The 72,089-nt window shown below is 36.4% G+C and overlaps 2 protein-coding genes across 7 annotated transcripts; one reads left to right on the top strand and one right to left on the bottom strand.

Moving 5' to 3' along the window:
• Positions 1 to 45,447: 45,447 nt before the first annotated feature.
• On the bottom strand, positions 45,448 to 50,738 carry LOC111911928 (uncharacterized). Of its 5 annotated transcripts, XM_023907689.3 has the most exons (15): positions 50,460 to 50,738; positions 50,001 to 50,077; positions 49,326 to 49,919; positions 48,277 to 49,196; positions 48,154 to 48,194; positions 47,955 to 48,032; positions 47,739 to 47,807; positions 47,559 to 47,659; positions 47,333 to 47,411; positions 47,149 to 47,247; positions 46,993 to 47,061; positions 46,724 to 46,773; positions 46,556 to 46,637; positions 46,282 to 46,376; positions 45,448 to 45,973 (listed from the first exon to the last, which is right to left on the bottom strand). In XM_023907689.3, the coding sequence occupies exons 3-15, from the start codon at positions 49,607 to 49,609 to the stop codon at positions 45,877 to 45,879; spliced, it is 2,064 nt and encodes a 687-aa protein (XP_023763457.1). In that variant the 5' UTR covers positions 49,610 to 49,919; positions 50,001 to 50,077; positions 50,460 to 50,738; the 3' UTR covers positions 45,448 to 45,876. The 5 variants fall into 5 exon arrangements, with proteins under 5 accessions (XP_023763457.1, XP_023763456.1, XP_023763459.1 ...); XM_023907688.3 differs by having other exon boundaries at positions 50,001 to 50,738; XM_023907691.3 differs by lacking the exon at positions 50,001 to 50,077.
• Positions 50,739 to 59,182: 8,444 nt separating this feature from the next.
• Positions 59,183 to 62,565, top strand: LOC122197186 (probable WRKY transcription factor 2). 2 transcript variants are annotated; one of them, XM_052770290.1, is made up of 9 exons: positions 59,183 to 59,758; positions 59,827 to 59,872; positions 59,978 to 60,003; positions 60,089 to 61,079; positions 61,179 to 61,269; positions 61,452 to 61,542; positions 61,672 to 61,811; positions 61,900 to 61,998; positions 62,237 to 62,565. In XM_052770290.1, exons 1-4 carry the CDS (start codon positions 59,339 to 59,341, stop codon positions 60,377 to 60,379), a joined length of 783 nt encoding a protein of 260 aa, XP_052626250.1. In that variant the 5' UTR covers positions 59,183 to 59,338; the 3' UTR covers positions 60,380 to 61,079; positions 61,179 to 61,269; positions 61,452 to 61,542; positions 61,672 to 61,811; positions 61,900 to 61,998; positions 62,237 to 62,565. The 2 variants fall into 2 exon arrangements, with proteins under 2 accessions (XP_052626250.1, XP_052626247.1); XM_052770287.1 differs by having other exon boundaries at positions 59,191 to 59,758; positions 59,827 to 60,003.
• Positions 62,566 to 72,089: the final 9,524 nt, after the last annotated feature.

The following is a 72,089-nucleotide window of genomic DNA, read 5'->3' as shown; positions in this document are numbered from 1 at the left end:
TCTGACCGGGCCGGAGGGCCCAATGAGCTGTGACTGGACCGGAGGGTCCGACGAGCTGCGGGACTGGAGGGTCCCGCTGAGACATCTAGACCAGAGGGTCGGATTTAGCCTTGAGTGGCGTATTTGTGGTATGTGGTATTTTGGGGAACTCACTAAGCATTTATGCTTACAGTTGTTGTGTTTGATGTCTCAGGTACCAGCGGGGACCATGGGAAGGCGACGGCTTGACACGTACACACACACCGATGGAGTTTATTATGTGTAGAGATCTTGGGATTTGTTTTGAAAACAGTATTGATTATGGATCTTGATTTGTGATGTGATACATTATGTGATTTTGAAAAAGAAAAATTATTTTGAAAATTTACGGTGTTACAAGTTGGTATCAGAGCCTTGGTTTGAGGGATTGGGATGCACCTTCGGGCGTATTTGAACTCAAACCGAGGATTTGAGAAATTTTCAAATAAAACTAAAATTTTCTAAAAAGAAAAAGAGGTTTCGGAAACGAGCAGAGTGGAAGGTGTGTACGGTCAGCCAGCGCCCGAACGGTGAATCCCCAAAATACCCGTACATTATATGTTATGAGTTATGAGATATTATGTTGTGCATGTTAGAGAGGCTAGGTATTCCTGTTAGGACTAGAGTGGGCCTGATTTGTGATGCCTTAGCTTAGGAGATCGCTGCTACTAGGAGATACTTTGAGAGTGAGTAGGTAGCAGTGAGGAGCTCAGGAGAGGGCTATTGAGGGTAGCCAGTGCATAGCGATAGTAGATTATTTGCGATTTGGGATCCTAGGAGGAGGAATTGGGTTGTATATCGATTCGGTGTGGACGATAGTATTGGGCCCGTACTATTGAAGACACCGGATTGGTGCGCAGTCCAAGTAAGAATCCTTGGGGGTACCAGGAGAGATGATGTTTGAGTTACCGAGTGTGAGTATACTCGAGAGTATCCCTGATATTTCTTATGTTGTATTTTAGAGGTTGATCATGGTCGGGACACGCCATAACCCCGAGAGCAGTGGGGTGAGCGATGAGGAGATCCGTCGGATCATCCATGAGGAGGTGGTTGCTGCCATCAGAGCCGAGATTCCGGAGATGTTTGGGTCTATTAAGACCATACTGATCGAGACGTTTGACGAGCATTACGCTGCTTTGACTGATGTTGTTGTTACTGCATCCACCGCAACTGTTGCTAATGCGAGACCCCAGGGTGGTGATTCGTTGCTGTACCGAGAGTTCAACAACACGAAACCACCGGAGTTCGATGGTACACAGGATCCGATTGCCACTATGAGGTGGATCTCAGACATAGAGGGGTGTTTCTATACGTGCTCGTGTCCGGAGCAATTGAGGGTGCGATTCGCACTCAACCAGCTTCGCTTGGGGGCGAAGGACTGGTGGAAATTCGTGACCACGAGCTATTCTATAGCTGAGCTAACTGCAGTGAACTGGGAGAGGTTTACTGCGATGTTTCGTGACGAGTATGTTCCCCAGGTGGAGAGGGAACGTTTAGCTCAGGAGTTTCTGACCCTCAAGCAGGGGACAGAGTCGGTGACAGTGATTACGAGGATGTTTCATGAGTGGGCGCTGTTTTGCCCGGAGTTGGTGTCCACTGAGCAGGCTCGCATGAGCCGTTATCTGAGTATACTGAGGAGGGACATCCGTGAGTTCGTGGCGAACTCGAATTACCAGACATTATCCGAGCTCCAGGCAAATGCTCGGAAGAGGGAGATTAAGCTTGAGACACAGGCGAGGGAGGAGACCGAGTTTCCGAGGGGTGATCGGCGACCGGCGTAGTCGCAGCCGGCCGCCAAGCGGGCAAAGCCCGCTGATTCGAGGACGAGCAGTTCGAGGGTCCGTACTTGTGGGAAGTGCGGCAAGAGTCATGATGGGTCATGCAAGACTGGGGTATGCTACAAGTGTGGGAAGGAAGGACATTTCGCGAGGGATTTTCCTAAGGGGTTCTCGGTTTGCTTTCATTGCAACCAGACCGGCCATCGAAAGGCCGAGTGCCCCCAGCTTCAGAGGTCAACGCAGGGATCTGCACCTGTAATTCGAGCTACTGAGACCCGGCCAGCGAAGGCCGAAGCACCGAAGGCTAGGGGAAGAGCCTTCCAGTTGACTGCGGAGGAGGTCCGTGCAGCGCCTGACGTCGTAACGGGTATGTATTCTTTATCTATTTTATGTTGAGTTTATGCTATGGTAATTTCTATATGTTATGTGTAGGTACTTTTCTTGTGAGTTCTGTACCTGCATTGGTTTTATTCGACTCGAGTGCGAGTCGGTCTTTCATATCTTTGGCTTTCAGTCGACACATTAGTATTCTGAGGGAGGCGTTGAGTCGACCTCTGCGGGTTTCCATAGCAGATGAGCGTGAGGTATGTGCTACCGAGGTGATACGTGGATGCATGCTGGAGATCTTCGGGGTGGAGTTCCCGATTGATTTGATTCCGATCGCTATGGGGGATGTTTGTGTCATAGTAGGAATGGATTGGTTGAGCCGTTTTGGGGCTGTCATAGATTGCGAGCATCAATTAGTGATGATCCGAGATCCTAGTGGGGGAGCGCTGACGGTTTACGGCGAGGGGACTCGTGGTGGTTCGGTTTTCTGTTCGGCCTAGAATCCCCTAAAGTATCAGCCCTTGGTATGTTGAAGAAGTATGTTGCCATAAACCCTAGTTTGAATGTGTTTTAAGCCTAGATCTCTTGATCTACACGTAAAGTTTGCCACTTTACGTGGGGGATAGGTCTTAGAAGTATGGATCTATGAGTTGGAAGCCCTGCTTGGCTCAAAAAGCCACTGCATGGATTAAGGACTGAATAGACTCGGCGAGTATCTTGAAGATGAGGAGGAACTCAACGAGTGGGATGAACAGCTCGTCGAGTTGGATGAAGTTAAGCATGAACTCGGCGAGTTGGAAGAACAACTCGACGAGTTGGTTGAAGATTGCCTAGGACTCGGCGAGTCTATTAGTGGACTCAGCGAGTCAGGTCGCGAAACCTCAAACCCTTCGAGTTGAGACTCGAATCAGTGAGTCGGGTGGTGACTCACCGAGTTGGATAGGACAGGACTTGGAACTAGCTGGACTCGGCGAGTCATAGAATGACTCGGCGAGTCGAGTCGCGAATAGAAAGACCCTGAGCTTATGAACTCGGCGAGTCATTAGGAGGACTCGGCGAGTAGGGTTGACCTGGAAGGTTGACTTTGACCAGAGTTGACTTAGTTGACTGTCAGACTCAGTGTTATATGTATATTGATAGCTCGGAGAGCTAGAGGAGCAGCGGTTCAGGGGATTGTCGAGTAGCAGCCAAAGGTTTATCAGCAGAGCTCAGCAGTTCAGGTGAGTTTCCCTTCAGTAGGAACGGGTCTAAGGCCACAATGCCGGCCCGTTTAGCTAGCAATCAGCTTCGGATTTCGGTCCGATGTAGTAGTTAGTATGTTTGATGCCTTCGTGGCTCAGACAGGGTTTATGTGTTGATGCCAGTTGATATGTTTATGATATGTTCAGTTAGCTTCGGACTTCGGTCCGATGTAGGGGACAGAGGTCCCAGTCAGCTTTGGACTTCGGTCCGATGTAGTAGTTAGTATGTTTAATGCCTTCGTGGCTCAGACAGGATTTATGTGTTTATGCTAGTTGATATGTTTATGCTATGTTCAGTCAGCTTCGGACTTCGGTCCGATGTAGGGGACAAGGTCCCAGTCAGCTTCGGACTTCGGTCCGATGTCAGCTTCGGACTTCGGTCCGATGTAGGGGACAAGGTCCCAGTCAGCTTCGGACTTCGGTCCGATGTCAGCTCCAGACTTCGGTTCGATGTAGGGGACAAGGTCCCAGTCAGCTTCGGACTTCGGTCCGATGTCAGCTTCGGACTTCGGTTCGATGTAGGGGACAAGGTCCCAGTCAGCTTCGGACTTCGGCCCGATGTAGGGGGCAAGGCCCCAGTTAGTCCGGACTTCGGTCCGATGCAGTGGGCAAGGCCCAGTATGTGCTTTATATGTTATTGTGTGGTATGTGGTAGATTGGGGGAGCTCACTAAGCTTCGTGCTTACGGTTTTCAGTTTTGGTTTCAGGTACTCGGTTTTCAAAAGAGGAGCTTGGGAAGATTGCAGAGCACACACCATAGTCAGTTAGCCTGGGAATGTTTAACTCTGATAATGATATTATGTTTTGAATTTAATACTCGAAAGTTATGTTTGACTTATGATACGTTTTTATAAATCTAGTTTTAGTAATGTTTTAAAAGAAATTTTTAGTCGTGATTTTTGGGTCGTTTCAGAATGCACTTGCCGAGTCCATTCCCCAGACTCGGCGAGTTGGTGCAGGTTGTTCAACGATTTCGAACCAGGGGTTGAGTAACCGAGTCAGGTGAGTGACTCGGTGAGTCGGAAGAGATTCAGAGGGATCGGGTTCCCGTAGGAACTCGGCGAGTCCACACCAGACTCGGCGAGTCAGGTTGACCGTTGACCAGTGTTGACTGGTTTGACTTCGTAGTGTTCGTCAGCCAGAGTCGAGGTAGTATTAAGTAGAAATACGTTTGTGTTGTAGGAGGACGATAGCTCGGGAGATCGAGCACTAGTGGTTAAGAGATTTACGAGTTACCGAGACACGCGAGGTGAGTCTTCTCACTATACGTTACCTTAAGTGGTATTATGAGTTGACCAGAGGGTCTTATGTGCTATGTATGAGATTACGTGCTATGTGTTATATGTATGCTGTATGATTGTGTAGACCAGACCAGAGGGTCCAACGATTCTGACCGGGCCGGAGGGCCCAATGAGCTGTGACTGGACCGGAGGGTCCGACGAGCTGCGGGACTGGAGGGTCCCGCTGAGACATCTAGACCAGAGGGTCGGATTTAGCCTTGAGTGGCGTATTTGTGGTATGTGGTATTTTGGGGAACTCACTAAGCATTTATGCTTACAGTTGTTGTGTTTGATGTCTCAGGTACCAGCGGGGACCATGGGAAGGCGACGGCTTGACACGTACACACACACCGATGGAGTTTATTATGTGTAGAGATCTTGGGATTTGTTTTGAAAACAGTATTATGGATCTTGATTTGTGATGTGATACATTATGTGATTTTGAAAAAGAAAAATTATTTTGAAAATTTACGGTGTTACATCTTGTGTTTCACTTTGCATGTTTTGACTTCCCCAATAATAAGATTGTTCAAACCATCCACTGTCGATCATACGTGGGAAGTAAGTATGAAATAAGACTATCATGAGTTGGCTATAGGATTGTCTAAGTAGTTAGGCATAGCAACAGGTTTGCTACACCATTCATGAGTGCTTTCGAAATATGATTTGAGTATTAGATCAACCCGCGCTCACTTGAATCACTTCATGGAATTTATCTCGAGTGATCGTGGGATGATAATATCATATAAGTATTCAAACCTAGATATATGAGTTGTTAACTATGAATTAGTTGTGCATTGATGATACGAAAATGCATCAGTAACTTGATGTTATAAAACGCATCATTGTGCATGATTTAATGAGTAGTTAGTACAAGCATATAATGTTGAAGTTTATATGTTCCCTTTTATCCTAAAAGGATTAAAAGCGATATATTGGGCCCCTCAATGATTCTGATTTCACTATGTGCCGGCTGGTCAGAACTAAATTGATGTGTTCAGTTATGTTCAATGTCAGAAGAATTGGAAATTAGGAAACAAACTGTTGGACAATAAGTATGACATTGTTCCATGTATTTGTGCAGCTGATATCTTGAGAACAGAGGATTATATGATCACTTATCTGAAGGACTCATCACTGACTAGGTCAGAGTTCGACAACGGCTTTTGAAAGCTTACGATTCCTAAGTCAGATTCTGAAGTGGATAAGCAGTAATAGTTATTAGACTTATCCAGGTGGGAGACTGTTGGATTTGGTGTCTAAACCCATAACTATAATTGGTATGTACTTGACCCGATTGTAGCATGGTCGTTTTGGGTTGCCTTCACCAGTTCAACTTTACAGGATGAATTTTGAGAATAAGGTTATTTATGGTATATTAATATATTACAAGTATAATATATTAATATGGTATTATTTAATTAGTATTGATCAAGAATTAATTTGGAATTAATTTTGTGATCAAAAGAGACTAACTAAATATATGGGGATTGATTATGTAAATAAATCATTCTTGAAGTGTGGGCTAATGATCCACGATTGTGGGCTAAACTAATCCATGGATAGTCCATGGAGGTTAAACCCATGGAGCATGAGAATGTGAAAATTCACAGGTTATTAGGGCTAACCAAGTGTAACCCTAGCATGTCCAACACTATAAATAGAACCCTCCATAGGCCAAAATTGGTTGCCTCTTCTCTTGGAGATAAATAGATTATTCTCTTAAATCATCCTCTTGCATATTGGTGTTTGTGAACCATTAGATGCATCACACTTGAGGTGCTTAAGCTTTCAACGGTCAAGAACTACAAGTCCTTCAAAAGGTATGTCATCTATCTAGATGTTTTTGTTCAATTGGCAATTTGTATGCTAGTTAGGACAATGCTTTGGAAAAACTGAAAATATGCATGTATAATAGAGAAAACATAGATCCAAAGCATTTAGGGTTGCATGTGCACCATAGGAGTGTTATAGTGCTCAAAACCCAACAGTAACACCATGTCACCGACTTGAAACTCCAACTCAGATCGGCGTCGGTCGGCGTAACTCTTCTGCCGACTCTGAGCAGTCTGCAACCGCTGCCTGATCCGCTGAATCATCTCGATAGTCTACAAAACTACGTCAGTCCGACTCATCACCTTATGACCAGACTAGGGTACGACGTCTCCGTCCATACAATAGCTTGAAGGGTGGAGCACTAATGCTAGAATGAAAGTTGTTTTTGTAGGAGAACTCTGCAAGGGGTAGGTAGGAGTCCCAACTCCCACCAAAATCAATGAAGCAAGCCCTCAACATGTTCTCGAGGGTCTGAATGGTCCGCTCGATCTGACCGTCTATCTACATATGGTAAGTGGTGCTAAAATGCAGTCTCGTGCCCAGTTCCTTGTGGAACTTCTTCCAGGAACGGGAGGTGAATCGAACATCACGGTCTAAGGCAATAGAGACCGACACCCTATGGAGAGCAACGCTCTCGTGGATATACATATCGGCCAACTTCTAGGCCGACGGACTCTCCCGTATTGCTAGAAAGTGGGTGCTCTTGGTCAATCGATCCACGATGACCCATATAATATCATATCCCTTCTCCGTCCTCAGCAACTTGGTGATGAATTCCATCGTGATTTGCTCCCATTTCCACGTGGGAACCTCCAAAGGCTGCAACTTGCCATGCGGCCTCTGATGCTCAGCCTTGACCATACTGCAAGTCAAACACCTCTCGATCCTGATACATCTTGGTGGCCCCGGGTGAATAGAGAAGCAAGACTTATGAGCCTCCTCCAATACAATCTGCCTGACCCCACCAAACAACGGAACCCACACCTGACCGCAACGATTCAATAACCCACGACTGTCTTGCACAAAACGGGTGATCTCGCCTTTAATCCTCTCAAGCTTCTAGTTCTCCTGTCGTACACCCTCAGCCTGAGCTTCCCTGATCAAGCTCACTAGTGGAGAATCCACTGATATCCTCATACACGCCACAGGAACTAAAGATCCAGCCGACTTGCGGCTCAGCGCGTCTGCCACAATGTTCTCTTTACCGAGATGGTAAAGGATCTCGTAGTCATAATCCTTAACTACGTCCATCCACATGCGCTGACTCATGTTGAGGTTTGGCTGATCCATAATGTCTCAAGCTCTTGTGGTCCATGTCAATGGTACAGTGGACCCCGTAGAGGTAATGCCTCCAGATCTTGAGAGCGAACACCACCGCTCCCAACTCAAGATCGTGCATGGGATATCTCGTCTCATGCGACTTCAACTGCCGTGATAGAATATCACCCATCCTCTCTACATGAGGACTGCCCCTAACCAGGTGATGGATGCATCACAGAACACCATGAAATATTCAACTCCCTCCGGGAGAGTCAAGACTGGAGCCTCGCAAAGTCACTGTTGGAGGGTCTCAAATGTCGTCTGGTGCTCAGGGCCCCACCAGAAATCTACTTCCTTCCTCGTCAGATGAGTGAGGGGTACCATAATTTTGTAGAAGTCTTAAATGAATCTCCGATAGTACCCGGGTAATCCCAGAAAACTCCTGATATCCGAGGGGGATTTCGGAACCTCCCACTGCATCACTGCCTCGATCTTGACCGGATCGACCAAAATCCCTTCCAAGTTCACCAGATGTCCAAGGAACTGAACCTCTCACTACCAAAACTCACATTTCGAGAACTTGGCATAAAGTCGTTCTCACCTCAAAACTCCCAGAATCTCACGGAGATGCTCCTCATGCTGCTCTCTGGTCTTGGAATACACCAAGATGTCATCTATAAATACAATGACCGAGCGATCGATCATCGGTCTGCGTACCCGATTCATCAGGTCCATAAACATTGTTGGCACATTCGTGAGCCCAAATGGCATCACCAAGAACTCGTAATATCCATAATGAGTCCAGAACGTGGTCTTTTCCACGTCCTACTCCCTCACCCTAACCTGATGGTACCTGGACCTCAAGTCTATCTTGGAGAAACAAGATGCTCCATGTAGCTGATCAAAGAGATCATCAATCCATGGAAGTGGATAACCGTTCTTCACCGTCAACTTATTCAACTCCTGGTAATCGATGCACATCCAGTGTGAACCATCCTTCTTCTTGACGAAGAGAATCGACGCTCTCTACGAAGAACTGCTCAAACGGATGAACTGCTTGCCTAGCAGTTCCTGCAGCTGAGATGACAGCTCATGCATCTCTGGTTGTGCCAATCAGTACAGCGCCTTGGCAATAGGGGTCGCACCTAGCACAAGGTCGATCCTGAACTCGACCTACCTTTTCGGAGGCACTCCGGGTAACTCCTCCAGGAATACATCAGCGAACTCTCTATCGAGTGGAACCTCTGAAACTAAGACCTGACCTCTAACCCGTGTATCCACCACATATGCCAAATAACTCGCACACCCGTGCTAAATATACTGTCGAGCCCTAGCAGCTGATCAAAACCAAAAACCCAACCTGGTGCCCGCACCATAGATAACCAGCTCTCCCCCACTTGGGGTTTGAACTACTACACGCTGACCCTCACAGTAGATCATTACACCGAAACGAATCAGCCAGTCCATGCCCACTATAACGAAATCATCCCCCATGGGAATCAAAATCAAGTCAATCGGTAAGGATACCCCGAAGATCGCCAGAACGCAAGCCTGGTAGACTGAAGAAGCAAAAATCTCGTGTTCGTTGGCGATGGAGTCTCTCTACAGACACTCTAGCTCTCCTAAGGGAAAACCAAAGTCCCTACTAAAAGATCGTGAGATAAAAGACTGACTCGTCCCCGAGTCAAACAATACCATAGCAGGCAAGGAGTTCACTAAGAACGTACCTAACATAGGTACAACACATTTGAGCATAAAATAAATATAATTAACAAGATAAGGAATAGAAACATACCAGACATCACATTTGGTGTTGTCCTGGCCTCCTCGGTTGTGAGCTGGAAGGCACGTCCCTGAACCCTCGGGGGCTCTGCTCTACCCTGACTCCCGTCAGTAATCCTCAGTGTATCCGGCGTTGGAGCCTGAGTTGTCCTAGCAGTGAGCAATGGACAATTGGTCATCACGTGACCAACCTGATTGCAGTGGTAACAAATCCTCATATCATGAATTGGGGCTAACTGGCGGCAATCCCTCGCAAAGTGCCATTCCTTTCCGCACTTGCGGCACACACCACTGGATAGATAAACTCCAGAATGAACCTTCCCGCACTTCCCACAAGTGCGGCCATGCTATCCTTTAGACCTAGAATTGACGGTCTTGGACTGATTTGGCGCAGGTTGTGACTGCGTCAGGGCCTGCCTCTGCTCTCTCAACTGTAGCTCAATCTCAAGTTCACGTCCCCTAGCGGCCTCCTATAACTTCAATAATGTATCACAACGTTGGGTAGCAATGAATTTTCTGATGTCAGTCTTGAGCATGCTCAAATAATGAGTTATGTGAGCCTCCTCAGAAGTAAACTCCGGGTAAAACATCACCCTCTCAGTAAACATACGGGTGATCTTTGTTACCGACTCCAATTCCTGTCTCAAATCCATAAACTCATGTGTAAGCAGCTCTAGCTCAACCCACGGAATGTAGCGAGTGTGGAACATCTCCCTGAACTGATCCCATGTAAACGCAGCTCTCTGCTCATCGGAATACGACCCCATCATCAATCTCCACCAGTCCTTTGCTCCGGAACTCAGCAGGTTCAGAGCTCACCTAACCTTCTGGTTAGTAGGACATGAGCATGTGAAAAAGCATTCTTCCATGTCAGATATCCACCTCATGGCAATGATCGGGTCCTGAACTCCATCATAGGTCGTCGACTTCGTATTATTGAAGTCTTGATACTAAAAAGCCCGACTGGCCCCACCACTTGCAACTGCTATGGGTGCGAAAGCTGCAGCGGCAGGCATCTCAGCAATGGCTGCATATCTCTCATCAATGTACTCAACCATAGCGGTCTTAATAGACGCAAACATCTCCCACAACTAAGCCCGAAAAAGTGTAGCAACCTCACCATGCAGGATCTCCGTAATCCTGACATCCAACTCATCTGGTCTCATCTAACCAATGGTCTTAGGCACTACTGGTCCACTTTGCATGCCATCTCTTGATCCCAACCCAGATCTTGTCACAAATCGCCTCGCAATCACGATGTTGAAAATATACCAGGAAGATATCAGACACTCCATATACTAAAGGGAATAAAACTCCCAACAAGGACCTAGGGGTTGTGACTTCCTTGCTACGTGTATGGGTCCTATGCTTTTAGTAGTACAGGCCCATACTACCTTCCACACCAACCCATATTTGTCTCAAGTATCATCACAACGCCCTAACAATATACATAAGCATAGGCGAGCGCTCAATCCTCACTCATATAGGAAGGCTAAACATCTCACAACTGGCCAACTGACCCCACACAACTCATCCATGAAACTTCCACCAACCCTGCAGCACCCGTGTATGCTAGCCATACATAATGCTGGACCCTACAGACATTTGAATATCTGATCCTACCCTAAGCCTTTCATCAAACAAGAACATGAAATAAGGCCAAACCAAACATTCTCAAGCTATAAGATCTTAATTATGTACAACTATGATGCATACACTAAGCAACTATAATAATGCTGTCAATTTCATAAAATAAAGGTCCTAGGCTATCAGGCATCATATAATCAGACAATTATATCATGCAATTCTTGAAGATCCCTATCCTATTAATAGCATATTGTTCTAACAACTCACAATATTAAATAATAACATGGTATTTTGGGGTCTACTTACTGGCTCCGGATGATCGTACACTTTGCATCCTCCTTTAGTATTTTGAAAACCATTTGAAAATCATTTTGAAAATCTTTTCTTTAGTTTGAGACTGTATTCACAAGAGTGTTCCTCCAATTCACTCAAACCAAGGCTCTGATACCAACTTGTAACATCCAAAAAATTCATAAAAATTTAAAACTTTTTCAAACATCCAAAAGTCATTAGTTATCACAAAATATTTTCAAAATAGTTTCATATCAGAGAATCCCAAGAAATCAAAATCATAAAATGTGAGGAGTTGCATGATCAAGCCTTTGCCTTCCCGCGATCATCTGAAGTACCTGAAACGAAATCCAAAACTGTAAGCCCGAAGCTTATTGAGTTCCCCCAAAATACCAACGCCATACACACCAGAACAATATCATAACAAACAATATGCATACAGAGTCTTCAGTATGACTCTACTGCCCTCACCATGCCTCCAGTCTATCTGGCCCACTCTCAGAACCTTCAGCATGTCTGGTCTGCCTTACTGGGCCTTCAGCCTGTCTGGACCATTCTCCGAGCCTTCGACCTCACTGGTACGCCCCATTGGGCCTTCAGTCTATCCGGGTCGCCCTGGTTCTATTGGCCTAGAGCACAAAGCAGGACCGCCTCAACCCACCCGCAAACACATAATCAACATATAGATATCAAACACTAGCTAGCATGTACAAATAGTCATACAGATCTAATAGATCACTAATCATAATATCATCCTATATACCAGGATACTGATCTAACAGATCACTAAACATAGCATCATCATATAATCAGGATACAATCCACAAATGGCTGGCCTTGGTGCCTTAGACCCTGTTTATATAGTGAGAAGAACTCACCTCACCATCTCGAACTGAACTGAAAACCTCTGACTGCTGACACACTGCAAATCCCGAACTATCACAATAAATGAACACTAATCAAAATTTGGAATGATGTTTCTAGCCATTTCTGGCGAATAGCAACAATTGTTCAAATCTAAACATAAATTATTCCTAAGCACTAAAGAATACACTCCAATCTTGGTCACAGGCGACGATCTTCTGTTCCCCATGATTAGATTGATTCTTCCTTGCTCCACATCTCTACTTCTTCTTAGTCCCTGCACATTAGAACAAATGTGGTAACCACAACCGGTATCAAGAACCCAAGAAATAGCATGATTAGAATCGTTAGATTTGATTGTGTATATACCTGCGAAAGATGGCTTGATCTTTCCTTCCTTGATGGCTTGCGGGTACTCTGGGCAGCTTCTCTTCCAATGTCCTATCTTGTGGCAGTGGTGGCACTCTGCCTCCTTCAGGTTAGGGCAGGGCTTAGCGGGATCAACTTTGGTCCCACTAGAAGAGGCACCATCTCGGGCTTTAACCTTGTGATAGTTCTTAGACGAAGCCTTCATCTTCTTTCCCTTTCCTTGACCAATAGCCAAGACAGGAGCAGCAGGTGGATTGGGAGTTGGTGCAACAGACTTGTCTTTGAAGTTGCTCTCAGCGACTCTCAAGAGACCTTGGAGTTTGCTTAGGGTGACCTCCTCTTTGTTCATGTGGTAGGTCATCCTAAATTGGTTGTACATTGAAGGCAAAGAGTGAAGCACCATATCGATCGCCAAGTCTTCCCCAAAGTCAACATTTAACTTGCGAAGGCGGTCGACATACCTTTGCATCTTTTGCAGGTGCACGGTAAGAGATTCTCCATGACCCATCTTCGCGGAAATCATGTTGGTGAAAATCTCATAACGCTCTTGTCTCACGTTTTGGTGGTATCTCTCCAATAAGTCTTGATGCATCTCGTACGGGTACATGTCCTCGTAGGACTTTTGGAATTCGGAGTTCATGGTGGCAATCATGATGCATTGTACCTTCGTTGCATCTCGCTCAGGAGTTTCAAAAGCGGTGATTTCAGCCGGAGTAGCGATTTCAGGGTTGATCTTCTCGAGCTTCTCATCGAGGACATACTCCTTATCCTCATAGCGAGCAATGGTGCGAATGTATCTTATCCATTCGCTAAAGTTCGTTCCATCGAAGGTGACCTTTTGGCAAAGGCTCATCAACGTGAAAGAACTAGCAGCAACGTTGTTTGCGTTCGACATCTACAAATAGAAAGGACAAAGATAGATTAGAATATGAATCCCTAATTATCACCCAATAAGAAAAATTCGGGCTAGGATCCAACAATAACATTTACATACTAGAAAAGGGATGCCGTAATCTAACATGCAAATAAATTGAAGGTAAGTGAATGACGATTCGCTAATTCTCCACCATAAAAACTTAACTATTAGTCCTAAACATTTTTGAGAATTCCTAGGTTTGGATGAGATTCATTGAAACTATTCAATGGCATGTTTAAATCTCGATATGCCCCTCTTGTTTTTGACTGGGATACCGAGGATCACAAAGCGGGTGTGAATTACCATGCAAATTCACATGGTGCCTTCATTGTAATGATCACCTATTCGATGTGCCGGTAAACCACACACGCTCCATCGAACTATGATAAACAATGAACCACCCTTTGCCACCTTTGCTTAGAACCAATTAGTGTGCTGGTAAACCACACACGCTCCACTAACTTCTTAGCAAGGGTGCAAAGTGTAATTTCATGGGATTGCATCAATTCACTTTTCCTAAAGTAACTAAGATTGGGAAATTTTAAAATATGTGTAGTTACTTTGTATTACTTATTATACTTTTAATGAGAGGATGAGGTTGCCCTATCCTACCCATTCGGTTAACGACCCTCCACCAATCAAGCAAGCGGTGGGTGTGAGTGTACACCCATTAAGCGCCATTTTATAGGCCGCAACCTTATACCCACCTTATAGATCGGATTCGTGAATGAGGCCTACTAACGGTAAGACTAGCATTTAGTTATACATATATATATATATATATATATATATATATATATATATATATATATATATATATATATATATATATATATATATATATATATATATATATATTATTCTAGTAATATCATATTAGTATAGGGTTGTATTTTAAACCTTTACAAAACTAGGGTTTGAAATTTAAATTGTCTAAATTAAAACTTTTAATCATAAAATATAAATTTCAAAACTTGAGGACAAGTTTTAAACATTTAAAACATGGAGGATCAAATAACAAATAATTCCAATTAAAAATTAATTTCTTAATTATCTATATTTGATTTATTCAAGATTTCTTGCAAGATAATTACCAAAATAATCAAAATAATTAATTAATTATCATATAAGGAAATTAAATATTTTATTAGTTGATAAATATCTTTAATTAGATCAAGATTATAGTCATATATATCATAAAATCGGATTAGGGTTGATCTAATATGATTAAGGTAAGTTTCCATAAGATAATCATGAAGAAGTCCCGAATCTGGCCATTCCTGACGCTTCGACTCACCGAGTGCACAAAGGGACTCGCCGAGTCAGGCCAACTCGCCGAGTCCACTTTGGAACTCGCCGAGTCCATGACTCAGAAACACAATATCGAATTTTGCAGTTATGTTTCAGACAATTAAGCAACAATTTAATGAAAACCAAGCTAGGCTCTGATACCACTGATGGGTTTTAGCCATAAGAACTTTCCTATGTGCGCATGCAAAACCCTAATGCTTGGATCTAGGCTTTCTAATTAAACATGCTTTAAATCCAAGACTTCTAATGACTATTTACGAATAAGAACAATACTAAATCAGATCTAGAATCATACCTTTGAATCTCTTGTTGATCTTGTTGTCTTGGAGCTTCTAGAGTCACAATTGTCACTCCTCTAATGGCTTACAAACACCAAATAGCAAGGAGGATGATTTGGGAGAGAGGAGAGGGGAGGAAATCGGCCAGGGTTTCTATACTTTAGATGAAGTTCCGATTTCCTTATGCCATAGGGTCTATTTATACTTGTAGACTCCTTAAGGGTTACAACCTAAACCCTAATTGGATAATCTTCTCTTAAGGCTATCCAAATCCATTCCTTAGATAATCAATGGACGATTTAAGCTATCCTTTAGCTTCTAGAATCCATCCAATCCATATCTATATGGATTTACAGTCTAAAGTTTAATTATCAAACAATTGACAGTTTATACCCTCTTATTTAATTAATCTCTTTAAGTCACCAAATTAATTCCAATTAATTCTATGACTTATATTAATCAAATAACAATATATTATTCTTTATATTATTCTCATAATATACTAATAATATTCAATCTCTCTTAATAAATCATCCCATCAAGTTGCTATGGTGAAGGCAACCCAAAAGGACCATGCACAACCGGGTCAAATACTTGCCTAATATAGTTGCAGCCTTAGACACTATTCCAACACTATCTTGTGGCAGTGGTGGCACTCTGCCTCCTTCGGGTTAGGGCAGGGCTTAGCGGGATCAACTTTGGTCCCACTAGAAGAGGCACCATCTCGGGCTTTAACCTTGCGATAGTTCTTAGACGAAGCTTTCCTCTTCTTTCCCTTTCCTTGACCAATAGCCAAGACAGGAGCAGCAGGTGGATTGGGAGTTGGCGCAACAGACTTGTCTTTGAAGTTGCTCTCAATGACCCTCAAGAGAACTTGGAGTTTTCTTAGGGTGAACTCCTCTTTGTTCATGTGGTAGGTCATCCTAAATTGATTGTACACAGGAGGAAAAGAGTGAAGCACCATGTCGATCGCCAAGTCTTCCCGAAAGTCAACATTTAACTTGCGAAGGCGGTCGACATACCTTTGCATCTTTTGCAGCTGCACGGTAAGAGATTCTCCATGACCCATCTTAGCGGAAATCATGTTAGTGAAAATCTCATACCGCTCTTGTCTCGCGTTTTGGTGGTATCTCTCCAATAAGTCTTGATGCATCTCGTACGGGTACATGTCCTCGTAGGACTTTTGGAATTCGGAGTTCATGGTGGCTATCATGATGCAATGTACCTTCGTTGCATCTCGCTCATGAGTTTCAAAAGCGGTAATTTCAGCCGGAGTAGCGATTTCAGGGTTGATTTTCTCGAGCTTCTCATCGAGGACATACTCCTTATCCTCATAGCGAGCAATGGTGCGAATGTATCTTATCCATTCGCTAAAGTTCGATCCAACGAAGGTGACCTTTTTCCAAAGGCTCATCAACGTGAAAGAACTAGCAGCAGCGTTGTTGACGTTCGACATCTACAAATAGAAAGGACAAAGATAGATTAGAATATGAATCCCTAATTATCACCCAATAAGAAAAATTAGGGCTAGGATCCAACAACAACATTTACATATTAGAAAAGGGATGCCGTAATCTAACATGCAAATAAATTGAAGGTAAGTGAATGATGATTCACTAATTATCCACCATAAAACCTGACTATTAGTCCTAAATGTATTGAGAATTCCTAGGATCGGATGAGATTCATTGAAACTATTCAATGGCATGTTTAAATCTCGATATGCCCCTCTGGTTTGTGACTGGGATACCGAGGATCACAAAGCGGGTGTGAATTACCATGCAAATTCACATGGTGCCTTCATTGTAACGATCACCTATTCGATGTGCCGGTAAACCATACACGCTCCATCGAACTATGATAAACAATGAATCACCCTTTTCAACCTTTGCTTAGAACCAATTAGTGTGCCGGTAAACCACACACGCTCCACCAACTTCTTAGCAAGGGTGCAAAGTGTAATTTCATGGGATTGCATCAATTCACTTTTCCTAAAGTAACTAAGATTGGGAAATTTTAAAATATGTGTAGTTACTTTGTATTTCCTATTATACTTTTAATGAGAGGATGAGGTTGCCCTATCCTACCCGTTCGGCTAACGACCCTCCACCGATCAAGCAAGCGGTGGGTGTGAGTGTACACCCATTAAGCGCCATTTTATAGGCCGCAACCTTATACCCACCTTATAGATCGACTCCGTGAATGAGGCCTACTAACGGTAAGACTAGCATTTTAGTTATACATACATATATATATATATATATATATATATATATATATATATATATATATATATATATATATATATATTAATCTTGTAATATTATATTAGTATAGGGTTGTATTTTAAACCTTTTAAAATCTAGGGTTTGAAATTTAAATTGTCCAAATTAAAACGTTTAATCACAAAATATAAATTTTAAAACTTGAGGACAAGTTTTAAACATTTAAAACATGAAGGATCAAATAACAAATTATTTTAATTAACAATTAATTTCCTAATTATCTATATTTGATTTATTCAAGATTTCTCTCAAGATAATTACCAAAATAATCAAAATAATTAATTAATTATCATATAAGGAAATTAAATATTTTATTAGTTGATAAATATCTTTAATTAGATCAAGATAATAGTCATATATATCAAAAAATCGGATTAGGGTTGATCTAATATGATTAAGGTAAGTTTCCATAAGATAATCATGAAGAAATCCCGAATCTGGCCATTCCTGATGCTTGGACTCGCCGAGTGCACCAAGGGACTCGCGGAGTCAGGCCAACTCGCCGAGTCCACTATGGAACTCGCCGAGTCCATGACTCAGAAACACAAAAATCGAATTTTTCAGTTTAGTTCATACAATTAAGCAACAATTTAATGAAAACCAAGCTAGGCTCTGATACCACTGATGGGTTTTAGCCATAAGAACTTTCCTATGTGCGCATGCAAAACCCTAATGCTTGGATCTAGGCTTTCTAATTAAACATGCTTTGAATCCAAGACTTCTAATGACTATTTAGGAATAAGAACAATACTAAATCAGATCTAGAATCATACCTTTGAATCTCTTGTTGATCTTGTTGTCTTGGAGCTTCTAGAGTCACAATTGTCACTCCTCTAATGGCTTACAAACACCAAATAGCAAGGAGGATGATTTGGGAGAGAGGAGAGGGGAGGAAATCGGCCAGGGTTTCTATACTTTAGATGAAGTTCCGATTTCCTTATGTCATAGGGTCTATTTATACTTGTAGACTCCTTAAGGGTTACAACCTAAACCCTAATTGGATAATCTTCTCTTAAGGCTATCCAAATCCATTCCTTAGATAATCAATGGACAATTTAAGCTATCCTTTAGCTTCTAGAATCCATCCAATCCATATCTATATGGATTTATAGTCTAAAGTTTAACTATCAAACAATTGACAGTTTATACCCTCTTATTTAATTAATCTGTTTAAGTCACCAAATTAATTCCAATTAATTCTATGACTTATATTAATCAAATAACAATATATTATTCTTTATATTATTCTCATAATATACTAATAATATTTACTCTCTCTTAATAAATCATCCTATCAAGTTGCTATGGTGAAGGCAACCCAAAAGGACCATGCACAACCGGGTCAAATACTTGTCTAATATAGTTGCAGCCTTAGACACTATTCCAACACCTTCCATCGCTAATGACTAAAAGCGACAAGGATAATAAAAAGGGAGGATTCGAAAATACCTGAAATTTTCGGGATGTTACAAGTTAGGGTTTTGGGTTTAATATCTCTTTAGCCATGCGAAGGCATAAAGTCAAAGACTTTATAGATTAGGATATCTTTAAGAATCAGTTCTGAGGTTTAGAGTAAAGTGGCTTAAGGATTAAGACCTTCAAAGTTGATTTTTGAGTTAAGTCCGAGTACGTCGAGCATAATTTTGACTACAACTAGCATAGCCAGTTGCGAACCTGTGTCCCTTCCAGACATGTGCTCTACGCCCAACGTAAAGCTAAGTACGCCGCACTTAAGGTTAAAATTTTGACCTTTGACTTTCTTTGACTTTTAACCAATTGTGCCTTTAGGTGAATTTGTGAGGGTTTTGGTCTTGGAAGGTGCAAAATGGTCTTTTTCCCTATCTGTGGATTAGACTTGGCTTGGGACTAGTGGAGTATGGTAAATTACGGTAAATTACCTCAATTATAAATTAGGGTTAATTGGTGTAATTAACAGGCGAAGTCTTCCGGCGGTTTGGGTGTGAGTTTTATCAATCATCTGTATAAGGTGAGTCTCCTCACTATTCTTGCCAGTGTGGTAGAATATATGTGTTGACCAGCTGAGTCTATGTGATATTGTTGTGTTATGTGATATGAAATATCTAATATGCCCAAGAGTCATTATAGAAGGGTATTGTTAATAACAAATGATCCTATAGGGTCACATGTTATAACAAGTTACCATCAATTGATTGTTTATTAGTATAATTTGATTATTAATAAATATATCAACACTTTTATTTAATTGGAAAATTATTATTTCATGGAAATAATATTTTACTAATTGTTAATTTATTATTTATAGAAATAATATCTATTGAAGAAATAACTACTTATGAAATATATCATAAAGTATGATTATTAATAAGTTATATTTGTATCTTAATTAACTAGTTAGAGTTTATTTATATAAAATGTAGTTATATATATATATATATATATATATATGACTAGTTATATGTTATATATCTTGGTATTACTTTATATATTTGTTAGCCTTTTATATAAAGTTGATATATATATATATATATATATATATATATAAGAAAATTATGGAACATCCTTTGGTTCCATACTTTATACATAGGGCCGAAAAAAATGGGAGGAGATAAGGCATGCATAGCCTTTTGATTAATTTATTCTATATGCATGCTTGTCCTCGTAACCTATGATTTGACTTGCTTTATGTATGGTCCTTTACTACCTTTTGTCTTAATTAAAGACTTTGGGATTAAGACATGAGAGAGACTTATTGCAGACATCTTTTTGGTCATTTTTTGAGCTCAAAACCAAGAGAACTTTTATCTCTATGGAGATGCCAAATTTTGATGTTAAATCCTCTCTCTTCTCCTCCATTCTCTTGCATTATGATGTTAGACAAACTCCCTTAGTTGCTTCACCTTAGAACATATATTTGTTATATATTTCTAAGGCTTATGAACAACTAATACAAGTGTAGACTCGCATGTTTGATGGTTCTACTCTTGCTTGGTGGATACTTTTAGAGAGCTCTTGTTTTAGAGTTTCATGTCATCTTCATCAACTTCCAACCTCCCATGAGGACCAAAGTCTTCAAAGGTTGTTATGTTTTCTCTTCTATGGTTGTTTTAATCTTTCTAGCTCTTGAAAAATGATCATTGGTGGGAATATATCTACTTTTATTTTTGTTCAAATCTTAAGTCTTCCATTGCATTGTTTAGGTTTTTTAAACATTTTTTGAATAAAAACCCAACAATTGGTATCACAGCCATTTTTGTTAAGTTGATGAAATCTTTGTTTTTGGACAACATGGATGGTTTTCTCTTTGCAAGAAAAATCTGTACATATTTTCTATGTCAACACTGAAATGTTTATAGTTGTTATTTTTTTGACTAAAAGTTTACATGTATCTTTTGAGTCATAAAACTTATCATAGAAAAATAGAGAGTTGTTTTATATAATATTGAGTATATAAATATGTATGATGTGCATAAACAAGTCATGGACCTTTGTGTTGTTGAATGTGTTGATTTATTTAAAATGGTTGTAATTATTTATTTATTCATATGGTATGTAATAATTAAATAGATAATTTTCATTTGTTAATTTTTGTCGGTAATAGATTCGTTTTATAAATAGTTTATTTTATAAAAATGTAACAAGAATAAAGATGGTGGCCATTTTGAAGATCAAAAGTTTATAAACTTGATTTTATTAAAGTTTCTCAAACTTTATAAAAAAAAATTTATGAACTTTCTACAAAGTGTTGAAGCAAGTGGGATCACATGAAGATTACACAAGATGAAGGTCCCTTATGTCCATTTAGGAACGGACTTGATATTTTTTGCAATGGCTCAAAAAAAATATAACTAGTTTATGGTTTCGTTTATGCACATATGTTATAATTGTTATGCATGCTTTGTTGTTTTATTTTTATGTTATTATTATTATGTTATGATTGATACATTAGTTTTTCAAATGCAAAATAATATTTGAACATAAATAAACATCAAAGAGGAGTTTGGTTTTAATGAAATTTATCTTTTAACATAAGATGGTTAAAAATAGTTTTAAAAATAAAACAAGTTTTATCCTTAAAACTAACCGGTAAAATTTCGGGATTAAAAATTGTATAAGTTTAAAATAGAGATTTGCAAACTTATCAAACTCCAAACCTTATTTTATAGAAGGAAATTTTATTAGAAGGGTTACAAATGTTCTAAAGCGCTCAAACAAACTTAAGACTAGCTATTAAAATTTGATCGCGTCAATTTTATAAAACCGGGTTTTATAAAAGAACATTGTTAAAATGTGATTTTTTTCATAACATAAAATTTTTAAAATATACCATGGTTTATTGAATGCATGCAATAACCATGATATAATATGTTTTTTAAACTAGAATTATAAAAACATCAAAGACCGCTTACAAACCTCAAATCTATGCAATTTTTTTTGAAGAACACTCGCACATCTCTTATATGCAGTAGTGGGATAAATGTCACCTAACCGCTTAGTGTTATCTTTTGATGGTCGGGGTGTTTTCGCAATTTCTATAACCAATTAATAGGCTGATTACACAAGTTTTTCAAATTAGATGATTTGATCGATTTTATTTATTTATTTATTTATTTATTGATAAATCACTTAAGCAAGAGAGTTCCGAGGCATCGATGTGATCAAACATGTGTAATTAAATTTGTTATTAGTGATCACATAAATCTAGGAATTATATAGTAATATATATAATTGATAATCGATATCTACCGGGTTGAATTCAAATAAATGAGATAAAGGATATCTAACCATTTATTTGTTCTGCAACTTATATCTTAGGCATTGATAATTAATGTTTTTGGAAACTAAAAGGCTATCAGTTATTAAAGATTAAATATTGAAAATACTAAATGAATTTTGCTAAATTTTTGTAGATATATAATCCAATCTCATAACCATGAATAGTCATTTTCTTTAAATGACTTGATAAAATAATAACATTCAATATACAAAACATCAATGAATAGGTTCATGTCTTAAGAGACAATCTCTTGAGAGATGTGAAATTATATACACTTAAAGGTCCTAGTCCTAAACAACTTGCTTTGAGCAATAGACCTGAACATGATGCCTAGTAAAAATACCACTATGACGCTCAAGATGCTTCTAACATCACACTAGGAATGGTTATTCTTGACTTCCTGAAAGTCTTGGATAATTTAGAAATATATCTAATGATATAACATGTTAAGCAATATTCCAAAAATACATTGATATTTGTCTTAAACTTGTTCAAACAACTGAATAATGCAAGGCTAAAAAGAGTCACTTTATGTGATCTAATAAGCCCATGTTTTAGGACACCTTTAAGTCCAAGAAATTCAAGAAGGTCCACAAAGATGGATCTTGTTTCTTTTGTGGAGAAACTGAATACTGGAAGAGAAACTGCTTCTCTTATCTGAAAAGAAAGTCTGGAAGAGAATAGTACTTCAGGTATCTACAAGATAGAATTTATACTTTTTATATAGCACTCAAGTACTTGGTACTTGAATGTTAATCTAATATTTGTAAACTATTTGCAGATATTTATAGAAGAGTAACTAGCAAAGCACAAGCAAGTTGGAACTACACTCTCGGGGTTTAGTTTATCATTTATGATTAGATCATAAATTACATGTAATATAAAACTATGTTTGTAACACCTTGTTTCGAATCGTTTATTAATGAGGGGCCTACACCCAAGGATCATTTACCATAACGCTATGGGCATTGGGGAAGGAGAGATTTAGACCCCTTGGATATGGATAATATAGATTAGGTGATCCGAGAGTTCAGTTTGTGTTATGGAGCCCAATGGTATGACCGTAAAGTGATAGTCCGGACATTTTATGAAATTTGGATTAAAGCTCGGGAAGCTTTAAGGAAATGGAGAGTTGATAGAGTTTTAGTGTTTCTCATTACCTTTATGTGGATATAAAGAACGTTGAAATCGAACTTAGAACGAAGAAGTTATGGCTTTCGGAAGATTGGTGGTTTTAGCCCCTAGTTGAATATGTTGGGCGTACTCTAGGAGTACGTTGGGCGTACTGGCTCGATGCATGATCGCAGAGGCACCCATGTATGCTGGGCATACGCTCGACTAGAACAAACCCTAATTTTTAGGGTTTATTCCCTATTTAAACATTTTAAGTTGCTTCTAATCTCTCTTATGACCAGCCTCCATCTCTCAAAACCCTAAGAACGAAACCGTAGCCTTCATTTGTGTGCTTGTGAGCCATTAACCTTAAGGTGTTTTTGGACCCTTTGAGGGAGGTGAAGCTTAGTGTTGAAGCCTTAGTGGAGTTGCAGCTTGAAGATCCAAAATCTTCATCAACTTTGCAAGCTATTTTAGGTATAAAGCTCTTAACTTGATGATTCATTTGGTTAGATCTAGTTAGGGATGGTTTTTATGCTTTTTATGGTCCTTTAAGCCATTCTTGAGAATATGAGCTACTCCAAAACCTAGGGATGGTAGATCTTGGCATTTTTTTAGGATGGAGATGCTCTATGACAAGTTCTCGAAGTGTGACTTTTGGTTGCGCAAGGTTTAATTTCATGGACACCTCGTCAACCAGAATGGTAAATTGGTCGACCCAACCAAGATAGAGGCTGTGATGCGGTGGGAAGTGTTGAAGTCTCCATCTGAGATTTGAAGCTTCCTCTATTTGGCAGGATATTATCGGATATTCATTCGAGACTCTCCAAGATTGTTGTTATTCTCACTAAGTTGACAAAGAAGGATATGGTGTTCAGTTTGGGGCTTGAGCAGCAGGCATCATTCGAGACACTTCGCCAGAGAATGAGTGAGGCACCGGTACTTGCCATCCCGGAGGGAGTTGAGGATTTTGTGGTCTATTGTGATGCATCCATTTTAAGGTTAGGTGTTGTGTTGATGCATAGGGGGCATGTGATTTCATATGCCTCGAGGCAGTGGGAGTCTCATGAAGCGAAGTATCCCACTTATGATTTGGAGTTTGGGGCGGTGGTTTTCACTCTTAAAATTTGGCGTCACTATCTATGTGGTGTTCGGTGTACCATCTACATGGACCATAAGAGTCTGAGATATCTTATGGATCATCCTAACCTGAACATGAGGCATAGGAGGTGACTGGATGTAGTGAAAGATTATGACTGTGAGATTCTGTATCACCTAGGCAAGGCCAATATGGTGGCCGACGCCTTGAGTCGGAGGGCGATTAGTACCCTGATTTAGGATGTGTGTATAAGGATGATTGTGATGACCCAAGTTTTAGAAACGATCAAAGAAGCATAGTCAGAGGCCATAAAGGAAGAAAATTGGAAAAGCGAGCGGGTGATCGGTCGGATTTCAGCATTTGATATCGACAACAGGGGGCTTTTGACTCTTCACGGGCGGGTTTGGGTGCCTTATGTTGGTGGGGGTTGACGGGTATTGATGGAGGAGGCCCACAAGTCGAGATTTTCCAATCATCCAGGGGCTACCAAGATGTATCTCGAACTGAATCATAGTTACTGGTTGTCGTGTATGAAGGGGGATGTGGTCTGGTTTGTAAAGTGATGTTTGACCTGGCGGAAGGTCAAGGCCGAGCACCAGTGCCCTCACGGCAAGTTGCAACCCTTGGAGGTTCCACTATGGAAGTGGGAGCAGATCAAGATGGATTTTATTACCAAATTTGTAACATCCCAAAATTCAAGGATAAAAATTTCATTTTTAATTAAGTACGTATAAAACCAGTAGTCTGAAACATCCATAGTGTTAACTCATTTCATAATCAAAAACAGTATTTCAAATAACTAAAACATGTCATAGAAAAGGATTATTATAGTACATCTCCCAAAGATCTCATAATGCGGAAATCATAGTGTGATGCGTTGCGATCGAGTCGGCTCCTTTTCTTTGAAAATGAAGTACCTGAAACCAAAACTGTAAACCGTAAGCACGAAGCATAGTGAGTTTCCCCATCATACCACATAATCACATAATGTCAGGCGTATCTGGATGTCCGGCCTACCCTGTCAGGCATATCTGGGTGCCCGACCTACCCTGTCAAGCATATTTGGGTGCTCGACCTACCCTCCGATTTATTTCAACCAGTTACGGGGACTATTTCACCCATACCACTACAACATAACATAACCCTACTGTCACGCATATCTGGGTGTCTGACTTAGCCTGTTAAGCATATACGGGTGCTCGACCTACCCTGCCAGGCATATCTGGGTGCCCGACCTACCCTCCGGTTTATTTGAACCGGTTACGAGGAATATTTCACCCCTACCGCTACCACAAAATAACATAACATAAATCTACTGTCAAGCATATCTGGGTGTTGGACCTACCCTACGATTTATCTCAACCGACTAAGGGGTCTAACCTACCCCCTACCACTATCTCATAATATCATAGCATATTAACACATAAAGCATAAAAGATAGTGGCATACCAGCAAATTATCACAAAGACAATTGTCTCAACTATAACCAACTACTAGTAGGCTAGCATTGGTGCCTTCGACCCACTTCTACTAGAAGGTAACTCATATCATACTGCTAAAGTCCACTGCAAGAGTTCCTTAGTTGCTGCCATGGCAGCTCCTCGAGCTATCAATACACAAAACATCACCCAATTAGCAATTGGGTCTGAAAACATGATCCAAAACCCTTACTTGGGGTAAAATGACCATTTCACCCCCGACCCATCGAGGTCTATACTATATAATCCATGAAAGCCCATTAATGTCCCAATTTTCCAAATTGGACCCAAATCCTTACATGGGACTACCCTCTAGAATATGTTTCGTACTCCATAACCGTCCAAGGGTCAACCTTGGTCAAAGTCCACGTCAAAGTCAACATTCTGGTCAAAGTCAACATCCTGGTTGACTCAACTCGCCGATTTAGTCCATCAACACATCGAGTTCCATGAATCAAAATCCCCGAATTGCGATCCAACTCATTGATGTTGGATTAGTGTCTAAGTCCATAACTATTTTGGTATGTACTTGACCCGATTATGAGCATGGTCCTTTTAGGTTGCCTTCACCATAGCAATATGTAGGATGATTTAAGGAGAGAAAGGTTTAAATATGATTTATTAATATATTATGAGAATAATATATTAAAGGAGAAATCATATTGTTTAATTAATATTAGTCAAGAATTAATTTTGTGGCTAAAAGAGATTAATTAAACTTAGGGGACTGGAGTTGTAATTATAAGATAATTGTAATTGGGATATAGATCACCTAATAAAATATAGGTTGGACGAATTCTACGGGAAGCCCATTAGAAATCGTCCAAGGGATATGTTAAAGGAGTCAATGGGCTGCTTAGGGCTTAAGCAGCCAGATTAGGGTTTCCTAGTTGAAAACCCTAATAGCCTACATGTATAATGGGCCCCTATGCCCCAAAAACATTGACAAGTCTTCCTCTAGGGTTTCTAGACGTTTTGGGCAGCCTCCTCTCTTCTCCTCTTCATCCAAGTTGCTTAGTGGTGTTTGTGACTCCATTAGAGGTGCAACACTTGAGGCATTGTTGGGTCAAAATATGGTTTATACTTTGCTTTTCTGGGTAATTGTATTTTTCTGTAATATTTTTGGAGTTTATGGTCACGTTTACGATTGATTTTACGGCCGTAAACACCTTACGGCCGTAAACCCATTTACGGCCCATGTTATCCGGCCCATGTTCTCCAAGTATAAATATAGGTGTTAGGGTGAGGAGTAGAGGTTAATGAAACGTAAGGAGTTTACGGCCAGAGAGGAGAGAAACTAGAGAGCATTTTGTGTGTGAATCTTTTGTATCTGGAACTTTAATTCTAATCAATTCATACAGAGATTCATATTATTCTCTTCTCATTCTCTTTTATTTGATCTGACATCATCCGTTTGATTGGGATTCCGCACAATCAAACGGATCTGATTGATACACAGACAAATTAGGGACTTACAATTGGTATCAGAGCTTGGTTGTATCAGTCAATTTTGTCAGATTTGGAGCATTATTTGATCTTATTTTCAAAATGTTCTTGCGTTTTTGGATAGATCTCTGAAAATTAAGGGGGGTTTCTTCTTTGCATTTTTTATAAAAACAAGTTTTTGATTGAGTTTTTGAGCAAAAAATGGTGAAAAACGTCGTTTTTTGAAGGGTTTACGGCCATTGAAGGGTTCTCGGCCGTACACAGTTTGCGGCTAGGGTTTCACGGCGGCGACGGCTAGGGCTTCAGAGTTTACGGCCTCGGAGTTCACGGCCCAAGGTTCACAGTCCGAGATTACGGCCCTCGGTTTGTAGTCCTCGGTTTGCGGCCAGTGTCACATAGGGTCCGAAGTTCGAACCTCGTCCTCGCACAGCATCCTCGCCTCGTAGCCTCGTCCTCGCTTTGTAGCTGTCTTCGTCGCCTCGCTTCGCATATATAAAAAATAGGAAACGTGTTTGGGGGCTACCGAGAATCGAACTCGAGACCTCCCATTCATCAACCAACGCCTTAACCAACTCCTCTAGCATCACCTTTGTTCTTTTTCTCCGCATTCTTTACTCAAAAACACTCCTTTTCGGTTCCAAGTTTCGCAAAATTGTCATTTTTAGCCCAAAAATTAAATTTATTTTATTTTTAAATTCCTTTTTCATCAATATATATATATATATATATATATATATATATATATATATATATATATATATATATAATAACACTAAAAAAAATAGTTTTTAATTTTTGACTTTTGTCTTCAAAAATTGACTTTGACTTTCAAGTTTGACCTTTGAATTTAATCTTTGGCTTTCTCGTTTGACTTTTAAATTTTCAAATTTAGCTTTTCAATTTGACTTTTCAAGTTTGACTTTTGAGTTTGACTTTTTAAATTTGACTTTTAAGGTTGACTTTTGAGGTTTGTAGTCAAAGGGTTTGACTTTTAAGTTTGATTTTGGTTTCTAGTTATGCTTCTTAATTGATTTTTAGGTCTACGAGGGACTTGAAAACATGAAAGAGAGTCGTCAGGATATGTTAAGACAAAATTTCAACATTTTCGATTATATCCTTGGAGAAACCCTCGAAACACAGTTGCAGCGATTTACCACACTCACTACTGAGATGAATATAGCTGGGATCTTCTTGACTAAGTCCGAGATAAACAAAAAGCTGCAAAATTCACTTCCGAAATTGTGGGATATGAACGTGGCTATCATCAAGAAGACAAAAGATCTCAATCATCTTAGTCTTGCTGATGTAATTGTAGAACTTGATGCTTTGAAGTGTAGAAAAACAATGAGTTTTGAAAACATTCTGGTCACTGAAGTTACATGTACTCCAACTTGTGAAACTACGATTATATTTCTTCGGGAACAACTTGATTTATTAAAAAGAGAAGTTGAGGACCTGAGATATGAATGATATCAACTCAGGAAAGGACAGAAACCCCTGAAGGCTGAATTAGAAGTAAAAACCAAGGACTTTAGGAAACTTCAGGAAGAGTATAGCAACACGTGTGAAAATTATGACTATATTAAGAGAAAACTTGTTGTTGTAACCGAAGAACTTGACACTTTGAAAATTAAGTGTGGAAAAACAGATGTTAATTTTAAAAGTTATACTGCTTCAAGTCAAACAGTTGAGTCCTTTTTTGAAACCCAATTAAAATTCAAAGATAATCAAAACAAGGGTCTAGGGTATGATAGTGTTCCTCCACCCTTCAATCATAACTACACATCCATCCCCATGACACAGAAAGAAATTGACAAGGAGGCACATCTTCAATATGGAAAACCAGCTGGATTTGTGTCAGGGGGTATTCAAGTTGAAAATACTAATGCTTCTACTTTATGTGCAGGTAAAGTAGCAGAAGATGAGAACAAGGAGAGCACTACTGAACAAACCAATGACTCTTTGAACTCAGAATCTGTTGCTTTGAATTCTGTTACTCCTAACAAACCTGCCGTTGAGAAATACAAGACTCCAATTTCAGCGCAACAGAGTGCTTGTTGCAAGTGTGCATGTGGGAACAACAAGAGACAAGGCAAGGGTACGCCACCAGGGGCAGGAAGAAACAACTTCATAGTGAAGAAAAAGACATGTTTTCAATGTGGAAGACCTGGACACATTGCCAGAAACTGTCCTAATTGCGCATACGTTCCCTACTGCGCAAAAGGATGGCAAAATGCGCCAAGTGGGAGATACTTCAAAAGAAACCCTTCCAGGTCACGTTCAGACAATGGTGACTGGAACGCGCAGAAGGCCAAGAATTAAACCCACAAGGCCAAGAATCCGAATCCCAAAGGCAAGAAGGGAATGCTGACCGAGAAGCCCAATCCAAGATATGCTCTAGTGAAACAAAGACCGGCTAAGTCAAAGTCATCTCGAAGATCGGCTTCAAGTTCCAAATCAAGTGCCGAGGCGCCCATCGGATCGAAAAAGAAATGGGTTAAACCTGACTATAGATGGGTTCCGAAGGCTCAATATCCCAAATCACCTAATGAATCTAATATTTCTACATCTTCTGTTTGTGATAAACAGGACATGTCATGGGAGAAGGTATCGTGTGTTGATGACAAAGGTCAACCCAGTTTCAAAATGGACTAGGTTCCAAAGACCAACTAATCCCACTCTGTGTCGGAGCAGCTATGGAGGCATATCATCAGACTTCGGTTTGTTGGTAGTGGCTGCTCCTGGCATATGATTAGGGACATCTCTCAACTGTACAACACTCAGAACATTATTTGAGAGTATGTGTCCTTTGTGGGAAGGGAAGAAAGGAAGGGATCACTCATGGGGTTAGTGCTTAATAATATGAAGAATTTTCGGATCTGTTCTGAGATTATGCGTGCTGTTCTCAGACCTTCTGAATGCAGATTCAATCGGTGAATTACGGTTTCCGTTTTCTTCTATATTCTCCTGAGTTTTTCTTAAGCTGATTTGCTTTAAAGACTAATTTTTGTTTTAGGATAGTTTAAATTTGCGCATTTATTTTCGTTTCTCTCCTATGCACAAATTTAGGGGGAGAAATAAAAACAAAACAAAAATTTAAAAATTTAAAAAAAATCCAAAAACATTACAAAATCAAAAAAAATGGTGTAAATGAAATGTGTTTGAGGGAGATGTTTTGGGAAATGAAATTAGCAAGTGATAACGAGCAATCTGAATCGGTGTAACGTACCTAAGTTGAATCGTCTACGCTCTGTGTTTGATGCGCTGGTAAGCACGAAAGATTTTAAATGAACTTGACTAGGGAGAGTTGAACCTAATGAATTTAAGGACTTGACAAATTTTGACCTAGTTAGATCCGTTTAACCTGATTTCACGACGCTCGGATAGGTTGATCAGGGAGATATACATGGGAATCTACCGGTCACATTAAATAACCCGTATCTAGAACTATGGTTTCACTTTTCCTCGATGTGCGGATTCTGTCCTTAATTCCGGTTGGATGGGGCGACTGGTAAATTCCGATAAATTAGGTCTGTTGAATATCATTTTCTTTCTTTCCGCCTGTTAGCCATATGTTGTCTCATTTGCGTGACTTCCAATCCGACCCGGTACACAACATATGAAACTCTATTTCTCTACAGGCTATATATATGAAATTCCTCTCATCTGTTAGTCATATGTTGTCTCCTTTGCGTGACTTCCAATCCGACCTGGTACACAACATATGCAACCTTCTACTTCTCAACCCCTCTGAAACAATAAGTAATAGAATTCTGAATCTATCCTCTCTCTGAATGGTTGTCTGCTCACTCGGTGTAAGGAGTACTCTGGAAGTCTTGATGGTTGCGGCATATCAGGAAGCGGGAAACATGTTCTAGTACACTTAAAATTGAACTCATACAGATTGTCTGTAGATCTCGCTGCTCGATTTAGGTGGACAACAATATCCCTGGTTGTAGTCAGTTAAATGGTCTTAAGAAAAATGTATTTAAGAATTAGGGCCAATCATGATAATAAAGTTACAATTAGATATATGCATGTATCATGTCATTGGTAAAATTCTCCAAAATTGTCACAAATTTTTCGTGTTTAAGTGGACCACAATACTGGCGATCGATCAGACGAAGATGTGAAGATAAGGGTACCGACAAGTGGAATAAGGTTGTCCAACAACTTTGATCCCAAATCACTCTTAAAGTTAGATATCATTTTATTTTTGTTAAGTTTGTTCATAGTGTTCTTCTAATTTAAATATTAGGGGAGAAATAATTAAAAAAAATCAGAAAATTAAAATTTTTAAAAAATAGTGTTATTTCTGTTTTATTTCTTTTTCAGAAAATATGAAAAATCCAAAAATATTTTTGTTTTTGTTTTAATTTGTGTGCTAAGTTTTCTTTTAGTTTTGTTTTGTCTTGACAAGTGATTTCAGGTGAAGATGAAACTCATGGAGTTTGTGTTGAAGATTTCTGAGCCAAAGGCTTCGTCCGTGAGCATCGAAGAATTCTCATTCGAAGGAGCAAGAAATGAAGATTATTCTTTCAAATTCAATCTTTCAACCCCAGAAGCAAGGTGAATCAGAAATTGAAGATTATGTGACAGATTGCATTGAAGCCTTCTCAATCAGTCTGCTGCTATCTATGAACCTGCTGAAGCGATCCAGAAGATTATTTATCTCTGATGTTCTCTCTGAAGATTCTCAAGCTGAAAGCGCCATCTTTCAAGAATCAGTACAAGAATCCTCCTCACCCAACGTGCGCTCAATGTCAAATTCTGAAGAAATTCCCAACTGCTCAAGATGAAGTCATTTATTGAAGATTCATCAAGTTCATCTGGAAGCCGTGAAGTCATCGAAGATTAAAGCTAAAGCCAAAGCTCCCATTGAAGATTAACAAGAAAAGTCAGCTACTTTTTAGGGGGGGCTTGTTGGGTCAATTAAGAAAAGAAAGTTATAAACCAAGGGGGAGATTGTTGGGTCAAAATATGGTTTATACTTTGCTTTTCTGGGCAATTGTATTTTTCTGTAATATTTTTGGAGTTTACGGTCATGTTTATGATTGAGTTTACGGCCGTAAACCCATTTACGGCCCATGTTATCCGGCCCATGTTCTCCAAGTATAAATATAGGTGTTAGGGTGAGGAGTAGAGATTGATGAAACGTAAGGAGTTTACGGCCAGAGAGTAGAGAAACTAGAGAGCATTTTATGTGTGAATCTTTTGTATCTGGAACTTTAATTCTAATCAATTCATACAGAGATTCATATTATTCTTCTTCTCCTTCTCTTCTGTTTGATCTGACATCATCCGTTTGATCGGGATTCCACACCATCAAACGGATCTGATTGATACACAGGCAAATTAGGGACTTACAGGCATTAAGTTTTCTAAAGCCAATCAAAGCAAGGAATTGATTGTTATTGCAATATAACAATCAAAGGTAATTACTAAACCCTAATTCAGTTTATTATATGATAGATCTAGGGTTTATAGCTTTGGATATTCAATTGCATGTTCATTAGACATACTAGATCCAAAAGCTATTAGGGTTTGCATGTACACCATAGGATTGATGTATTGCTCAAACCCCATCAGTGGTATCAGAGCCTATGACTGTTTGTTAGTGAATTTGATTCTTAATTGATCAAAATTTGACTGAAAATCGAAATTTTTTTGGCTTCTGCATGCCTGACTCGCCGAGTCACTTGGTGAACTCGTCGAGTCGTCTGTATTCGACAAGTCCAGGTCCAGACTCGACGAGTCAGCGGGTTTGGCAGCTGTTTTCGCGATTTTCTTGTTGTTTTGGCTTGGGATACTTACCATAAACATTTTTTATTCATTAAATCTGATTTTTATTGATTTTGGGTGAATATCCTTACCAAAATAGAAGATAATTGTCAAAATTTAGATAATCTTTTGTTTTATTAGATAAATATTGATTATTTGTAATTTAGATTTGTATTATCTTGTGAAAAAGTTTCAAATTGCACCCTTTAGGTTTTATAGTTTAAATTTGAACTTAAAAGTTTTGTTTATGAAATTTAAATAAGTTAAACCCTAATGTTTTGAAAAGTTTCAAAACTTGCCCTCAAGTGTTGGAATTAAAATTTTTTGATTAAAAGTTTAATTTTGAAATATTTGAATTCTAAACCTTAATGTTTTGAAATGTTTCAAAACTTGCCCTCAAGATTTGGAATTTAAAAGTTGATTAAAAGTTTAATTTTGAAATGTTAAATTCTAAAACCCTAGTAATTTGAAAAGTTCAAATCACACCCTTATGGTTTTATTAATTAATTAAAGTGTATAATTAAAAGTGATTTAATAAACCCATAAAGTTTTGGTTTACATTTTAATTAAATTAAAAGTATAATTTACTAAGTTAAACCACCTAGTATTTTAAAAGTGTAAAATACACCCTATACTATATATAACATTAAAAGTTTAATATTATATATATATGTATAAGTAAACAGTCAGTCTTACCGTTAGTAAGCCTCATTCACGAAGCTGGTCTATAAGGGGTGTTTAAGGAAATTGCCTATAAAATGGCGATTGAATGGCTATCCACTCTTACCCACCGCACTCTTGACTAGTGGAGGGTCGTTAGTCGAATGGGTAGGATATGACAGAAACCTTCCATTATAAGTATAATGAAGTACAAAGTAACTAAATGCTTATATAAATTCCCAAATCATAATTACTTTAGGCAAAATGTGAAATTGTATGCTAACCCATGGAATTACACTTCGTACCCTTGTAAAACGTTAGTGGAGCGTGTGTGGTTAATCGGCACACTAATTTGGGGATGACATTGGTGGAGAAGGGTGGGTCGATGTTTATCATAGATCAATGGAGCGTGAGTGGCTAACCGGCACATTGATTAGGTGATAGTAGCATTGGGTGCACCACGTGATTCGTATGGTTATTCACACCTTGTTTGTGATCCTCGGCATCCCAGTCACAAATAGTAGGGCATAATCGAGATTAAACATGTCATTGAAAAGTTCAATGAATCTCAAAAGATCTAGGAATTTCAATTCCTTTAAAACTTAAACTTCTTTTTCGTTTTTCATGGTGGAAACTGGTAGATCATCATTTACCTACCTTCAAATATTCTGCAACTAGATTACGGCATCCCTCTTCTAGGTTGTAGAATATTGTGTTGGATCCTAGCCTTAATAACTCATTTGGGTGTTTTATTAAGGACTCAATCGACTTAACTTGAATTTTCTCCCGTTTTGTAGATGTCTAAATCTTACAATGGTCTTCCTAAATCCTTTGGAACAAGCTTTCCAAATGAAGATGACGTTCCGAGATACGATCAAGGAAATGAGAGTCATCCTTCACTTCCTCCACCTCCTCCAATTGTTCTCCCTGTCCCATAAGTTCAAAGGCTTGAAAAGTTCAAGCTCACTCAAGCCCTTTTGGCAAGTAAACACAAAGATGGGAAACCTGTGTGTGCACACGTCTTAGAGATGAAGTCACACATTGATAGGTTAAGCATGTTGGGTGTCAAGATTTCAAGTGAGTTGGCTGGTTGACTGGGTTCTTCAGTCACTTACTGAATCATATAGTGAGTTCGTTAGAGAGTACTATATGATGGATCATGACGTGACCCTCATTGATCTCACCTATTTGCTAATAGCTTCTAAATCCGCAATGATTTGGCGTGCTGGTCTAGCAAATATGTCTGGTGAATCAAACTCCCAAACTTCAACGGACACTGGCAACATTGGAAGTCCAGAAAGAACTAAGTCTGTGATTGTCCAATGTGTTGTGCCAAAGGAGTCCATTTGCTTTTATTGCCAAAATAAGGGGCATTGGAGACGAAGTTGTCCTGTTTACTTGAGAGATCTAAGAGATGGGAGAGTCGAGACGTATGGCTCTGCTTCAGGTAAAATACATTAACTAACTCTGTAAGTTCCTATTTTTGATTCTTAATACATGATGTGATAAGATTACATTTTGATGTTTTGCAGGATCGAAGAAAAGAAAGGAAGCTTAATGAAGAAGCTACTGAATCTGATCACAAAGAAATGGATTTTGATCACATGGATTCAAAGATCGGATTTTTGAGCTGCTACTTTAGAGTTAGGCTAGATTGCTAAGAAATATGTAATAACATAGTTTTTCAGTTGAATTGCATTGTAAGGACAAGTTTTTCCGCAATAAAATAAATGTTGATTTTATCTTATTTATTTATCCTTGCAATGGCGTGTGTGAAAAATTGATGTTTGAAGGTTTCTATTATTAGCAATAATGGATTTGATTCTTAATTATGTTATTTGTGGAAATGTCAAGAATTTACCAAATAGGGAGAGTTTCTCATCGCCCAAGTTTCAATTGGATAGAAACTTGGAATCATACAACTTGGTTGTGTGATGAATGAGAAATTTCATATTTTGAAATTAGAATAATTCTTTGACAAAGTGTCAAGTGAAGGACTAGGAAATCAAGTAAACTAGGTTGTGCGTTGGATTTAGTCCACCACAAGAGTGATAAAAATTATTCATCATGATTTACTAAAGTTTAGTAAATATGATTATACTTATAAGAATTAGTGTAATTCTGATTTAATTGAAAGAGTTTCAATGAATAGCAGAACGAATAAAGAAGAATCAAGTAGGCAGAAAGATAAAAGTTTCTCTATTCTAAGAAGAAGGGAGAGTACCTTTCATTGTGTTTTATGATAGGTCTTAATGATTAAGAACCATGTCTCAATTGATTCTCTAAGTGACTCTTAGTGCATTTGTATGTCTAAGAAAAGGAATCAAGAATTGTAGAAATGGTTAAAATCAAAAATTCAATCATACTTCGTTCCAATATCAAGTCTTAGAGTCAAGATTGTGACTTGAGTGAAAAGTCTTAAGTAGGTTTGTAACACTTATCAAATGTAGAATAAGAAAAGTTCTTATTCTTGTACCTTTGAAATTGGTAAGTTGTGATGTCTTGGATAAGACAAAGACCCACTAGGACCAATTTGTGAAGTGTTTTGTCTTGATAAAAGCTACACTAACTCTTGAATATTTGTTTGTCAAGAAATGTTTCTAGATAAGAGAACCTTACATGTCAAGGAGTCAGTGGGAGTTTTAATGATCTTGAAAAAGGTTTCAAGAACAAATCAAGAATAAACCTTACCTATCATCACTAGCACAAGACTTAAGATTTCAACCTATCGTGTTGACATTATTTTGTTTTCTGTGCCATTCCAATTGAGTTAATTATCCATGTGAGTTCTATGAGTTCTCATTTGAATGCATAAAGACAAAGCACCTTGATCAATGGAAAGTACATTGATATGTAAGGATAAGTTGCTAAACTACTTGGAAAACATGGTGTGCACTCGTGTTACCATAAGGCAAGAAAGCAAGATTAAGAAAGTTCAGTCCATATGAGTTTGGATTTGTCGTAAACTTTGGTTTTGGCAGATTCACATGGATTGAAACTCATACACCATAAAATCTAAGTGTCATAAGACATGAAAATGACTATGAGGAAATGCTTTCACTAAGAGAGATTTTAAGAAGATAGCAATTGTGAAAATTGTATTCTCAAATTCGATTATGGTTACGACATCCCTTTCCATAGTTCGAATTGTGAGATTTGGCAATTAGTTTGAACATTTGGAACTTAGTAACATAAGTTCTGAATTGTTTAGACACACATATGAGCTATCTAAGGCAAAGGTGTATTAGTTTGAAAAGCTTAGATAAAGGATTATCGAAGCATCTGATATTAGAAATATGAATTTTGTGGAATTCAGTCGGCATTGTTTTCTGGAAATTCAGCTGTTTTCTGAATACATGTCAAAGCTAGTGGGAGCATAAGTGTTATGCTTATATGACAATAATCATGATGATAGTGGGAGCATAAGTGTTATGCCTGTATGATTATTATGGCGAGTATTGCAAGTTAGCAATATTAATTATAGAAAAACAAAGATTCAATTTGCAAAATTGCATGGGTTGAAAAGTTGTTTCGCTATAATTAAGGGAGAGAATATTATACTTCATTTCAAAATCTAAAGCTTAGATTGAGAAATTTTAATAAATTTAGTCAAAGGATACATAGTGTGTTCTCAAATTTCGATTATGATTACGACATCCCTCTTCATAGTTCGAATTGTGAGAACGTGACACATAAAATATTATGGCAGAAGATTGATAAAGTATCATATCTTTATGTAAGACATTATGCATCGTGTCCCATACGCTTCGGGTATAGGATCGATTGCAAATGCTATAATATTTGACCATTCTAAAATTTTCCAAATGTATAGAGCATTAAGAGGGAAAAAGGATTAGAATCGGTTTTGACTAAAATAATTAAACAACTATCAAAGGACGATCCAAAGTTCACTGAGGATTGGTCGCTTCTGAGTAGTTGGAAGTATGGTATTGGATGGACCGTATCGACATTATTATGAATAGATAAGATTCTATTAAGAATGAGTTGTCATATGGCAAATATGGAAATGTTTCCATATTGGGAGTTAGATATTGAGAGTTTTTGTCTAGATTAGAAACTTCTATGCAAGAAGGATGTTCAAAGGAATGTACTTTGAATGTGAGACTTCATGTCTATGGAATTTTCTTGTAACAATTTCTAAGAGAGTACTTTGTAATTTCATTAGTCAAGTCTTGGTAACTTTTGTGCTATGACTTTACAAAAGGATCGTTGCATAGAATGTTAGAATCTAGCATATTCTAATAGTAGCAAAGAACCTTGTGTTCTTACACAAATGATAAGGATTGGGAATTGTGAAATGAGCATCATTGGAAAAGTTTTCCAATTGATCTATTTCACAAAGCATGGACCATAGGAAACAAAGTGTGCATGCTTGGAGCATGGGACAATTGTTGTTATTCAAGTAATGATTTGATTATTCGAAACATTAAATGATAAATAATGAGTAATCAATATGGTGGATAAATAGAAGTGTTTTATTTACTCTCACAAGTTTGGGGCCATATAGGATTAAGTATTATTGTTATGTTTCAGTTTGCATGTCTTGACTTCCAGAATAACTAGGTTATTCAAACATCCACAGTCGGCCATACATTGGGAGTAGGTATGAAGAAAGACTGTCATGAATCTGTCTGTAGATTGTCTGAAGTGTTTAGACATGGCACAAGTTTGCTGCAGAGTTCATGAGTGCTTTGATAAGATTAGAGTGTTGGATTAAACCCACGCTCACTTGGATCACTTCATGGATTTATCACGAGTGATTAGTGAGACGATAATATTGTATATTCTTGAAACCGAGACGTGTGAGTTGTTATTTTTTGGTCAGTTGCACATTGATAATAAGTAAACGCACCAGTAACTTGGTGTTATAAAACTTATTGTTGTGTGTGATTCGATTAGTGAATGCAAGCAAGCATATGAGTCAAAGTTTATCCATTCCTTTTACCCAATGTAGGATAAAAGAGATATTTGTGGGCCTCTCAATGATTTAGTGATGACATTTAAGCGCTTGGCCAAGCCGGGACTAAGTTGATGTGTTCAATTGTAGTATGTTGTCAGTCGTCATAAATCGGAAGTCAGGAAACAATATAAAGAGAATGATTGAAATTCATGTCTTATGTCTATATGATATCTTGAGAATGGAGGAATATATGATCCCTTATCTAAAGGACACGTTATCTGATAAGATCAGAGTTGACAGCGGCTTTTGAAAGTTACGATTGTTGATCAGGTTCTGAAGTCATACAGAAAATAGTTATTAGACTTATCCAAGTGGGCGACTGTTGGATTAGTGTCTAAGTCCATAACTATTTTGGTATGTACTTGACCCGATTATGAGCATGGTCCTTTTGGGTTGCCTTCACCATAGCAATATGTAGGATGATTTAAGGAGAGAAAGGTTTAAATATGATTTATTAATATATTATGAGAATAATATATTAAAGGAGAATCATATTGTTTAATTAATATTAGTCAAGAATTAATTAAGAATTAATTTTGTGGCTAAAAGAGATTAATTAAACTTAGGGGACTGGAGTTGTAATTATAAGATAATTATAATTGGGCTATGGATCACCTAATAAGATATAGGTTGGACGAATTCTATGGGAAGCCCGTTAGAAATCGTCCAAGGGATATGTTAAAGGAGTCCATGGGCTGCTTAGGGCTTAAGCAGCCAGATTAGGGTTTCCTATTTGAAAACCCTAATAGCCTACATGTATATAAAGGGACCCTATGCCCCAAAAACGTGGACAAGTCTTCCTCTAGGGCTTTTAGACGTTTTGGGCAGCCTCCTCTCTTCTCCTCTTCATCCAAGTTACTTAGTGGTGTTTGTGGCTCCATTAGAGGTGCATCACTTGAGGCACTAAGTTTTCTAAAGCCAATCAAAGCAAGGAATTGATTGTTATTGCAATATAACAATCAAAGGTAATTACTAAACCCTAATTCAGTTTATTATATGATAGATCTAGGGTTTATAGCTTTGGATATTCAGGTGCATGTTCATTAGACAAACTAGATCCAAAAGCTATTAGGGTTTGCATGTACACCATAGGATTGATGTATTGCTCAAAACCCATCAATTGAGTCACCGTCTTGACTCGCCGAGTTCCCTGGCCACTCATGGTCGTGATAAAACGAGTCAACTTTTCGAGTTCTATCTTAAACTAAATCGGGACATAATTACTCAACTCGTCGAGGTCCCTTGTGGACTCGCCGAGTTCCATGAACAGAATCGGGAATATTTGACCGGACTCATCGAGTTCCTCTATGAACTCGCCGAGTCCCTTGGATTCCTAGAATATACAGCTTTTTCCTTAGATCTAAGGTTTTAGAATACAGATCCATATTGTTTCCTTAACCTATTTCTGTAAAGTTGACAACTTGATAGCTTTGCACGCCTCAAATAGACCCAAACTCGAGATATAGCATTCTACTTCCATGAACATGGCCTTTTCTTGGACAAAAACGGGTTTGAGACCCTTTTCATGATTCTAAGGGCCAAATATTACTAGAAAGTGGGAATCCTTAACATACAATCCATGGAGGGTATCATTTTTCCCACAATGGAGTCAAATGACCCATAAATCAAACTAGAAAAAGATCTAAGAAATCAATGAGGAAGTTGGAGGCTTGCTTACCCAAAAATGCTGAGAATGGGAAGGTGTTTTTGGATCTAAGAGCCTCTTCTTGAATCCCCAAGCTTCTCCTTCTTCCACAAGCTCCAATGCACACAAACTCACTCAAAATTGGCTCACACACTCTTACAATGCATTAGGGTTTTGAGATTTAGGGTTTGGGGCTTGGAGGCTGGAAATGAGGCCAAAACCCTAGAGTTAAGTTGTTTAAATATGGTGCAAAATCCCGGATTTAGGGTTTCCCAAACCCATTCCAACTCATCGAGTTGGTTTCTAATCCCATGTCCCAAATGATTCCTACTCGTCGAGTTTTCCTCCCCGAACTCGACAAGTTTCCCTTTCTAATGAAGTTTATTTTTCTTTTATATTTCTTTTAGGTTCCGGGCGTTACAAAATTGCCAAAGACTACGAGGGGTTTTGATGTTATCTGGGTGATAGTGGATCATTTGAAGAAGAGTGCTCACTTCCTAGCCATAAGTGAAGGCTCATATGGAGAGATATTAGCTGAGATTTATGTCCCAGAGGTGGTGGCTCGGCGTGGGGTGCCGACTTCGATTGTGTCGAACCGGGATGTTCATTTTACTTCCAGATTCTAGAAGAGGTTTGACAAAGATTTGGGCACCTGGTTGCCTTTCAGTATTGCATATCATCTGCAGAATGAGGGGAAAAGCAAGCAAGCTATCCAGACACTTGGGGATATGTTGTGTGCCTGCATCATTGATTTTAGTGGGAGTTGGGACTCTTATCATCCGTTGGCTAAGTTTTCTTTTAACAACAGTCATCATACCAACATTAGCATGCCCCCCTTTGAGCTTATGTATGGGAGGAGGTGTTGGACTCCTAGTTGTTGGCCGAGGTTGGCCAGAGAGTTATTGGGAACTCTGAGATAGTGCTCAAGACGACCGAGCTTATCTAGAAAGTTAGACAGAGATTGCTGACGGCCCAGAGCTGCCAGAAGAGTTATGCGGATCGGCAATGCTCTGAGCTAGAGTTTCAGGTGTGATATTTGCTACTTCTGAAGGTATCACCCTGGAAGGGTGTTATCCACTTTAGGAAGTGGGGCAAGTTGGGCTCCAGGTTTGTTGGCCCTTTTAGAGTGTTGGCCCGAGTGAGAAAGGTGGCTTACCGGTTGGAGCTACCTAAGGAGTTGAGTCAGATTCATGATACCTTCCATGTTTCCCAGCTGAGGAAGTGTATAGTCAATGAGACAGTGGTGGTTCCTTTGGAGGACATTCAAGTCGATGATCACATGAATTACATTGAGAGGCCAGCGGACATTTTGGATATGAAAGTGAAGACCTTGAGGAACAAGGTAGTGAACTTGGTTTGTAACATCCTGAGTTCGGGTATGTCAATTTAATTATATATTTATTGTTTTATTGAGGAACTCGACGAGTTGATGCCTCAACTCGTCGAGTAGAGTCTGATCTATTGGCGTATTTTCGCGACCGAATTCGACGAGTCGGGACCCAACTCGCTGAGTCGGTGCTAATTAGGAAAACCCTAATCCCTGGGTTTGGGAGCCTATTTAAAAACCTTTATGGCCTTCATTTGCGGCCACCTTGTTCCAGAGAAACCCTATAGAGCTGAGATAGTGAGTTTGAGGGCAAGAGGAGGCCATTCCTTCATCATTTTGTGTGGTTTTGCTTGAAGGAAGAGAGGATCACAAATCTAGAGTGTGAAGGGGACTGGATCTGAGCTAATCATCTCATGATATCATCTTTGGAGGTATAATCCTTTTCCGTTTCATGTTATATTGATAGACTTCTTGATTTTAGGGTTTTTACCCTCATGTTATGGAAGATCTAGTGAGTATGAGGTCCTCTTTGGGATTATGACATCAGATCTGGACCATGAGAGGTCCCTAGAGTCATTACCTTCTAGATTTTTGCAAGCAAATAAGCAATTGGAGACTGGGTTGCCATTTCTAGTGTTATTTCTCCATTTGAGGCTTGAATTGGGTTGCATGCACGTAAAGGTTGCACCTTTACGTGACTTTTGAGTGTTTAAGGGTTAGATCTATGATTTGGCTAAGCAGATTTGACCTCAGGAGGTTGTATGAGCAAGTCCATGGAGGAAACTTGCCGAGTCCATATGTAGACTCGACGAGTCGGACCGGGTTGCCCCGGGGTCTGACTCCAGTGGTGACCTGGTGAGTTGAGGGGTGACTCAGTGAGTCGAGTAAGGCTTAGAAAGGGAAGAGTCTGTGGGGACGATGGGACTCGCCGATTCGTCGTATGCACTCGGCGATTCTGGTCAAAATGGACAACTGACTTTTGGGTTGACTTTTAGGGTTTGTCAACAAATGGGCCTCGGGCCTGTAGAGGGGTAGAATGATCTTTTACCCTTCTAGGAATTTGCATGAGAGAATATCCAAAATATGAAGAGGCGTTTATTTAGTGAAATTTATTATTGTGACTAGGTGGAGGCTAGGGCAGTATTCTGATATCGAGATTTTACCGAGATTCCCGAGGTGAGTCTTCTCACTCTACTTTACCTAGTGTGGTAATCAGAGTTATGTGACAGTGTACCTTGAATGCTATTTATGTGTTGTGATTCTATGTGATATGTGATATGCATGTTTCAGAGTTTACAGAGCTAGGACCAGTGGGTCCACAGAGTTATGGGACCAAGAGGGTCCCATAGAGACATTCGACCAGAGGGTCATTAGAGTTACAGCCTTGAGTGGCTGATATGTGTTTATGTGGTATTTTGGGGAACTCACTAAGCATTTATGCTTATAGAGTTTTGTGTATGTGTTTCAGGTACTAGTGATGATTGCGGGAAGGCGCCGGCATGATCTGTACACACTCATGGAGCTTTTGTTTATATGATTCTGGGATATGTTTTTCTATGATGATAGTGGATACACTATGTTTATTATTATTTTATGAATGAAAGTATGTTTTAAAATTGTGAAAAATTATTTGAAAATTTGAGTGTTACATGGTTAAAGTTCAGTAGCAACACCGTAAAGGATCGGAGTTGAATTGGGAGCCCGAGACTGAGATGCACGAGCACTACCCTAATATGTTTTCAAAGGCTGACTTTGACGAAGAAGTCTGATTCTAGTGTGGGAGAATTGTAACATTCGGTTTTAAGGTATTTCCATTTTTGTCCTTGGCTTAACTAAAATTTGCATAATTGGTCCTTTATGTCAAAAGCCTTGCACTTCAGCATGTACGTTGGGTGTACGTGAGGTATGTGCAATGTACACGAACGTGACCTGGATCACGGAGCTCATGCAAGTACGTTGGGCATCCATGTGGTATGTAGGGCATACTAGCTCAGGTTCTAAACCCTAATTTAGGGGTTTGCTCTCTATTTAATCCACCTTATGCCTCCCTTGGACATTCCTTATCATCCTCCCTTCCCTCTAAACCCTAGGTATCGAATCAAGCCTTGAGATTGAGGATCTTGGAGTCTTTTTGGTAATTTTGTGCATTCTTGTTGAGGAAGAAGGTCCTTGAAGAAGGTGGTGTTGCTTGCAAGCTTGCAGATCCTGAAACTCCTTCATCTTGTGCATCTTTTGAAGGTATAAAGTCCATACCTTGTTGATGTTCTTTCTAGATCTCCTTATATGGGTTTTTATGAGCTTTTTGTCCCAAAGCTTGGATCTTTGTGAGTTTGGAGTACTCTATAGCATATTGGCTTTCCTTTTAGATGTTTTAGAGTGCTTAGATTCATAAAAATGGTTGCTTGATCGTTGCCCTTGGCCCATGCACGAGTTAAGTGACTTAAAGTGTTGTAAAAGTTAGATTTTTGTGTATTGATCCCTATCTAGCCATGCAAAGGCTTAAAGTCAGTGACTTTATGGGTTAAGACATTCTATAATGGTCAGATCTGAAGTTGGGATAAGTGTCTTAAAGGATTAAGACATAAAAGTTGTTAAGTATGGACCAGACAGAGTACACTGGTCTTACTCCTAGTTACCCCTCGCGTAGCCAGGCCCATCCTCGTTGATTGCTGACTCGAGTTATACACCCTACGTAGGAATGTGTACGCCCCATATACGAACGAGAATGTGGACTTGTTAACTTTTTCCGACTTTTGACCTTGGTCAAAAGATTTAGGGGTTTTAGACCATGGAAGGGTAAAATGGTCTTTTTTTCCTTCGGGGGCATAGTTATGGGATTAGACCTATTATTCGGGTTATAACCTTAATTGACTAGGGTTACTTGTTATGTTATTAGATGGAGTCTAATTCCGACAGATCGGGTGTTAGATTTATATGTCATCGGTATCATGTGTGTCTCCTCACTTATTCTTACTTGTGTTGTAGAATAGTTGTATTTGTGGAGACTACCCTGAAGGCGTTACTCTTTGATCCATCCTATCTTGTAAAGGTCATTCACTGTGTGAGAAGTATACTAAAAGGGAGAGAGAAAGAGAGAGTGGATTATTGAGATGAATGAGAGGGGAGTAGGAGGCAGTTGTTACCAAAAAAGGATAGAGATAATGGAAGCAGGAGGTGGCAAGTTGAATCCACAAACTAAGTAGGAGGTGGCAGTAAAGGGGAAGAAGAATTTTGACACTCAATAGGCAATTAAATTAGGGATTTTTTCAAAAATGAGGATGTCGGTTGATAAGCAATAACTCAATAGCCATATAAGCAGGAGGTAGCAAGTTGTATGATTGACGAAGCAAGAAAAGCAATACGACAAACAGGAGATGAAGGCTTAGAAGGACAACAGTTGACGTGGCATAAAACTTGAACTTTCGTATAGGTAATTTATATTCTTCCTAAACATCAAAATCAATGGTAATATCTAAAGTATCATCTATCTATTACATGAAAATAATCAACAACAACAAAAACTAAACAATCAATGCATACATTGCATGGAGAGGATTGAAGATGAAACGTTTTGTTTGTCAAGAGGGCGAAATTTCAACAATTTAGAAGTAAACATTCAATTATTATAGATGTAGGGACAATACGGTTAACTTTTTTAATTATTATAATAACTCTAATATATAAAAAATGATTATAAACTAATAACAACATTGTAAACAAAGATTTTGACAAATACGGTTTATAAAGGATAAATATGATATTAAGAAATTAAAATGAACAAATATGATATTTTGATGTTTAAAAATGTCATATATCAAATTCTCCCCCAAATAATTATGCTTCCACCTCACTAATACCAACTTGATTTCTTTATTGTGATGTTTCTTTGCCTTACGTTTAAGGGTGTACCCGGCTCTTCTATGAGTCATTTCTTTTGTCCATCCCAAGTTGGAATAGTGGTATGACTTTATCCTCCATCGCGAAGCGCTTTCACGTATAACACATGTGGAACGTGTCACAAATCCCATTCGCCTCTGAAGGTAGCTCCAAGTATGTAAGCAGTACAGCTTGCTTCCCTCGTTTGTGTAACCGAATCAAATGGAATTCTTTAAAGGAAAAATTGTGACAACTGACAAGAGAAGAAACCAAGCATGCACAAGATTTGTTTTATGGTTCCTTTCTCCTGTGTTCAACCACATACTTTTTTTGCAAATCTTTAAGTTTATTAAGTATTTCTTGGAATGTTGGCCGGGATTGTGGTTCACTGAACATAGAAAAGGAAATATATCCCACATCAATTGTAAAGGATATTTTAAACATTTCCATATTAGGAGGTGTTTGGATTGTCTTTTTGAGAGGCAAAAGTTCTTTTTCGAAAAGTTACAAAAAATCAGATTTTCCTAATTTTTCCAAAAAGTCAGTTTTCTTTCTATCTAAAATCCAAAAGTAGCTTTTAAAATGTTTCTACCAAACATCTTTTACATTTTATTTTTTCCAAAAAGGACTTTTGTCTCTCAAAAAGACAAGTCAAACATCCCCTTAGTCCAACATTTTCATCAGATAGAGACCAACCTGCACCAACAACTTTCCATTAGAGAAACCCACAGTGGGTCAACATCTTTTGGAATCTCTAGTCGTCGATTCATGAATCCTACAGCTCCGATAACCTACAAGTATCATATGTAAAACTGTAGTTTGCATTTCACCCTTTCGAGACCTCAAGAATCGTAGAGTTGCATATTGACTTTTGAAGTCAGCGAAACAACCTTAAACATCAAGCTTGATTTGAAGCTTTACTCTTTCTTAAAGCAAAAATAATTGAATTTCATACTTGAGAATAGCATACCTGCATTGGGTTAAGATCATTCCATGGGATCTTCTCAGTGGTAATTTCCCACAATACCACACCATAGCTGTATACATCAGACCTAAAAATTGCCAACAAACGAACCAAATATTGGATTCCAAAATTCAAGAAAAAAAATAATTTCTTTTTCCTCGTACACATACTTACTTTTCATCTGCTTGCTCGTTACATAGGATCTCCGGAGCCATCCATTGAGGCTACAAAAAGGAACAAGAAATCAGTCAAGCCAACATCATCTCTTCTGAAGTCCTAATATAAACAAAACTCTATGCCATTAATAAAATTTCATTTGTGGGTCCCATTTTCTTGGTTCAAGAAAAAAAAAATAGATGAAACCCACAAAAGGGTTCTTGTTCTTCATTGTTATTTTTGGAACAAATTAGGGGAGCTTAAATCAAGAAAGAATATTGAAATACCGTTCCTCTCCCCGACTTTGTTTTGAGGTACGTGTGATGCTTGACACGAGAGAGACCAAAGTCACCGACCTAAAAGATCATATTATAATTATTAATTAGTGAGAAAAACATAAACAAATTAATGCCACGAACCATAAAGGGTAGTCAAAACCATACCTTCACTGTCCAATTCTTATCCACAAGAAGATTTGAAGACTTCAAATCACGGTGAATAATCGGTGGTTTGCAATGATGAAGATAATTCATGCCTCGAGCCTTGAGAGAATCACAAATAACACAAAAAAAAAAATCAAAAAAAGATGATAATTAGTTAATTATTAGCATGCTTGATGCTACTTACGATATCCATCGCCATATGGAGACGACGTTTCCAATCTAATCGGGTTGTATTTCGCTGAAGTATCCGAAACAGACTTCCACTACGCAACAGAAGTCAATTTAAAAAAAAGAGTACTGTATACATGCACATTAATCAAATAATCAATTGAGATTATTTATGCATATTGTCATACGTTTTCATAAAAAAAAAAAATACATCGAAAATTTTATGGGATTAAAGAACCAACCGGGGAAGGAACTCTGTGACAATGGATAAATGCGGAGGTGAGGTCACGCAACCCATGAAGAGCAAAATATTTGGATGTCGAAGCTTTTTCATTAGAGATACCTTCAAAAAAAAATTGGATGCAATTTAAATAATCACATCGTTGAAAAGTGTAATATGCATTAACGAAAATAATAGTTACCTCTTGTTTAAATGATACCATCAAATCATCTGGATACTCTTGATATTCAAATAACTTGATCGCAACATCCTGTATACATAAATTGATTGATGTTTTATATTCTTTTTTCTATATGTCCGTTTCTTAAATTATATAAAAGCGTTTGTGTAACTCTTTTAAGTATACTCAATCCCACATGGTGTAGATTAACAATTTTTTTTTTTTTACTTTTCTTACGCTAAAATTTCCTTTTAATAGGATATGCACGTGCATACCATGAGCCTGTGCCCCAAGGTTCCTCAGCTTTGCGAGGGCCTTGCATTTTTTTCAAAGAAAGTTTCAGTAATGCATCAACTAATTAAGTAAAACAAAATCACAAAACATTACTCTCCACAATAAATATAAATTATAATCAAGTCAGAGATGGAGAACATACTGATCCATACCACAGTGCACGATATACAGTCCCACATGAACCTACCAAAAACATAAAATATCAAAAAATATATATATATATAATTTGATAGTTTGCCAAATGACTACAATACCCTTCTCTTACCTTGTCCAATCTGTTCTCCCATTATCAAATCCTCCCACAAGATTTCACTATCGGTTTCCCTCTCCTCTTTGATGATGGCATTGCTTTTAATGCTCATACTGCTGCTTGAGCTACTTGTAGTACTTCTACTAACATGTAATGAAGAAAACCACAACCCTGAAGCCTCGATTTTGTTATTGCTCTTGTTGGTATTTTCCAATAGTTGAAAGTCTTGTTTTGAGGAAACACAAGAGCTTATTTTTGGACAAGGTTCGTGTTCTTGATTGATATCTAACCTTTGCCAACCAAACCTACCAAATATAGGATCAAAAGACTCTACTCTTTCGTTTCCTTTCTGTGACCATGAACTTCCTTTTTTACCCATCCATGCATCTGCTTTTGAAGAAAAAATCTTGTAGATTCCTGATTTGTTTTCACTCTCATATCCAGAATCTATTTTAAGTTTTCTTGTAAAATGCTCCACTGTGCTTTTGGAAAAAAGATCTACAAATGGAGACTGAATATGTCCCCTTGGGGTGCTTGCTTCATGATCCGTGTAGTTGTCTCCCATATTCATCTTCATCTTCACCTTTGAAATACTGACCAAATTTGATATCTTTGAGGCAATTGATGTTTGTAGAGGTTGTTGAGAGTCGATATGACTCCTTACATGATATGGACTTGAAGCACTCGAAACACACATACCCCCAATTAACCCTCTGTTTTCATTACGAAATGGTGAATTTGTAGCAATAATTACAAATCTTTCACCTTTTTTACTTTTTATAGGAAACTCCCCAGACCAAGTCTCTCCATTTACTGTTCGTTCAAGGAGATAATCAGATAATGAACCATCTTTAGATTCCACTACAAGCTCTGTGGGAGTTTTTCCATAAGCTTCGGCTGATGTATATCCATAAAGCTTTTCTGCAGCTCGATTCCTACACGATTCCCATTAACCAAATATGTTAAAAAAAAAAACTAAATGCTTTTTATCTTCAAATTCATATTAAAACGAACAAGAAACATAAATGATCAATTTGCAGTGGTAGTGGTAGTGGTGAGCTAACCAGAAGATTATCCGAAGGTTGAGACCATATATATGTACAGCTTGATCCATTGATTGAATTATATTTAAAAACTGTGATTCTGTTAGCTTCATATCTAAAGGCTCCATGAATCGAAGCTTGAGTTCACCATATGATGAATTAGACCATTGGTGCTCGGGTTTTTTCTGATTACCAGAGAGCATGAGTTTTGATATTTTTTGTTTGAGGTGAGATTGGAGTTTTTCTAGCTCCTGGATCTTTCTTAATAGCTCCTCAGCTGATGGTGTTTTTGTGTTTTCCTCCATTTTCACGCACTTCAAGAACACACACTGTGATTTCTGGATCAAGAAATTGGTTCTTTAACTCTCAAGTTACAGTTTTGGAGGAAACCCAAATCAATAAAGTAACAAAAACCCAAGATTTCTCACTGAAAGATACAGATTATCAGCTTTCAACCTGTTCGTGTCAGGAAGTCTTCATTTTTATAGAAACAAGAAACACAACACCATAAATCACACGCAAGTAAAACAATTTCATACAAAAACTTTCATACGGCTATTTGTAGATCAAGCAGTTGGTTGTTTTTTCAAGCCTTTTCTTCCCTTTCGGGACACCCTAAATGAAGAAAGTAACACAAAAGTCAATGTTTGACTTGCAGACACACGTACACAAGAAAAATGCAGAAACACTCATCACCTATCCATTGCCACACACAAAAACACATACTTTGATCTGTAGATCACTCGACTAAATGTTATTCAATCCCTTCCTTGCTTTTGAAGAAACACAAATCAAGAAATTAAAGCAACAGAAACGTCAGAGTTTGACTTGAAGATATACGCAAAAAGATATCATAAAAAAACACACATTATCTATCAACTTACACACACACAGAACACACTGTTTTGTAAATCAAGGAATTGATTGTTTTTCAACCCTTTTCTTCCCTTTTCGGGCAAACTCAAATCAATAAAATTGATAGAAGAGTCAAAATTGACTTGCAAAGAAAAAAACTCACATTAACTATTCGTTTTCACACACAAAAACACATACTGTGATATGTAAATATATCAACTGCTTGTTTCTTTAACCCTTACCTGTCTTTTGGAGAAATTCACAATCAAGAAATTACAGAAAACTGAAATTTAAACTTACGGACACACATATGATCTACGGAAATGGGGTTTTTTGTTGAAGATGATTTTTTAAGATGCAAACACTGATGATAAACCAACTAATTTGGTCTTTAGTTCTTCTACTCTCTTTCAGACGCAAATCGAAGTTGAAAACCGTAGATCTGTATCTTCAGCGAGAGAATCAAAGAAAATTGGTGTGTTAGCGTGCCTTGAAAGGTCTCCCCTAAACCCTGTTTTTGTTCTTTCAACTTATAAACTAGTATTATGGAAAATGAGTGAAAGGATCTATCAAACTCTAAATTCTGTACAGATTTAGTTATTTTTTTATACGATCATTATTTTATAGGGATAATGACTTGAAAGGGTAACGAACTTTTGACTTTTATCACATTTAGTCACTAAACTTTTTTTCGTTATCTATTTGCCATGAAAGTTCGTTTCCCTCTAAAAAGTTCAATGACTAAATGTGAACAAACCTCCTCTTGTATTATGTTTTAGCAAATTATTTATTTTTGTTAAATTGTAACAACATTTGTTGATGAAGAAATCTATGAAATAAAAAAACAAAACAAAACCCTGAAAATATATTTAAAAAAAAACAAAAAACCAAAACCAAAATAAAAAACCAATGGTTTGACATTTTCCAAAATAAAAAATCAAAATTTCCAATCTGATTTTGGTTTTACAAAAAAATGAACCATTCTCACTGATGTGAATTATGACCATTGGTTTGGCATGCGAAATTTGTGACATCCCATGAATATGTAGTTACAGCATCGTTTGAACTCGTAATTCATAGTAAGGGGTTAGAGTATCATCGCATGAATACGTAGTTACAACATCGTCTGAACTCGTAATTCATCACCTACAGGTTATGGGCCTGCTGGTGTTTCCACTGGGTTGTCTAGAATAGTCCGTGGTCGCCATCTATACTCTGGTAGATGACTACATCGCCACATTGCTGGTTAAGGTTATGGTATCTCCTTTCATCCTACATCACATATTCATCGTCATCTATTTACCTAATTATGACCACCTTTCTATCATCACCTATCTCTCATCATTTTATTTCATCACACACCAACTATTTCATCTATCCATGTTTCATTTGCAATATATTTGTAGATATAAAATAAATATATCGTTTAAATCTTTTAAAACATGTATAAAATCGTTCATCCAGCATAGACAACAAGTATTCAAATAAAATACCATAAAAATACTTCATATCTATGTGTAAGATGAAAGTAACTATATATACCATAAAAATCTCATAAATGCTTCCTAACTTCGAACCCCAAGGTTTACTCTACTAAAACTTCATATTCTCGGCTCTCCGAACCTAGAAGGGTCCAGATCTATCACACCAAAAAGCTCAAGATAGCTCTTCCTCTCACTCTACACACTCAAGCTCGCTAGGGTTCTCACTTATGGGAATGGTAGTTGCAATTGAAGGCCATAAGTGCCTTTAAATATGGCTCGGGCCCAAAGATTTAGGGTTTCTGCCAACAACGCGGGCTCGTCGAGTCACCTCACCGACTCGTCGAGTCCATTCATTAATCCGAGTCATCAGTCGCGACCTTACTCGACGAGTTGAGGCGTCAACTCGTCGAGTCTCTCTTCTTAACTCAAAAGAAAAATACTTAAATGATGATACCTGGAAATCCGGATGTTACATTTTGTTTTTTTATTTCATAGATTTCTTCATCAACAAATGTTGCTACGATTAAACAAAAATAAATAATTTTGCTAAAACATAATACAATAGGAAGTTTGTTCACATTTAGTCATTGAACTTTTTAGAGGGAAACGAACTTTCGATTTTGTTCACATTTAGTCACTAAACTTTTTTTCATTATCTATTTGCCACTAAACTATTGAAACTGTTCACATTTTACCCTTATGACCGGTAACAGTCGGTCATAAGGGTAAAATGTGAATAGTTTCAATAGTTTAGTGGCAAATAGACAACGAAAAAAAGTTTAGTGACTAAATGTGACAAAAGTTGAAAGTTCGTTACCCTTTCAAGTCATTATCCCTATTTTATATTTGTTGTTCAACAAATATTTATTTTTATCGGGTATTACAAGTTTATTCTGTTTATGTGTTTAAGAATTATCATTAAATTCATTATTTCAAAGAAAAAAATATATTAGTTTCATATATGATTACCATTAAACTAATTTTTACATAATTATTTTTATTTTTTTCGGCCATCATCGATTTCCTTTAATTCCCTACGAACACAATTCCAAAAAAAAAAATACTATTTTACTTGTTTATTTTTTTAAAAAAATTACAAAACACACGGTCTCCTCCTTTCATTTTCAATAAACTCCCACACATCCTTTATGTCGAATTATCAAAGGTTTTTTGTCAAGATTAATATTGTTAAAAATATTTATTATCAAGGTAAAAAGTGTAATTTATTTGGATGTATTTTGTGAGTAAATTTTTTGTACAGGGTGTGGTTTGTTGTTTTATGCTTCTTCGGGACTGCGGCTCACTATTTGAAATTTTGCATATACATGCGAACTTTTATTCGGGTATGGTTCAGGGTTTGGATCTGGGTTAAACCGGACTTGAACCGGGTATTTTACCCGAGGTATATATACTTGTTTGTAGCTGAGATGGATCATTTTTTCATAACACACACTTTGCATAAGATATTTTAGCTATTATTTTTCCACTCGTCTTTTCCGTCTAGATTAGGGTTTCTCTACTTGTGTCATTGTTGAGTCTGTAATCAGAGTCTTGTATATCATTCTTGTTTGAGTGTGAGAGTTTTGTATAGGTGAGGTTTTAGCTGTAAGTTTCCAAAAAAATCAACTGGATCTTATTTTTCATTAATGAAAAGACATGTTGATGTTGTGATAATTCGTTCTTTGTGTTTTGTTTTAAATTTTTGAAAATGGTATCATAGAAGGTTTAAGTCCTATGTCATTTTTTGTTCATCTGATTATTGTTCCTGAGTCGAGTTAGGGTTTTCTTCTCTTCTTCGAGTTAGGGTTTCTTTTGTTCATCGAGTTAGGGTTTCGGTCTTTTATCGAGTCTTCTTCTCGATCTTTGTTTTGATTTGGATTAAATCGGGGTTGCTCCTGGTTGTTCTTTGATGTGGTTCTATAAACTTCATCTCAGACATCATCCTTGCTTAAGAGTAAACATTGGCTTGAGAGTAAACGTTAGATCTAACATATTGTTACCTCCAACGGCTAACGTTAAGCCACGGTAACCTCAAGAGCGCAAACGGTGCAATCTGAGTGGTTCCTGGTGTTCTTTGGCATTTGAATGTCGTTTTTGTTTGGTGTTAAGTCTATCGATCTTGATAGACCTAACGATAAACTACTTTGTTGTTTTGTAGAGCGTATTTATGGAGCACTGTAAGTTTCACACGCTCTATCACTTGTTTGTTCAGGTTATATCTTGGGAGTTTATCTGTTATCTTGTTTTTTTATTGTTGTAACTACTACAACATGTAACACTCTAAAATTTCAAACAAATTTTTTTATTTCTAAATCACATAAAATTAGTATCACATTTTCTCAAAACCGCAGTGTATCAATGTCAAAAACACAATTCAACAAAACAACAGATAATATCCCAGAATCCTCGACATAGTCTCGAGCAGGTGTGTACAATCAAGCCAACGGTTTCCCGCGATCCTGAGAAGTACCAGAAACACATAACACACAACACAATAAACACGAAACTTAGTAAGTTCCCTAAAATACCACATACACAAATAATAAGCCTCTCATGGTTATAACTCGGCATGGACCCTCTAGTCTCATGCGTCTCGATGAGGACCCTCCGGTCTCACAGCTCGGGTTGGACCCTCCAGTCCTATATCTCAGTGAAGACCCTCTGGCCTCATAACTCGGTTTAGACCCTCTGATCGTAACTCAGTAAAGCACAGAATAATATAGCATACATCACAAAGATAAAATGCATAATATCACATAACTCAGTATAAGCATATAGGACCCTCCGGTCGATAACTCAAATAAGACCCTCCGGTCACACAGTATTACCGCTCAGGTAAGTATAGTAAGAAGACTCACCTCGGAAGTAAGCAAGTAGATCTAGTACCCCACGAACATTCTAGACTCCGCCTACACAATATAATTATCTCTAATAAGCAATTTGCAATAACCACTCCGAGATGGTAAGCTAACTCCTCCACTAAATCTTAAAAAGGCTGAAAAGACCATTTTACCCCTTTATGGTCTCCAAGGTCCACAGTTGACCAAACCCTAAAAGTCAACGAAAGTCAATGCTCAAGTCAACAGTCCATGTTGACTAAACTCGTCGAGTGCATCTATATGACTCATCGAGTTCCTTCGCTTTCTCTGAAGTATCAGGAAAATCCAACTCAACTGGTCGAGTTGTCTCATCAACTCGCTGAGTTGTAAGGCGTCCAGTCCGTCGAGGAAAACCCTAGCTGACTCGTTGAGTTGGCTCATGCACTCGTTGATTCCCTCTAGACCAATTCTCATTCAGACGATTCTAAGCAGAAATAATGTCCTAAACTCTAGATCTAGCCTCCCAAGGCTGAAATACCACGTAAAGTTGCAAGCTTTACGTCCATGCATGGCATCTAGGGCTCGAAATGCCATAATAAGCTCTATATGGGGTTTAATGGATAAAAGCTTGTCACTAGCTTGATAAAGCTTGGATCTTTGGGTTCAAAGGACATCATTCAGTCTAGATCTGATGTTTCAACTTCTTATCATGCTCAAATGACTCAATAACCAAAAGATGGATGGGAGAAAGCCCTAAAACTCCCTATCAGGAGATCTAACAAAAGAAATGATCAAGGTGGTGAGTTTTTACCTCTAAACAGAAGCTAACACTGAAGAACACCGGATCCAAAAGTCCCTCCTCTTTCCAAGCCTTGATGCTCTCCAACCTCCTTCCAAAAGTGCGCTAAAACACACAATATTAGCCTCTCTTTCTCTCACACAAGGTTATAGCTCGATTAGGGTTTCTCACAGAGTGATAGGGTGATAAGGGAGGCGGAAATAGAGGCTTAAGGTCCTTTAAATAAGACACAAACCCTTAAAATTAGGGTTTTCTCAGTTAGCACCTACTCGTTGATTCAAGGTCCTCCAACTCGTCGAGTAGACTCTAAAAGTCACGCGACCATTAACCCTTGAAGGTTGTTGGTCTTGTTTCTGTATTAGCTTGTATTCCCCTTGAAAATTGGTTAGAGTTCGGTCTACTATAGACGTTGGTTTAGCCAAGGGAACGCAACCTGTTTTTCTCATAGGTTGTATTAGTCATGGTTAAAGAAGCTCTAACTCCTGGATCTGGATCTAGAACAAAGCGTCCAAATCATTATGATTTTGATGATCCTCTTTTCTTACATCCATCTGATAATGGTATTGTTTCTATTATTTCCTATAAACTGACTGGTTTTGAGAACTTTTTAGAATATGGAAAAGCTCTATTACTAGGGCTCTAAAAGGAAGAAATAAGCTAGGATTTGTTGATAAGACTTTTCCTAAACTAGTTGTAGATGAAACTAAAATTCATAAATGGGAACGTGTAAATGTAGTTGTGTGTTCTTGGATTTTAATTTCAATTTATGAGTCTTTGTATTGTGCTAAAGTTTCTTCTGATATTTGGTCTGAATTAAATGAGACTTACCACAAAGCTGATGGTTCAGTTGTTTTTAATATTCACCAAAGAGTTAATTCTCTTACGCAAAGTGGTTTAACTGTATCTGAATATTATGGTAAACTGGATGCTTTATGGAAAGAGTCTACTGGTCTTGTTAATTTGATTGAATGTACATGTAAAGCCTTTGCTCAGTTTAGTAATCATTCAAATTCAATGAAACTGATGCAGCTTTTGTCTGGCTTGGATGATACATTTAGTCAAGTTAAAAGTCATTTATTGCTTATGGAACCACTTCTTATTGTTAAAACTGCTTTTCCTGTAGTTTCTCGTGAGGAATCACGTCAAAAGGGTAGTTCTATTGGCCAAAATTTCACAAAGCCTTAGGCCTCTGCCTTTGCTGGAAAATTTAATGATAAAAAAAAACAAGTTTCGTGGAAATTCAAATTTATAATGCAAACACTGTGGTCTAAAGTGACATACCATTGAGAAATGTTATAAGATCATTGGGTATCCCAAGGACTTTAAGTTTAAAATTGAGAATCAAAATGCTAATAGATCTATTTATGAGAATGCATGTTTATCTACTAATGTTGATGTTGATTAGGCTAAGTGTGTCACCTCTAGAAGGTTAGTTACAGGATATTGTGTTTATTTTGGTAAGTCTATAATATTTTGGAAAAGTAAAAAAAACAAGATAATGTCTCAAGGTCTTCGACTGAATTTGAATATAGAGCTTTAGCCTATGTTACATGAGAGATAATGTGGATTTTGAAATTATATTTTGATTTAGGAGTTAAGGATTTGTTTCCTGTAAAAGTGTTTTGTGATAATGATACAACCATTAAATTGGCTCTTAATCCTGTGTTTCATGAAAAAACAAAACATTTTGATGTTGATGTGCATTTTGTTAGAGACGGAGCTTCAAAAGGGATTCTAAAAATTGTTAAGATTGCTTCAGAAAATCAGAGGGCTGATATTTTTACTAAATTTTTACCAACTAAACAACATAATTTTTTTTGTTGTCAGTTGGGTTGTTTGATCCATTTAAAGTAGAATGATTTTTGGTTATCTTCCCTCGATGTTAATCTTGAGGGGAGGGGGTGTTGAAATATCAAAGGTTTTTTTGTCAAGATTAACATTGGTAAGAATATTTATTATCATGGTAAAAAGTGTAATTTATTTGGGTGTATTTTTTGAGTAAATTTCTTGTGCAGGGGGTGGTTTGGTGTTTTATGTTTCTTCAGGACTGCGACTCACTATGTGGAATTCTATATATACACGCGGACTTTTATTCGGGTATGGTTCAGGGTTTGGATCCGAGTTAAACTGGACTTGAACTGGATATTGTACCCGAGGTATATATACTTGTTTGTAGTTGAGACGGATCATTTTTTCATAACACACAACACTACTAGAAAAATGACCTTTAATGACGCGCTTTTTACGACACACACTGATTAATGATACGCATAAGGACGTGCCCTTAAAATAGTGTCATCTCTCCAAAAAATTTAAGGATTTACGTCACGCATTATTGCGTGCCCTTAATTTAGTGTCTCAAGAAAAAAAAAACACGGAGGGCGCTTTATCTTAAACGCGCGTCGTCTGTACCTGTCGCTTTATAATTTTAATGAAACGCGCTTTTAGTAGACAAGGGGGGAAACGGAATCTCCAAAATTTTGAAAACCCGCCTCGTTTTTTCTTTCTTCTATCTATCTTTCATCCTTGCAATCCACTCTCCCCTCTCTGACACTCTCTCCTCTAGTTCTCCTTTCATTCTCTACCTCCCGTCTCTCTGTAAACCCTAAGCCATCGCCACCTCCCTTCTCTCTAGCACGTGCTAGGGTTTTATTTTCTTCCAAGCTTCCGCTTCTCTCGTTTTCTCTCAACCCAGTACATGCGAGGGTTATGAAATAAAGAAAAACCCTGATGCTCCACAAAGACTCCTTTCTGAAAAATATCATGTAAAGTCGTAGAGACGGAGTCTGAAATCATCAAGAGGAGAACAAGAAGATAAAGTGAAGGTGAATCGTAATTGATCTGCGAGGTCTCCTCATTAATGGCGTCGACCAAATCTAAAACCTCGTGTTCAAAAAAATTAGAAAAGTTGAAGACCCCGCCATTGCAGGGACCATTATCTAGGGCTTTTTCAAGGAGTGTTCTCTGTAATGTTCGCTCCCTCACCTCACCTCCTATCGGCGACCTCAAGTCATCTCTTTCCACCAGCGACCTCGGCTTATCTGTTTCCACCAGCGACCTCGGGCTCACCTCACGTCACCGGAGACTACAACGACTGCTCAAATTTGCAAGCCCTAAGTACGATTAAGGTATGTTTTTGTTTACATGACCGACCTTATCTTTATCTCGACACTTCTCAACAACAGTCATCGACTTGCTCAGCCGACCGATGTTCTCCACATCTCCAAATTCTTGCCTTCCCATGGTCCGTCAGTTAGATCTAATTCGCCAAAGGTATGTTTTAGGACCTAGAGACGTGTGCTCTTAGGACCTAGAGACGTGTGGTCTGCGTTGTGGCCTGTTAATCGGATGGAAGCCTGTTAATCACAGAGAATCAACTAATCAGAGGAGACAAAAGGGTCTCCTTTGTTATCAGCTTACCCTTGACTGTCTGTGTGTTGTTTTCCAGGTTCGTATCACAACCCTTAATCATGTTTTTTCAATCATTTCCATCGATTCTTCAATTGGATTTCCATTTTTAGTTTCTGTAGTTTATACCCTTAATTGTTCGTGTGAAAGAAATGATAGATTTGATTTGAAGTTGGTTGGATTTTGCAATCCCATTCAGATCTCTAGTTTTAATGAATTCCCTTTAGCTAGATCGTTTTCGGATATCGATTTTTGGTTCGGGATTGCAAAATTGGGCGTAATCCACGAGAATATGTGAAAAGCGAATGTTTGAATATCATCGATTTTCGATTCCCATTTTAGAAAAACTGTATTATCTTCTATTATTGTGGTCTACCCACTTCAATCGGGTAGACGATTCAAATGTTTTTTTTGATTTATCGTTTTACCAAAAGCGGAAATTAAATTTGTACATTTATTTGTTGTTGTTATTTGGAAATCGATTAATTCGTACATAAAAACACTATCATTACTGTTTAAAGCTTGACGATTCCAAAAAACACGACCAAAACACTACAATTTCGTACATAAAACACCATCATCACTGTTTCGATTTTGTGTGAAATTTCGAAGTCTGAAAAACTAACAAACCACTGAACAGATAATCAAGGAAGAAAGCTTTCGATTTTCATGGGTGGTTTTGACAATCATGGTGGGATAATTGGCGATTGGATGCCTCCGAGCCCTAGCCCTAGGTCTTTTTTTGCAGCTATGTTGGGGGATGATCCTGGTTCAAGATCAGTACCTGACCCTCCAAAAAACGATACCAATAACGACACCGGGTTCACTTTCCCTGGACCAAATCCCCAAATCGAGTCTGAAAATGGCGATGCGACAAAATCAAGTGAGTTTGGTGATCAAAAAACGAACTCAAGGGCACCTCTTGTTGAAAGAATGGCAGCTAGAGCTGGTCATAATGCTCCTAGGTTGAATACAGAGATTATAAAATCTTCTGATAATTCACAAACTCAACAATCTCCATATTTATTTTCACCTGGTGTTAGCCCAACTTCTTTTCTGGAATCACCTGTTTTCCTTTCCAACTCATTGGTAAGCTCACTAGATAAACTAGGGGTATATTAGTAATTTACTATACTAAATGATCATTTATGTTGTAGGTTCAACCATCTCCAACTACTGGAAAGTTCCAATTTGTTCCAAATGGTAATAGTAGAAGCTCCATGATGTTCTTGGATTCCTCTAATAGGGTTAAAGAAAATTTCTTTGAGGACACTAATAACACTTTTTTTGCCTTTAAGCCTTTCCCAGATTCAGCTCCTGTATCTCGTGATCATGTAAGCAGAGTAAACATACCTTTAAAAGTTATTTTCTCAGAATATTTTTTTAAACATTAATGATTGTTTCTTTTGGATCATTTAGGTGAATCCACCTTTCATGTCTACACAATCTTTTCAACATAATGAAACTCTAGTTCAATCTGAAAGACAATTCCCTCCACAAAAGATTGAACCAACACAAAATGAAACATCTTCACTCCATATTCGCTCACGCTTTCTTAATGGCAATTCTGAAAGATCTCAAGAACATCATGAAGATGATGCAGATCAAAGAATAAATGGAGATATTGGTAATAATTCCAACAGTGCCTCATCTAAAGATGGATATAATTGGAGGAAATGTGGTCCTGTTAAATTGTCCTGTACTACCTGAAACGATCTCCATCTTCTCCAAATCAAACACGAATTGTTGTTTTGGGTGACAAATCTAAGAACCGAATACTTGACTAATATAGTAAAAGAAACATCTAATAATATTATTATTGTTTATATTGTAGCCAGAATCAGCACCAGGGTACTCTTCAAGCTGTCTATTAAGCTCCATATTTGTTCACTAGGGTTTTTCTCTAAGAATGGATTTCCACACCAACTAGTTAAATGGATGGTTAGGGTTCCATATTGAGTTCTGCAGATACTTAAAGTGGATTACGAGACTCTCTCTCTCTCTCTTACTCTCTCTCTCTCTCTCTCACTCTCTCTCTCTCTCTCTCTCTCTCTCGTCAAAACTCAAAAATAGAAGACATGAACTTCAATTTTGCTGTAATATTTTCATGATAAATGTCAGAGCTTCAAATAAGTTAATTTTTTAGGCATAATATGTTTATGATTAAGAATAGTTACATCCAAAATTTTGGAAAAAAGTGAATTAGTTGAGATCAATTTGTTGGTGAAGTTGTTAAAGTCCAATTGCAGTCCCACAGCATCACCACAATACTAGGTTCAAAATAGTTTACTTTTGGTCCTCCAATTTTTATTGAATACACACAATTTACCCTTACAAAACTTGATGGTCTTGTGATAAACATATATGGGAATATACTCGATGCCTTAGGTGTTGCCCTGCTACTATCAAGGTAACATCATATACTTATCTTTTTTCTTTTTTAAAAATTTAATCTTACTTTATTATTATTATTTATTCCATTCGATGAAAGGCTGCTTTTGGTATGCAGTTCCTGTCATAGTTGCTTCAGCTGCTCCTTTTGACAAACAACAAGAAGTTGATGTTAGTGATGAAGATTCTACAATTTGACACAACTGCAGGTGAGCTTCCTTTACTTATTAAGGTTAAATTTTGTGATTTTCTTCCAATCTTTTTTATTTTTAATTTTGTATTTGTATTTTTCCACCCACACACACCAGGACTCGCTCGTTTCTCTCAGAGTAAATTTGGGGTAACATTATGCCCGCCAACTATTTGATTGAATGTTTGCTTCTTTTGACAGTGAAACAAGTCACATTTATATAAGTACTCTTGGTCCATTTTTTTCAAGGGGGTTGTTACCAGCAACTCAAGACATGAATTATGTTCTCAAGGTAGGAATGCATAGTAATTTGGCAATATAGATCCTTTATTTTGCCTCCTTTGTGAGTATATTTAAAAAATTTTATAACATACTTACATGATTAAATTTAACCTTGCCTTATTAATTGTTTTTAATGCAGTGGATGATCTGAAGGTGAATGCTGAATACACAGGATACAGAGTAGGTTCTAGTGTTGTTGTGTGGTTTTGGGAGGTTGTGAAAGCACTTAACAAGGAAGACAGGGCGAGATTGCTTCAATTTGTCACTGGTACATCAAAGGTATATTTGAGGATATAATACCTGAATTAATTATTAATGCATTTATACATATAATACAATCTAACGATAACATTGGATGATTGATTAGGTTCCATTGGAAGGTTTTGTATGTAGCATTGAAGACAGTTCACACAAGAGTAATTGACACCTCTCTTGTATTCAAATATTGGAGTGGCTCCAATTTCAGGTGACCATCTTTGAATGATTTGTGTAAGGAAAGTTTCAAATATCTAGTTGTAATATTTTGTTCCACCCAAAAATACGTAAATACCCTCGTCACTTTCGTCGTTGAAAATTGCCTTAAAAGGCTTATTCAGTCTTATCTATTTTGAGCATTTCCTTAGTTTATAAAAATATTAGATTGTTTCTTCATTATATGAAGAAACTTGCAAAAAGACATAAATACCCTCTTGTCTATTTTGCAGTTCCTCTGTCCTGGAAATAGGAAGCGATCCGGTGTACTCAATTGAACTCCTTCGCGAAGAGAATGATGCGGTTATTTTAGCAATGGGGGCAACAAAGCCACGAGACCTCTCTGTTCCTGGACGTGAGCTCTCAGGTGTGCATTTTGCAATGGAATTTCTACATGTGAATACTAAAAGCTTATTAGATAGCAATCTTGAAGACGGAAACTATATGAGAGGGACCAAACGTAGCGCATTGTACTCTCATTTATTTTCTAACTATAACAATATACTTCCATTTTCTTAATAACAATGTACAATCGGATCCCCTTAGTCGTTCGAACGATTATTTGTATGGCATTAAATTTATGCAATGGATTCTATTTTTTGTATATGATATTTTATTTTCTATTATGAAACATTAAATACAAATTTAATTTGAAAATAAGTAAATCTATAAATAATATTTTTTTAAAACATTTAAAATTATGATACGCAAAAATGTGTGTCATCTTCATTTATGACATGGCCTTTCTTGACAGGGGCTTTCTTGATACGCAATGCGTGTCATTAACACGCGCGTCGTAAGGTTACGACATGCGAATGCGTGTCGTCTTCCTTTATGACAGGGCCTTTCTTGATACGCATTGCGTGTCGTAAAAGCGCGTCGTAATTGTGCGTCGTAAATGAGCGTCGTCTATAGACGACGCGCAAAAGTGCGTCGTCTCTCTTTATGACAGGGCCTTCCTTGACACGTATTTGCGCGTCGTCTGAGCCTTTTACGACACGCAATGAGTGTCGTAAAAGGCTGTTTTTCTAGTAGTGCAACTTTGCATCTGATATTTTAGCTCTCATTCTTCCACTCGCCTTCTTCATCTAGATCAAGGTTTCTTTTCTTGTGTCATTGTTGAGTCTGTAATCAGAGTCTTGTATTGTGTTCTTGTTTGAGTGTGAGAGCTTACGTAGGTGAGGTTTCAGTTGTAAGTTTCTTGAAAACCAAATGGATCTTATTTTTCATTAATGAAAAGATCTTTTGATGTTGTGATAATTCATTCTTTGTGTTTGTTTAAATTTTTGAACACTTTATTACCGCTCATACCCTTCATGTTTTCGCTCACACTTTTCCATGTTCCTCTCCTTCTCATTCTACTTTGTGAAAACCATCTTACCCCTGACATCCCTTACTCACCTCTTTCTTTTTGAATCGTGCCACTAGTACTCATATTCGTTTAGTCATGAAACTGTATTACTGGAATCTGAATATGAACAGATCAAACGTTTGAATCGATTTATAGATTTGAACTTGAGTTTGAATCAATCGGAGGTTTAAATTTATTTTATTGCTCGTTGAATCTAGTTTCAGATTAGTTACTCGGTGGTGGTGTAGATGTGTACAAGTGATGACGAATGGTGGTAATGGAAGATGGTGTTTGTTGATGGATGTGGATAGTGGTCGTTGGAGGTGGAGGGTGGTGGTGGGAGTGGATGGTGTTGGACGAAGAAGATGATTGTGATCTAATTTAAGAGAAGTAAAATATACCCCTGCAAAATTTTCCTACTTTTCATCATACTCATTAGATTATGACAAGTGTGTTATAATCATACTATATTATAAACGAAACATTTTTCCTTTCACCACATTCATTTGAAACTCCCATGCATTTTTCCTTTCACCACATTCATTTGAAACTCCCATGACTTTTCAATTTCTTTCTAATAATAATTATAAGTTGGTTAATAAGGTTAAATAAATATCAAACCTAAAATATAATCATATATAAACTAAATTTCAATATTAAAATAAAACATTTATTTCTACTTATTAAGTTATGTTTTTTTAACTTTTAACATATTATACTTGATTTATTAGTTTTAATATAGTATTGGATGTAAACCATTATCATTTTAAAGATACAATTTTGGAACAATTTATATAAAATACTTAAATTATTAATTTAAATATAACATTATAGGGTCAACTTAAATATAAATTTAATTTTAACTTAAACAACCCAAAAAATATTTTGAAAATAGTTAAAAGTGATAAATTATAGTGTCTTTCCAATAATGATTAAACTCCCATGCATTTTTCCTTTCATCACATTCATTTGAAACTCTCATGACTTTTTAATTTCCTTCTAACAATAATTATAAGTTGGTTAATAAGGTTAAATAAATATCAAACCTAAAATATAATCATATATAAACTAAATTTCAATATTAAAATAATATATTTACTTATACTTATTAAGTTATGTTTTTTTAACTTATAACATATTATACTTAATTTATTAGTTTTAATATAGTATTGGATGTAAACCATTATCACTTTAAAGATACAATTTTGGAACAATTTATATAAAATACTTAAATTATTAATTTAAATATAACATTATAGACCTATTAAAGTTAAGTATAATATGTTAAAAGTTAAAAACACAACTTTATAAGTAAAAGCAAATATATTCTTTTTATATTATAATTTAGTTTATATATGATTACACTTTAGGTTTGATATTTATTTAACCTTATTAACCAACTTATAATCATTATTAGAAAGAAATTAAAAAGTCATGGGAGACTGGGAGTTTCAAAGGAATGTGGTGAAAGGAAAAATATATGGGAGTTTCAAATGAATGTGGTGAAATGAAAAATGCTTCATTTATAAGTATACTAGGCGAATATTCGGGCGTTGCGCATAATACAACAATATATTTGAAAATTTTACAAATATATGTTTTTTAAGTATGTCAATGACATTGTTATTCGCTTTTATATAATAAATCTAATAATAAATTTGTATAAACATTGTTAGTTCTGAATTATATGATAACATGGATATCTTTTAAACTTATATAATCCTAAGTGTCTTAATGACGTCTACCTGCAGGTTACTTATGAATAAAATTAAATATAATATATGATTTAATGATATTTATAGTTGTTGTTATGATTAATTAATTTTAAAAAATTTATTTGCTTAAGATTTTAATTTCTATCATTGTAATTGTTTAAAACATCAAACATTGTTTTTGTTTTTAAAGACAAAATGTAATTTTGTTGTATAATTTTACCTTTAACTATTGTTGTTGTAAGTTATTTAAAATAATGTATTTCGAAACTCTTAATTATTTTAATTTGGTTTCAGACTTTTAATGTTTTTAAAATTTATTTGATGAATATTGTTTGTTTCTATGATTGTAGTTATTTAAAACAAATTTTTTGTTCTTTTTAAAGAAAATATTATAGTTTTTTTTTATATAATATTACTTTTAACTATTCTTATTGTAAGTTATTTTTAAGCTATTTATTTGAAAATTATTAATGATTATAAAAAATAGTTTCATGGTTTGTTTTTTTTTTTAAATTTAGGATTACAATTTAGGTTTAACACTATAATTTATAATCTTTAACTATTTATAAATCAGTCTCTCGATTTTTTTTCAAGTTTAACTGAAATTTTGATTCAAGTTAATTGTTTAATATTATATTGAAATTAATAATTTAACTATTTTGCATGAACTCATAAATTATACAAATCTAGTGACTTTAAAACGATAATTGGTCACATACGGCAACATATTTAAACTAATAAGTTAACTATAATATGTTAAAAAGTTAAAGTCATAATTCTTAAATAGAAATATAATATGCGATTTTAATATTATAGTTTAGTCAGTCATTTGAATGACTTCTAGTTGCGTGTTACACATGAATAACATTAAATATAATATATGGTTTAATGTTATTTATAGTTGTTACTGTTAATTAATTTTTTTAAATTTATTTGCTTAATGTTTTAATTTCTATCATTATAATTTTTTAAAACATCAAACATTGTTTTTTTTATTTTAAAGGTAACAATATAATCATTTATATAGAGTTATTTTTAACTATTGTTATTGTAGGTTATTTTAAGCTATTTATTTGAAAACTTTTAACGATTATAATAAATATCTTTAGGAAATATTTTAGTTAAATTGATATTACAATTTAGTTTTTGCATTTAACACTACAATTTATCACTTTTTACTATTTAAAAAATATTCTTTGTTTTTAAGTGGAACTGAAATTTATATTTAACTTGATACTATAATGCTATATTTAAATTAATAATTTAAGTATTTTGTCCAAACTGTTCAAAAGTTATAGCTTTAAACTAATAATGGTTTACATACAACAACATTTTAAATTTAATAAATTAAGTATAATATATTAAAAGTTAAAGACATAACTTTATAAGTAGAAGTAAATATATTCTTTTAAAACTGAAAGTTTATTTATTTATGATTACAATTTAGGTTTGATATTTATGTAACTTTATTGACCAACTTGTAATCATTATTAGAAAAACACTATAATTTATCACTTTTAACTATTTACAAAAAAACATTTTGGGTTGTTTAAGTTAAACTAAAATTTATATTTAAGTTAACCATGTAATGTTATATTTAAATTCATATTTTAAGTATTTATACAAATTGTTTCAAAATTGTATCTTTAAAATGATAATGGTTTACATCCAATACTATATTAAAACTAATAAATTAAGTATAATATGTTAAAAGTTAAAAAACATAACTTTATAAGTAGAAGTAAAGATATTATTTTAATTCGAAAATGTAGTTTATATATGATTACACTTTAGGTTTGATATTTATTTAACCTTATTAACCAACTTATAATTATTATTAGAAAGAAATTGAAAAGTCATGGGAGTTTCAAATGAATGTGGTGAAAAGAAAATGCATGAGAGTTTCAAATGAATGTGGTGAAAGGAAAAATGTTTCCTTTATAATATAGTATGATATGATATGATATGATATGATAATGATGATAATGACTAGGCGAATGCCCGTGCGTTGCGCAGAAACACCTATATAGTTGAAAGAGTAAATTACATGAAAGGTCCCTATGGTTTGGGGTAATTTGCACGTTTGGTCCCTAACTTATTTTTTTAACTCGGAAGGTCCCTACTGTTTGTTTTTGCTACGCACTTGGTCCATATTGTTTGTTTTTGTTACGTGTTTGGTCCCTGTCTTACCTAAAAATACTATTATTAAAATAGGAAAAAATTGTGGGGTAGGTAAGATAAGGTGAGGGGGCAGGGTTGAGGGTATGTTTATTTAAATAAATTAAAAAAATAATGTGAAAAATAATATTTTTAGGTAAGACAGATACCAAATGCGTAACAAAAACAAATATTAGGGACCTTCCGAGTTAAAAAAAATAAGTTAGGGACTAAGCGTGCAAATTTTGCTAAACCATAGGGACCATTCGTGTAATTTGCTCTAGTTGAAATCTTTATAAATATATGTTTTCTGTAAATATAACAATAAATATTTTGAAAATAGTTAAAAGTGATAAATTATAATGTCTTTCTAATAATGATTATAAGTTGGTTAATAAAGTTAAGTAAATATCAAATATAAAGTGTAATCATAAATAAACTAAATTTCAATTTTAAAATAATATATTTACTTCTACTTATAAAGTTATGTCTTTAACTTTTAATATATTATATACTTAATTTATTAGATTTAAAATGTTATTATATGTAAACCATTATCAGTTTAAAGTTACAACTTTTGAACAGTTTGGACAAAACACTTAAATTATTAATTCAAATATAACATTATAGTATCAACTTAAATATAAATTTCAGTTCCACTTAAAAACCAAAAAATATTTTGTAAATAGTTAAAAGTGATAAATTGTAGTCATAAATGCAAAAACTAAATTGTAATCTCAATTTAACTAAAATATTTACTAAAGATATTTTTATAATCGTTAAAAGTTTTCAAATAAGTAGCTTAAAATAACTTACAATAACAATAGTTAAAAATAACTCTATATAAATGATTATATTGTTGCCTTTAAAATAAAAAATAATGATGTTTTAAAAAAAAAATTATTGATAGAAGTTAAAACATTAAGCAAAGAAATTTTAAAACATTAATTAACAATAACAAAAACAATAAATAACATTAAACCATATATTATATTTAATTTTATTCACGTATAACTCGCAGATAGAAGTCATTCAAACGATTGACTAAACTACAATACTAAAAGCTCATATTATATTTCTATTTATAAATTTATGATTTTAACTTTTTAACATATTATAGTTAACTTATTAGTTTAAATATGTTGTCGTATGTGAGCAATTATCATTTTAAAGTCACAAAATTTGTATAGTTTATGAGTTGATGCAAAATAGTTAAATTATTAATTTCAATATAATATTAAATAATTAACTTAAATCAAAATTTCAGTTAAACATGAAAAAAATCGAGAAACTGTTTTATAAATAGTTAAAGATTATAAACTATAATGTTAAACCTAAATTCTAATCCCAAATTAACAAAAAAACCATGAAACTATTTTATTATAATCATTAACAATTTTCAAATAAATAGATTAAAAATAACTTACAATAAGAATAGTTAAAAGTAATATTATATAAAAAACTATAATATTTTCTTTAAAAACAAAAGCAATTTTTTTGTTTTAAAAGTACTATCATAGAAACTAACAATATTCATCAAAAAAAAATTTTAAAACATTAAAATTTCTGAAACCAAATTAGAATAATTAAGATTTCTAAATACGTTATTTTTAATAATTTACAACAACAATAGCTAAACGTAAAATTATATACAAAAATTATATTGTTGTCGTTAAAAACAAAAATAATGTTTGATATTTTAAGTAATTACAATGATAGAAATTAAAATCTTAAGCAAATAAACTTTTTAAAATTAATTAATCATAACAACAACTATAAATATTATTAAATCGTATATTTTATTTAATTTTATTCATAAGTAACCTGCAGGTAGACGTTATTAAGACACTTAGGATTACACAACTTTAAAAGATATCTACATTATCATATAATTCAAAACAAACAATGTTTATACCAACTCACTATAAGATTTAATATATAAAAACTAATAACAATGTCATTGATATATTTAAAAAAACATATATTTGTAAAAATTTCAAATATATTGTTATATTCTGCACAACGCGCGAGTATTATTTAATTTTTCATAGTTTAAAAATAAATCATGTATAAAAAAAAAGTTTAATATTGAATCATATATACAAAAAATAACATTAACCTACAATACTGGATCAAAATATTATGTTGAATAACTCATGTTATTTTAATGATAATTTATATACAAAATAATAGAAAATGATGTAATGATAATTTATATACAAAATAATAGAAAATGATTAAATATGTACAGAATATATTTCATTACTCTACGAATCATTTTTCCAAACTATAATATACAAGGATTCGCTCCTTTTGGAGGAATGTAATTTTAAAAGTAAATTTCTAAGGTAGTCCCTCGATATAATGTTTGTTTTGATTTTGTTCATGAAGAAACTTGTTGCTTTTTTATCATTGTAGACCGATTTTGTTGCGTAAATTTTATGTTTGTTATTGATAAATTCGACGTAAAATGATCCATGTATAGTGAAAATAGTACTTTTAAGTCTAAGTTTCAAAAACTTGACAGTACTCTAAAATGGTTCGCTTTATCCTTCTTTTTGTTCTTTTTTTTTTTTTTTTTTTTTTTGCTAATTCTATTATTTATTATTATTATTATTTAATTTAGGCCCCACCCATTGAACTTGACACCTTTTCATTGTCTCCATAAATGTAACATGTATGAGTAGTTGGAGATGTACATTTAAAACTCTAAGTCTAAACCCACTCAATATAAGATTTTTTCTATTAACGTGTTAAAACATTAACATATTTTAACAATAGATATATCTTGTCAAAATGGTATATAAGGGCATCACAAAACCAATATAAGAAGAAAAATAAAATATAAATACTATTTTAAACATAAAATAGTATGTTAAATTTGGAAAGTCTAATGAATAATATTAAGTTAGATTAAGTTAGACATTATAAGTACAATATATAAACGAATATGAATTTTTATACAAATGCAAACCCTCATATTTTATCAAAACACAAAAACTTTGTTTTTAGGAAAATTTTGCATATGTTAAAGTGCATTATTATAACATCATAAACTTCAACAAAACATTTAAAAGACAAAACAATGTAATAATGTTGTGCGGAATATGAAAACAAGGCCTCAATGATATAACAATGTAACAACATAATATGTACATATCAACCATCACACAAGTACCACAAGAAGGATTTGCAAGGTCTAACAACAGATGTAGGCTTTTTATAATGACACTTATATCACTATTCACCGTAATTGATATCCAAGTTATTATAATATTTGGATCATAAAAGTCTCGATCCCACCTAAATGGATGCATATCATCATGATTTAACTCCAAACGTTTTAAACATGTTTAAAACATTAATAAGATGTCCCTAAATATATTTTCTCAATTCTAATTCCAATTTCTCAATTAAGTCTCCTCTTATCTAATTTAAATTTACACCTGCTAAGATTATCATTAAAATCAGAAACTTTCAATCGGTTGTATTTTAAACTTCCACCTAATTCAGAAATATTATCTTGCAATTCAATTAACTCATCATTATAACGAAAAAATGGAATATCTAATGATTTGAGAATAGAGTATACCTTCGCAGTAACCTTGTTTCACAATTCCATGTGCTTTCCTGCACTTTTGGCAGAGAAACACGATCCGATGGAGTTCGTACTGTCTGAGTTTCAATTATCTTCTGAACCACTCCCTTGTTGTTCCAATGAACCAAAATTTCTCACCATCAAACACTTTCCAACTTTCACACCTGCATCAACAAAGTTAGCAACAAAACATTTCCATGATTTGGTTTACCAACCTCCTCATCTTCGTAATCAGTGGACCATACTTCAACACGACCATTATCGATCCTCTTCTTCCATAATTCACACTTTTCCCTAAACTTTTGACAATCGGAGTTCTTAAATCTTTTGGACATAATAGGCTTCGTCCTTCTACTTCTCTTTCTTTTCATTTTGCTTTCTAAACATGTATTCTTTTGCAAAATGATTTTTGCCATTAAAGTAGGTACAGTCAAATCCATAATCACCCAACAATATCTTCTTCTTCTCTTCATCTTTCTAATAGCCTTTTGAGTCTTCATTTTTATTTCTCTCCGAATAGGAAATTTCCTCTGTATCCACCTCCATTCTTGTCTGATTTTGATGAATTGTTGCCTCTAAACTTTGCAAAGTTTTTCTTAAAGAACTTTTTCGGTTTGCTCACCATCAAGGCTTTCTCTTCACTAGTAAACTCATCATCTGTTTCATCATAATCAGAATCAACAGTTTTTTACTTCTTCTCCTTAACAACATCACCCTTCGCAACCAAAGCAAGAGGTCCAACTTTTGGAACAATTTTCATATCTTCCATCATTTTCGATTCATGAGTACGAAGAATTCCAGCAACCTGAACTAACTTGTAAATCCTGAATTGTTCATGAGCTTTGATAGTGGAAAAATGTGACTTCCACTTCGAATGCAATCCATTCAGGAACATAACCTTCTGTTTCAGTCACAGACCTTTCCAATCCAAGTTTTAACATTTTGCTAAGAAGATCATTGAACTTATAAACAACTTGATCCAGATTTTCATCATCCATTTGCTTGAAAGAACTAAATTCTGATAGCAAATTTGTCTGGATAGAATGAGTTTAATCTTCATCTCCGGAGTAGAGTTTTTTCAACTGATCCCAAATATGTTATGCAGTGTTGAGAGAACTAACCAACCTGAAAGTATTTGGAGTAAGAGCAAAACGTAAATCTCTTTTGCACAAATATCATATCGAAGCATATCTTTTTCATCCTGAGTAAGATCATGTTTGGCAAGAATGTTTGAGTAATCACTTTGATTAAACACAAACAACTTT

This window comes from Lactuca sativa, chromosome 1 (assembly GCF_002870075.4).
Source record: "Lactuca sativa cultivar Salinas chromosome 1, Lsat_Salinas_v11, whole genome shotgun sequence".
NCBI lineage: Eukaryota > Viridiplantae > Streptophyta > Magnoliopsida > Asterales > Asteraceae > Lactuca > Lactuca sativa.
The sequence above is the reverse complement of the archived record's forward strand: the minus strand, read 5'-3'. Positions and strand labels throughout refer to the sequence as shown.

Bases quoted from the DNA above. Each gene is read 5' to 3' on its own strand.
- LOC111911928 (XM_023907688.3), bottom strand. From the start codon at position 49,609: ATGGAGGAAAACACAAAAACACCATCAGCTGAGGAGCTATTAAGAAAG. The intron at 47,808-47,954 runs GTAAGAAAAGTA...TTATGTATACAG, and splicing joins TATTAAAAGGAAATTTTAGC to GATGTTGCGATCAAGTTATT. The intron at 47,062-47,148 runs GTATGGTTTTGA...ATGATCTTTTAG, and splicing joins ATAAGAATTGGACAGTGAAG to GTCGGTGACTTTGGTCTCTC.
- LOC122197186 (XM_052770287.1), top strand. From the start codon at position 59,339: ATGGGTGGTTTTGACAATCATGGTGGGATAATTGGCGATTGGATGCCT. The intron at 59,759-59,826 runs GTAAGCTCACTA...TTTATGTTGTAG, and splicing joins TTTTCCTTTCCAACTCATTG to GTTCAACCATCTCCAACTAC. The intron at 60,004-60,088 runs GTAAGCAGAGTA...TGGATCATTTAG, and splicing joins CTCCTGTATCTCGTGATCAT to GTGAATCCACCTTTCATGTC.